General features: G+C 42.8%; 2 protein-coding genes across 8 annotated transcripts in view; both read left to right on the top strand.

The window, feature by feature from the left end:
- Positions 1-10,224, top strand: part of ELFN1 (extracellular leucine rich repeat and fibronectin type III domain containing 1) — a 434,833-nt gene extending 424,609 nt beyond the window's left edge. For all 6 annotated transcript variants that reach the window (XM_075179566.1, XM_075179565.1, XM_075179564.1 and 3 more), the window contains one exon: positions 6,391-10,224. In XM_075179566.1, coding sequence (XP_075035667.1) covers positions 6,788-9,217 — 2,430 coding nt within the window. In that variant the 5' untranslated portion in view covers positions 6,391-6,787 and the 3' untranslated portion in view covers positions 9,218-10,224. The remainder of the gene's footprint in view (positions 1-6,390) is intronic.
- Positions 10,225-47,895: 37,671 nt separating this feature from the next.
- On the top strand, positions 47,896-62,745 carry LOC142097589 (uncharacterized). 2 transcript variants are annotated; one of them, XM_075179560.1, is made up of 3 exons: positions 47,896-47,969; positions 60,569-60,892; positions 61,294-62,745. In XM_075179560.1, exon 3 carries the CDS (start codon positions 61,436-61,438, stop codon positions 62,426-62,428), a length of 993 nt encoding a protein of 330 aa, XP_075035661.1. In that variant the 5' UTR covers positions 47,896-47,969; positions 60,569-60,892; positions 61,294-61,435; the 3' UTR covers positions 62,429-62,745. The 2 variants fall into 2 exon arrangements, with proteins under 2 accessions (XP_075035661.1, XP_075035662.1); XM_075179561.1 differs by lacking the exon at positions 47,896-47,969 and having other exon boundaries at positions 60,266-60,892.
- Positions 62,746-72,089: the final 9,344 nt, after the last annotated feature.

The raw sequence follows: 72,089 nt of genomic DNA, 5'->3' as shown, positions 1-72,089 counted from the left end.
AATATATTCACAATGGCAGATTGTTGGGCAGGCGGTAATAATCACTCTGGAGGATTGCAGATATTATGACAATGGAAGGTGTGGAAATGTTATCTCTGACAAGTTTTAACATGCTGTACTGTGAATCCAATTATGGAGAAATTGGGGCTAGGTGAATGTCAATTACAAGATGATGAATCCACTCATGTAGGCAGCAGTATGCCATATAACATACTCCAGAACATTAGTAGTGTTCATCATGTTTATAACAAACTCCTTGAGTTTTCTAAGGACCAAGAACATTGAACGTGAGATTATTATCCTGCAAAGCTATCTTGGGAGATACAGACATTTAACTGATTCTCTACTAGTTCTCCCCAGGTCTATGTAGGTCAACAGGTCTCTTATAGTGCAAGAGAGATATTGAAAAGTGTAACGGAAGTATGTGTAGATTCCATTAGAAGTCCATTGGTGTCTCTACTTTCATACCCTTAGATACATACTGTATAATGATGGGAGTTATCATTTGTCAAGGCTATCGTAGGCAGAACTAATTATAAATAATTGTCAACTATGAAACACACTTCTTGTCATTGATTGATAAGGAAAGTCCTCTTAATTTAAATCTTAAAATGAAATACGTCAATGTAATTGAGATCATGTGACTATCTGAAGACAAATTAAAGCTCCAAATCACCCCACAGCCTGTATTGAAACTAGATTCCAACCCCTCTCTTTACACCTGACAGTTGATGAATGTCCACTGAGCCGTTTCGGGTAAATTTAATCATTAATAAATGTTTTCTGTGCCATCTTAGAGCTGTCTGCTTGAATTATTGCAGGCAAATGGATAGCCTGTGCTCGTTTTAGCATTTGGTGCCTTTTACCAATAAAAAAAAATCTACAAATCCCCTCTCTTTGTGTATGCATGATTAAACATTTATAATTTGTAATTCATCATTTTAATTTCTCTGTTACTCTGCTTGGGTGACTATCCCATTTTGTTTCTAATGGCAAAACAGCGGTCAGGTCAGGCAGTGGGTCTATTTTTAACCCTCCACCTGCTACACATGAATTTCACCAGACTCAGACTAGATTTATAAACATTTTTTTTTTTCTGAATGAATTTATTTGCAGGAAGTGAGTTCCCCTATAGTATATCTGTTTCCTGCACACAGTGGCGGCAGGCGTTTTGTGGGTTGCATAATCATTCATGAGAGTGCAGCCTATCCTTTCCCATAGGGACTAGTGTCACCACTGATGCAAGATGTCCAAAAATAGCAGCTTATACAGGGTGCACTATTTAACTGCTAGATAGACAGCAAGAGAGAGGCATTAAATACCTCCAAGGGGTATATTTAGTAGACTTCGGGTTTGAAAAGTGTAGATGTTGCCGATAGCAACCAGTCGATAAGAGAAAAGAATATCCGCACTAGGTAAATCTCATACCATTATCTAATAATAATCTATTCATATTGTAGCTTATTAATCAGGATGTTTATAATATGGAGTAAAACATCCTGAGCATTATGGGTGCAGCCTATAGCAGCCAATCAGATTCTAGTTATCATTTATTTAGTACATTCTACAAAATGACAGCTAGAATCTGATTGGTTGCTGTAGGCAACATCTCCACTTTTTCAAACCCGCAGTTTAGTAAATATACCCCCAGGTTTCATCTATCTGCTCTTTAACCGACTTCCTGCTGCTTGGTTTAGTCTTGTTGATGTCTTAGATTAATCATGAGAGTAATGGTTCATTGAGACATTGGGCCCACCCACGTAATTAGGGAATAACCCATTAATGTGTCTTTTACACTCTTTAAATCTCATCAATCTCAGCAAGGAAAACTCGATCTAACTCCTCCATCAGAAGGGGCGATATCTGGCACTCACAAAGACGCTACCATTTTCAAATTCAATATCTACACACAATGCATAAAATCGGGATTCAGTTACACAAAAAGCAGGAGCAAGCGGGATGTGCTTAGTGGGAAATACATTTTTTGCATTCTCATAATTGAGCCTTAAAGAGATTGGATTTTGTATTTACATGAGTAGCAATGGCTGGTGTTGGTTGGCTGGATTCCCGTACAACAAGTTTAAGCTCTCCTGACAGTATTTATTCCTCAGCAAAACAGGAATAGGAAAGGAACAAACTTGGGTCTCAAACAATGTCCCATCTCCCCAGACATGTCACAGCAATCCAATAAACGGTGAGATTAGCCTTCTTATGTTTCTTCTTTTTTAATTCCACCATTTCATTCACACTTTGGAGAGCAAATAGCCATCAAATTGCTCGCTCTAATGAGTTGAAATTAAACTCTGTTCCTGATAAAATGTGTTTATTACAGCACTATCCATGACAAGGAAAAGTCATTTTGGGTGAAATAGAAAACCAGATATACCGTACAAAGACAGCAACGGGCTGCCTAACTCAATTTTGTTATGTTAGGGATTAGGCACATTTAGGGAACATTATAGGTCACAGTCAAGGTCAAGCTGTTCAATATTCATTAACCACATGCTGTATAATGTAATTTTATGTTAATGTGGCAGGTGCTGGACTTCCCAGAGGAGACTGTACATGAATACAGTAGATGGAAGGCTATAAACTAGTGCCAAGAAGTAAATAGTCTGTGGAGCGTTATATAAAAGGTGGCTGAGAAAGACGTGCCATGATTTAAGTATTGAGATTAAGGGCTAGATTTACTAAACTGCGGGTTTGAAAAAGTGGGGATGTTGCCTATAGCAACCAATCAGATTCTAGCTGTCATTTTGTAGAAAGTACTAAATAAATGAAAGCTAGAATCTGATTGGTTGCTATAGGCAACATCTCCACTTTTTCAAACCCGCAGCTTAGTAAATCTAGCCCTAAGTGTCACCAAATGTGCATGTACCTGGCACTATGAAAACGTGTTACCTTTCTTTACAGACCAGAAAAATGCAGAGGGTCAGTGCATACTATTTCTATTTGCCTACAATACACCAGTTCATGCACCCTTTACATTTTCTGAATAGCAGTGGACGTGATTCTTTGTATAGACATTTGTGGGATTCTGCTTGGTGATAGGGATATAGAGAAAATGGAAAAATATACCTTACAAATCATCCCTTCTATCAATTGTGGACCACCCACTTAATTAATTATAACTTTGACTTTTTCTTCTAAAATACTGCATATTGGAGCCACATTGTCGTCAATAAGTCATAGCAGCAAGTCACATTTGGTTTTGCGTGCAAGTAAATGCATGTAAATTAGCCTGAATCCCTTTGAAAGCAACGTTGAAGCCAAATGACCACCACATCAGAGACTGTGTAATGATCAAGTCAATTCCAGGAGCCAAAATAGGCTAGGACTAAACAGCAGCTGCTCTGCCAAAGAAATCACAGCGTCCCACGTTCGTGTATCATCATCATCACCATTTATTTATATAGCACCACTAATTCCGCAGCGCTGTACAGAGAACTCATTCACATCAGTCCCTGCCCCATTGGGGCTTACAGTCTAAATTCTCTAACATACACACACACACAGACACACACATACACACACACAGACTGAGGTCAATTTGTTAGCAGTCAATTAACATACCAGTATGTTTTTGGAGTGTGGGAGGAAACTGGAGCACCCGGAGGAAACCCACGCAAACACAGGGAGAACCTACAAAGTCCTCACAGATAAGGCCATGGTCAGGAATTGAACTCATGACCCCAGTGCTGTAAGGCAGAAGTGCTAACCACTACAGCTGGGTACACACTACACAGTTTTCATCCAATAATCGGCTAAATCAGCCGAAATACGACCGCTCGTTCAAAAGTCGGGTCAGTGTGTGCAGTGACACGATGGTCGAATGTCTGCCCAAATGGACGATTGTCACCTCATTTGGTTGGTCGTACCGTTTAATATTTTCGTTCCAATCTCGTTTCCGCTGTGTAGTGAGTACGAAATTACAGTCATTGCTCACGACAACATGGCTGTAAAAAGTCGCTAAAGGGACGTCCGCTCTTCTCTTTATCGTCCTAAACAAGGCTAGTGTGTATGCAGTCCATGGACCAAGCGATCGGAACATCGATCGCATGTAAAATCGCTCGGCATAAAAAGTGGGTTGAAATTTCTATAGTGTGTACCCAGCTTAAGCCACCGTGCTGTCCTTGTATGCAATCAATGGCAATTTCCCTAATCTGATATTGTCACAGAAGGCTCCATGGGGGGTATTCAATTGTTGCTTTTAACACGCTAAAACAAAAAAAAACGGGCGCTCTAAAAATATTAGCGTTAATACGGTAATATGCGCGTAGATACCGTTAATACGGTAGTTTACTCGCTGAATTTCATCTCGCAGCTCAGGGAGCTGCGAGATGAAATTTAGCGAGTAATTACCGCATTAACGCTAATATTTTTAGAGCGCTCGTTTTTTTTGGTTTTAGCGCGTTAACGGCAACAATTGAATACCCCCCAAGTGGCTTATACATGTTTAGGGTGCCATTACCAAACCAGTACAATATCAGAGGGATGAGAGTCTGTCTGTTCTCCACTCCGTTAAGATCATGAGAATATTTTGTACCACAACTGGAATTGTAGTTTTGCCATTTGGGTGTAGCATTAGGTGTATTATGCCAGTCAGGGCACATTCAGCGAGGAATAGGTGCAATCATGCAACAAACCGGAAGATAAAACTGCATTTGAACTATTGATCTGATTTTCAGAGATTTTTATTTTTTATATGTTACCATATTGTTTATAGAAAAATATCCTTCTTCCAATGAGCACAACCTGTCATATAATGTCACCTTTCACCTCTAGCTTACCTTTAAAGGGAACTGTATGATTTATATTTATGTATAAGCAAAACTGTTTGAAGGCTACAGCTCAATGCTGGGCAACCTTACACACTTCAGGGCCATATGGTGTGGCCCTCTAACCTTCAAAAGGGCTGCACATTACACTTAATCTCAGTAATAAGCATACTTGCCAACTTTTCCTCGTTGGCTTCAGGGAGATCCCGGGGGAGGAAGGTGTGTGGAGGCGGGGCTTGACAAATCGCATCATTTTGGCCCTGCCCCCTAAACGATTGTCACAATTTTGGCCATTTACGTCAGGGGGCGGGGCTAACAGGACGCGATATTTGCATCATTAAGACCCCCCTCCACCACTTATCTATTGCTGGGGCGAGAACCGGGAGGTTGCTCTGCTCTCCTGGGTGGTCTCCCAGATATGCAGGAGTCTCCCAGACATTCCAGGAGAGTAGGCAACTATGCGTTAAAGAGAAGCAGCTAATGAATCTCTAGAGACTGAAGTGTCTTTTACATTTCTGTCTCCATTACTGAAGTCATGTTGTCTTACCTCTCAGTCTTTGATTAAATCTTGGGCTCCATAAAAATGGCCACCTCCGTAGGCATCAATACATGGACATAGGACACAATTTCTGAACTGTGTCATCATGCCACAGATAGCGAAGCCAACCACGTCTTGTACTGGCTCAGCATCAGGGAGAATACCAGACTCTTCAAGGAGTGAAGGAAATCACCCCTATTTCAGGGAGTCTCCCTGACATTCAGGGAGAGTTGGCAAGTATGGTAATAAGTTAAAATAATATAAACAATTGAATCAAAGAAAGAGACACCTATCTGTAATAACATATCAGCAGGCATTTTAGCGTTACAAACTAAAACTATTAAACCTGTCAATTAAGCAGGAAGGAACTGAGGGCCACAGGTGAAGGCTAGGAGGGCCATATGAAGCCTTAGGGCCACCTGTTGCCCATCATTGTTATAGCTGATAGCCATTTTGCATTTAACATTTTACACAAAAGGGTCACAAATATTCACTTCTTTTGCAGGAGCTGTAATAGTTCTTGTTTGTTTCTGTGTTTGTGTAGTTGTTTCTCACCCTGTCACTTTTTACACTGGAAGCAGCAAGTACTTAGGGGTAGATTTATCGAACCTTCTAAAAAGGAAAAGTGGAGGTGTGGCCCATAGCAGCCAATCAGATTCTAGTTATCATTTTCTTGAATTACTTTATATAATGACATATATTACTTTATATATGATATGATTTAGAATCTGATTGGTAGCTATGAGCAACCCCTCCACTTCTCTTTTTAGAAGGTTTGATACATCTAATCCCTTATTATTATCTTTAGCTAGGGTCTGGCTATATGCGTGAATTGAGTAAGACATATCATAAAGTGAGATGTATTTATTGTTGTAATTTTTTTTGTACACAGTGATTTCAAATTAACACAGCAGAAAGAACAATTTTAACTTAGATGTTATTGCTGTAAAACGAATTCAAAACCGTGTCCTATGAAAAAGAATTTTAAAACAACTGAGTTAACGCACCTTTAAAACTTATGATGAAAAATAATGTTTTTGTATTAATATGTATCTTTTGTTTCTTTGCCTTTAGTAAGACTTGTGGAGCCTACAGAAACTTTAACTGCTAACAAGAAACAGGAAAAAGATTGGTGCCAGAAATGGGATTGAACAGCGGAGAATAACTTTGTTGATCTTCGGAGACCAACTTGACCAGCGAATGTGTCTTTACCTTCAATGACTCCGAATTCAGCCTTCAATATGCACAAGGAATTTTCTTCCAACACTCCTGCAGAGTAGACTGTTTGACTACTCCTCAAAGGTCTTCCCCTGGCTAAGACTTGGGATCAGCACTCAATGTTTAGAGCACTTTTTGTTGTACCAATGCGGAGAAAAGTGAAAGAAGGAGGTACCTCCTTCATATAATAATTTCCTATATTTCACAATACTAGAGTGTACCAAGGAGTCTCCACGCTGAGGCATCATTCACCATGGCAGGTCGCAGAGGAATAGTAATGCCAGCTCTTTGTTTATGGATGTTTGTTCTGTTTGCACTTTTATACACAGGCAAGGTACAGGCCGACTGCTGGCTGATTGAAGGCGACAAAGGTTTTGTTTGGCTTGCTATCTGTAGCCAGAACCAGCCACCTTACGAGTCTATACCACAGCACATTAATAGCACCATAGTGGACCTGCGTCTCAATGAGAATAAAATAAAGAGTGTCCACTACTCATCACTTAGCCGTTTTGGCAACCTGACGTACCTCAACCTCACCAAGAATGAGGTGTCTTACATCGAAGATGGGGCTTTTGCTGGTCAGTTTAATTTGCAGGTGCTCCAGCTTGGTTACAACAGATTAAGGAATCTCACTGAGGGAATTCTTAGGGGACTGGGCAAGTTGGAGTACCTCTACCTCCAAGCAAACCTCATTGAAACTGTGACTCCTAATGCCTTTTGGGAGTGCCCAAACATAATGAACATTGACTTGTCTATGAACCGGATCCAGAGGCTGGACAGTAACACATTTGTGGGCCTCAGTAAGCTGACTGTGTGTGAGTTGTACAGTAATCCTTTCTATTGCTCATGTGAGCTTCTGGGCTTCCTAAAGTGGTTGGATATTTTTACCAACATGACACGTACCTTTGACCGCATGCAATGCGATTCCCCGCCTGACTATACTGGGTACTTTCTGCTGGGTCAAGGTCGATCCAGGTATCGCAATGCTCTCGGCATGCTGTCTTCTCTCTGCACAGATGGGTCTTATACAATGATGCCACATTTGATGTCTCCGAGGTACCAAGCCACCACTGGCCCTCCTGAGAGCCCTTGCTCAGACGGAGACTGTTTTTCTGGAGATGGGACTACACCTCTCATTAATGTCTACACGCCGCCCGCCAATTCCAAAGTCAGCCTCAGTGTGAACTTAAACACAGAAACACACTCAGATGCAGTTCTAGTGGCGGAAATACCGTACCCTTACAGCAAGATGTACATCTTGGTTCAATACAATAATAGCTATTTTACTGACATTCGGAACCTGAAAGCAGAGAAAGAGTCCATAAAGTTGGATGGGTTAAAACCCAATACAAATTACACTTACTGTGTTGCCTCTATTCGCAATTCTCTCAGGTTCAACCACACCTGCATAGCCTTCTACACTCGCAGCCATACCAAACAAGAACATGTGCCTACCCCATCCACCGCCACTCACTACATAATGACTATTCTTGGCTGCCTATTTGGTATGGTCATCATCCTGGGCATTGTGTATTACTGCCTGCGCAAAAAGCGCCAAAAAGAGGAAAAGCACAAAAAAGCTGGTGGCAGTATGAAGAAAACAATCATTGAACTAAAATATGGTCCTGAAATGGAGACCCCCAGTATCAGTCAGCTGTCTCAAGGACAGATGATGGGTCCAGAGTCAATATCACGTATCCCCTACTTGCCATCAGTGGGGGAAGTGGAACAGTATAAACTGATAGAAACTAGTGAGACACCTAAAGCAACTAAGGGGAACTACATGGAGGTGCGAACCGGCGAACAGTCTGAGAGAAGGGATTGCGAGCTATCAATGCAGCCAGACTCTCAGAGTTCTGTGGCCGAGATTTCCACTATTGCTAAGGAAGTAGACAAAGTCAACCAGATCATTAATAACTGTATAGATGCCTTGAAGTCAGAGACAACTTCGTTCCAGGGGGTAAAGTCAGGAGCTGTGTCTACAGCAGAGCCCCAGCTGGTATTGATATCTGAACAGATTCCCAGTAAACATGGATTTCTTTCCCCAGTGTATAAGGAAAGTTACACCCACCCCTTGCAGAGGCACCACAGCATGGAAGCACCTCCAAAACGCTCTAGCACATCTTCTAGTGGGTCTATCCGCAGCCCACGATCATATCGTTCTGAGGGGTCGGCTCACAAGTCTGAAACAAAGTACATTGAGAAGACTTCCCCAACCGCAGACACCATCCTCACTGTGACCCCAGCTGCTGCAATCTTGAGGGCAGAAGCTGAAAAGATCCGCCAGTATACAGAGCATCGGCATTCCTATCCAGGCTCACATCAGGGTGAGCAGCAGCAGCAGCAACAGCAGCAGCAGCAGCCCCTCCCCCATCACGAAAATATGGGAGGGCGCAAAACTTCCATACTGGAACCTTTAACCCGGCCCCGTCCTAGGGAACTGGCTTACTCCCAACTCTCACCTCACTACCACAACCTGAGCTACACCTCCAGTCCAGAGTACACGTGCAAACCCTCCCACAGCATCTGGGAGCGTTTCAAACTGCACCGTAAGCGCCACAAAGAGGAAGAATACATGGCAGCCGGCCATGCCTTGCGCAAAAAGGTCCAGTTTGCCAAAGATGAGGATCTTCATGACATCCTAGACTACTGGAAGGGCGTTTCTGCCCAGCACAAGTCCTGAGTACTCGCCTCTTCCTTTTGCCTCCAGCTACTCGTGACTTAACTTTTTCTTTCATAACCCTGTCCCAGCCAGAGAGAACAGCAGAGCATAGTGGCTGCGCACACTCTGCAGGTCTCTTTAGCAGAAAAGAGGTTAACAGGACCAAACTCAAACTAGCAGCAGCTAATTTTTATTCAAAACTGTCTTAAGAATGAATAAAAGAATTATAAAAAAAAAAAATATTATAATATCATATAGAAAAATAAAACTGCTTAAAAAAAATCTAAATAGACAAAACAACTCACAGACATGAGCATATGCACCAAATCAGAAAAAACAAAAAAATACAAAATATACGCTAAAACTGTGAAGAGGAATTAATATTTTTTAACAAAAGAAGAGAAAAATAAAGATGTGAGCAAAAGAGTGAGATACTGGGAGTGGCCTGAACTCGGTGTACGCATTATTGCATGTTATTTCATATTCTGACTTGCGTGGTTTGACTCGTGTGAAATTTTGTTATTTCCCTCCATCACTGCAGGACAAAAAAAAAATAAAAATAAAACAGCAACAAGACTGGAATAGACAGTATAATTCCTTTCGTTAATGTTAATTTGTATTTTAACTGAGTCTTCCAGTGCAGACTTTGCCTACAAAGGAGGCTCCCATTTAACACCTACAGCTGCATTCAAAACTGTGATCACTATTACACTGTACAGATACAAATTTCTATATTTGCAATGTTTGCTGTAAAGAGAAAGAAAAATGACAACTATATATATATATATATATATATATATATATATATATATATATATATATATTTATAGCTTAACCCTTTTGCAGCCTGAGAGATGTACAACGCAAAGGCATCTTTGCAGTCACTGCTGAAGGGTTAAATAAAATTCCCTGTTTGTATCAGGTTTTAATCCTGGATTTTAGAAACGAAAATGTTGTTTTTTATTATTTCACTTTATTTTGTTTAAAAAAAAAAAAAAAAAAAGAATTACATGTTTGTTGTTTTCTGAGTTGGTTTCTTTATCTCTTCGCTGAACGGTTGTTTTCTGAATGAGCCAAACTGCAATGAGAAAAAGAAAAGATGACACTCTTACGAAAAAAATCTGCATTCGTGTCTGTTTTTTTTTTTATTTAAGGGGGTCACTGACTACATTGAGATGATATAAGGGGTTATTTTGATATCTGTACCAGGGTCGGAGTTTATAATCAGTGTTTTTTGTGAATTTACATAAGTAGAACTCCATCCAAGACTGTTTAGTTTTAAAAGCCTAATATGTGATTATTAACTAATGTCCTACTCCTTTCTTCACTTGAGCTCAGGCAGTTGCCTACTATTTTAGATAGAGAGAACCAAATGTTTCCGCTTGTCCCGATAGCTGTATTGGAACCTATATGAAGTCCATGGACCTCACTGACAAATCACACTGGATGTACTCCTGGATTTAATTCAGCATCAAGATGGTCCACCTACTGCACACCTATGGGGAAATCTGTAGAGGTGCGCTGTGCACAAGTGTAAATGTCACATCAGAATACAACCTCAGGCAACTTTACAAACAGCCCTTTTTTTAATTGAAATGTTTCTTGTTTTCTCCTAAAAATTCTGCTTTGCTTAATCTCATTTATGGCTTAAACTAATCATGACACTGAATGGTTTTTAGGGCTGTTTTTAATACAAGTGTCACTTTTAGGCTACGAAGCTTTTAATACCATTGCTCTGAGCGCACGTTGAAATGTGCTTCTCAGCCGAAGAAGTGCAATATAGAAAAAAAATAGGTCCAATTAAAAGTATAGGACGAGGCCTGAAGACTGACATCTATGAGCCTTAAGACCTTTTGCAGAGTAAAAATGCCCATCCCTAGCTCTGCAAAGCAAGGACTATCGTTACAACTGTGCCCTCTATACCCTTTGTTTCTCATAGATGTAATGCTTTGCAAAATTAGACGCACAATGGCACCTACTCCCTATTTAGCCCAAAATGTTCTTAATCCACCCACCACTTGTCCTCCCCCTGATCTATACAAACTCCTGCCCCTCCGCAATCACTGGCATATTGCACCACAAACCAATGCACTCTGACAAACATCTGGTTGCACTAGTGCAAATCAGCGAGCACAACTGGACCATAGCTAAATGACCTCCATGGGCTGAGCAGAGAATCTGTTGGCACTAGATGAAGACATGAAGGGATAGGTAGTTCTGTTAAGTGACATAGAGAATTCTTAATGATGAAGGTAATTTTAAAGGCATGTCTTCCAGCTCAGCTATAAAAAAGCACACGCGTTAGACAGGCTAGAGATAAAAGTAGTACAGCATTAGGTAAAGGGTAAAGGATATTTTTGTTGACTAGAGTTCCCCTTTAAAGTGTAAATGTCACCTAAACACAATGGAGGCTGTAATTTTGTGGATTTAACCAATGGCAATGCAGTCTCCCTTATAGCACTTCATCATCATCATCATCATCACCATTTATTTATATAGCGCCACTAATTCCGTAGCGCTGTACAGAGAACTCACTCACATCAGTCCCTGCCCCATTGGAGCTTACAGTCTAAATTCTCTAACACACACAGACAGAGAGAGAGAGAGAGAGAGAGACTAGGGTCAATTTGATAGCAGCCAATTAACCTAACAGTATGTTTTTGGAGTGAGGGAGGAAACCGGAGTACCCAGAGGAAACCCACACAAACACAGGGAGAACATACAAACTCCACACAGATAATGCCATGGTCGGGAATTGAACTCATGACCCCAGTGCTGCGAGGCAGAAGTGCTAACCACTTAACCACCATGCTGCCCAATATGCATGAGACAATGTAACCTAGTTGAATCGATAGGTTGCAGTCTCCTGCATATTCATTCAGCTGACAAAATGGCTCCCTCCACTGGGTGTAGGTAACTGACGCACTTGAAATAAAGTATTTCTACCACCACCAGACCCAACAATAACCCTTATCACAGATTCAGTCCACCTTTGGCAAATTTGAAACAGAATATTTGGTATTCAATATTCCAATGGTGCCCAATGATTGTCAAAATTACTTGAATGAAACAGATAAAAAAAGCAAAATGACTATGTAGTGTTAAAATACATCATCGTTTAACATAACTCTGTGGATCACATCAATCAAGCATTGGACACTGTGGTTTGGTTTTGGTTTTTTGAACTTTTACTGAAATTTAATCCCTTGAAACAATCTAATGTATTTTTTTGTGTATTTAATATTTGTGAAAAACAATATAGTGGTATTTTTCAAAGCTCTTTAAAGATTTGCTTATAGCACAGCTATTGTGTTTTTAAAGGGACACTGCACTAATGGGATTGCGTATTAAAGTATTGGTTTTGCAAAGATGTTCACATTATTGTTGAAAAAAATCTGCAGGCAACCATGATGCCTCCAATTGAGTTTACAACTAAAACATTCATCATGGGAGAAAATATACTGGATATCGTGCAGAGATGCTATTTTAAATCTGGTCAAACTGCACCACCACACAAAATTGTGAAATTGTGTTTTCAAGCTCTTAAATCTACTTTACCATAAATTTCTTAGACCCCCCTTGTTGTGTTATTCGCTCTCCTAGCACCATTGCTACAGAGTTCTATGGGCCTAACTTCTATTATGAGTGATACACCATGTGCATAGAATAAATTAATGCATTCTAAAACTAATTTAAAGCAGCAATCCCACATAGACGATTGATTTTTTTTTTTTCATTTAAATAGCAAGTTCAGCACATTTTAAGCATGCATTTGTCTTTTCTTCTCCTGCAAATCATTATCTCCTTTTCAAAATATCTTACAGTCAGGCACAGACTCTCAGCATATCATGTGCTGGCAGAGGGGGGAGACAGAGCTCAGAGGGGTGTTCCATGTTCTCTCTGCTCGCTACATTATGAGCCATGGGACTGTGGTTGCCATGGTAGCCCAGACTCATAAATCATTAATAACAGCCTGAAGAAAAAATGGGTAATGCCAAATTTCATCTTATTGCCTGCCACCATGATTAATGTTTAAAAACAAACTGACTTTTTCATGGGATTGCTGCTTAAAATTATCATTGATTTTGTATACTGGTGAGCATGCATAAGAAAACATGTGATAGGATGATGAAACAAGGGGCAGCTTACATTTCTGCTGGGCCTTTGTGGTTTCGACATAATTTCAGACCTGGATGTATGCTGGAGAAATAGCTAACTCTGAAAGTTCCGCTCTTACTGCTGATCACCTGTCAGGCATTGTCCACAAGTTCTTCAGATCACATGACATGTCCTGCAAAGTGTACCTATGCATAAGGCCTATAGAATTGAACCTGACTGTAGACTATATATCCTCAGGGTCGTTCCTAGGCCTAAAGCCATTAAAAACAGACATTATTTTTATTGTGTAACAAAAAAATTTACTTCATGTGAGAGCACTGAGAATGTTAGCCAGGATCCCCTTCCCCCTCCCTTTAATAATCCACGTTGGAAGAAGTCCAGGTGGGTGAAAAGTGTAAGTAATTGGTTATGTTCACCACATCACCACCGATCTTCCCAGTGACATCAGAGTACTTAGTCTGGCACTGGATAACTTTGCTGAATACATACAGGAATGTGTCACATATTGGGCCAGAGATCCCTGTTGTATAGCTGCCACATTTCAGCAGAACCAGCTAACAGTATGAATCCCAGGAGTTTGATCATCTCCAACGTCTGAGGACAATATCTGCAAGTCAGCTGCCCATCAGAATGGATGGTTGAGGGGTTTCTGATTAACACCCTTGGTCCGTTGTCAAGCTCCTGATCTGAACCAATACATCTGACAATTGATCCTGTTTGCTTTTATCATATAAAATGGTTGTACACTAGGAAATTTTGCCCATTTTTGGGTATTCCTAATCATTGAAGAAGATCTTTTTTTCCAGTAATTTGGGATTGATTTTATGTATTAATTCACATGATGTAAATTAACTCTTTACACTGATATTCAGCTACATTCTTCTTTTGCTATCCCACAAAATAGTTAACAGTTTATAATATGTTCATTAACTCACCCTGCTTCCTGCCACCCTCGGTGAGGACTGTTTATATTACACTATATGACATGATTAAATATAATGGGCAATAAAGCACGAGTGGCTAAAGAGAGTAGATATAAAGAAACCGGTCCAGTAAGTAGGACACTTTAAACCAAGCTTCACATCCCTCCAGGAAGGGCTAGATACACCTAGCTATACCTCCAACTTGCTAGGCCATGCCCCAAAATGACTAGGCTACACCGTTTCCCACAACACAGTACTGTCTTGCAAAACTGATGGGGTGTACTCAGAGTGAAACGAGATTATAGTTGGTGGTATATGGAGAGTGAAATTAGATTATAGTTGGGGGTATATGGAGAGTGAAATTAGATTATAGTTGGTGGTGTACACAGAGTGAAACAAGATTATAGTTGGTGGTATATGGAGAGTGAAACAAGATTATAGTTGGTGGTGTACACAGAGTGAAACAAGATTATACTTGGTGGTGTATGGAGAGTGAGATGAGATTATAGTTGGGGTGTATGGAGAGTGAAACAACATTATAGTTGGGGGTATATGGAGAGTGAAATTAGATTATAGTTGGTGGTGTACACAGAGTGAAACAAGATTATAGTTGGTGGTATATGGAGAGTGAAACAAGATTATAGTTGGTGGTGTACACAGAGTAAAACAAGATTATAGTTGGGGGTGTATGGAGAGTGAAACAAGATTATAGTTGGTGGTGTACACAGAGTAAAACAAGATTATATTTGGGGGTGTATGGAGAGTGAAACGAGATTATAGTTGGTGGTATATGGAGAATGAAACGAGATTATAGTTGGTGGTATATGCAGAGTGAAACAAGATTATAGTTGGGGGTGTATGGCGAGTAAAACGAGATTATAGTTGGTGGTGTATGGAGAGTGAAATAAAATTTGGTAAAGTTTCAGAATGATTGACTTTATTACAAAATTGGTAAATCACATGGTCATGTTGGATAAAGTGAAACAAGAAATGAGTGTGTTAGATTTGTAGTAGTGGCGGATAAAGTAACTCATCTGTAAATGAGAAGAACACCCATTGCAACATTGGAGAAGGTAAGATAGATTGGAGTAAAAAAAGAATAAATTACTATCACAATCATAAAACACTGTAAAAGGCGCTTTGTGAAGGCAGTGTTGTACAGAGAGAGAGATTGAAAAGCATAGTGAGAAAGAGTAAGAGAGAGAGAGAAAGTGTGGGAAGGAGGGAGACAGGGGAGGGCTGGCAAATCTTGGCTCGGTGGGCAAGACTCAACTCAGCAGCCTATTTTGAAGGGAATAAAATGCAGTTGGCCCAGTGAACCAGTCCTAGGTACCACACTATGGGACCGGTAGGGGGGGGGCAGATGCTCCCCTGCCCCCAGTCCAGCCTGCCCGTGGAGAGAGACTAGGGACTATATTTACTAGCCAGCAGTTTCTGACAACCACTGATTCTCTGAGGTTTGCCGTCATTTTTTAAAATGGCAATTTTATTAAAGACAAAGCCCATCGGGTTTTGTCTTTAATAACGTATTCTAAACTCTCTCAGGGTATTTCTTTCTCCTTAATCCCTCTGTCTCTCAGAGCTCTCAGACTCCCGTTACTCTCTCTCATACAGGCTGCAGGGTACTCCCTCTGGATGTCTGTCTCCCTGAGTGCCTCTCAGAATCTCCATCTGCCGTTCGCAATGACTCCTTCACCCCTCCCCCTCCCCACTGCACACTGGGAGATGTAGTTCTTTGCCAGCAGGGGAAGTATCTAAAGCGCATGTGTGGTCTGCTCGGGTCACCAGTGCTAAACTGATAAAAGGAGAGTAAGCAGGAATGAGAGTAACTGAGAAAAGAAGAAAGTGAGAATAAGATGAAGAGGGAATTGGCTAGTAAGAATGCTACCTAGTCAAAAAACAATTAATGAAAAATTCTTGGTTTTTTTAAAAAAAAAACACTATTCCCAAAATTTTAAAGTGGCCAGTTCTGGCAGTAATTTAAATTGAGGAGGAACTTTGGCATCTGCAGATATTTCATTGACAGATGTGCAGAGGGAAGAATTACTGTTTCAGCCCCACCAGTAGTTTTGATTAGCCTATAGGTCGCAAGTTGCTGCTGCAAGCCTTGTTGAGGATATGAGTAATCGTTCTGGTGGTTATGCCAGCTTTATCTGCAGTGGTTACTGCATCTTGAAGTAGGCCTGTTCTGGAGAATGTGCCACGGGCTAAGGAACTGGCAAAGCAAATGTTTAGCCTGATATGCAAATTTACTGGGATGCTGTAAACTGTGCCTGATTCAATCACGCCATTTAACATTTTAGTCCCTGCTTTTGACACAGAATATGGTGTTGTAGGCACATGAGGCCTTCTAGAATGTGAGGCTTGTCTCCCACATGTGATACTACTAGTGTTGTTGCTACTATGGTTAATTACACATTTGGCAGTTAAGAAGCCATAGTCATTAGAAGTTCTAACTCCATTCCTATTTACTGGAGCACTGTCTGTGTAGATGCAGAGGTGGACCAGGCACTGTTCACTGCTGCTATTGATTCCTCAGCTGGCCTTAAGAAGTATGAGATTCAGCATGATATATAAAGGCAGCTATCTCAGTCACAGCCTTCTTCAGGTGGGAGATCTTCAAACTACCATATGCTGACATGATGCATGATTCTGAGATTGTTTAGCCTGCAATGCCTCAGTGATCCACCACAGATTAGTGATCCACCAGGTAGCCCCCTGGCACATTTGCGCGATGCACATCTTGATGTGTTGTTGATTCATGACAGAGAGTACAGCCAAGTCCAGGTCAAAGTAGAGCAGTCAGCACCTCTCCAGACATGATTTGGAGGTGGGAAACCCCTAAACTGCCCAACATTACACTAGGCATAAATTTCCATCTGGTGAACCTGGCTCGTTGTTTAGAAACACCACTGTTACTCCTCCACAGTCACCATCACTGTCAGCATGGAGAAATAATGGCCTGGGAGGGATACAAAAGGGACAGAGGAAGCCAATTTGGTTTGCCCTGGATGGGATCAATGTCTGGTGTTATGTGTGCACTGGTATTCACAGGATCTGCATGAGCACCTCTTGGTCTTGACCAGTTGGAATGGGAAATGGTCACCCAAGGCCTCTACAAGCAGCTGAGTAGCTTTATGTCTGCGCCTCCTATTTCTGAACCTCAAATACTTCTTTTGATTGAGACTTTAGACCTGCTGCCATGCTGCCCTTAGTTTTGCTGGAAACCTGAAACTTATTTATGACCTCCAATGTAGTGATTGTACAACACAAAGTTATCCTTTTGTAGACTTTATTCTTCTAATATAGATGACAGCAAGGCACATAGAGTATAATCCAAACTGATTTCTAAAGCTGATCCGTTCTTTATCTGTCTCTGAAAATAACAACTAACATTATACTTCTACAGCTCCAATAATATTGAAGCTTACGCAAGATATCAAGTCAGCCACCTTAATGGTATAACATGCAATGTAAGTGACACATACCTTATTATTATAAAAACAAAACAAATTCAGCATATACAGATGTTTAGCATATTCTTAAAACAATAAAACTACTTTCCCCTATACCAGTGTTCATCAGATATTACAGAGTGTGTGAGTTTACAAATCTGAAAAGGAGACTTGTAGCTGGTAACGTGGTTAGTTAATCACTAGAGTTTCTGTCCCAGGAGCAAACACAGGATTTGTAGAGGGGGGTTTCCACAACACGCCGCCAGTGGGCGTGACAAACATGCATGGGGACGTGGCTTTAATTTTAGGCAGTGCTTGGCTGCTCTCCAACTCTTCCTATCCCCATAATATACAGTAAGTATATGGGCAATGCTGCATGCTCTCCCTTTTCAAGCAGAGCCGTGTGAAGCAGGGGCAGGGTCCAGCCACCTCAATTATACAGTGCCCCAGGTTTGGAGGGGGGTTTCCAGGCACTAGGAAACCGACCCTCGGTTTGCCTATGTGTCCATTCACTTTCGTCAGACTTAACTCTGCTGAAAGTCAGAAAACCTAGTCATACAAATTATCTAACTGAAACACCATATATTAGAATTTATACACATGATACATTTGATATTAAAATAAAAACATTACATATGCTTCTGTATTAATCATTGATCATCATATACCATGTTTCCCCTCCCTGAACCTACCGGTGGGTGATTATAGTTCGGCCTGAGATGCTGCTGATAGGGTTTTTTGTGTTTGTTTGGGGTTGTGGTGCGATGTGTATCATTTCACTACCATGTTTTGTTGGATTTTACAGAATCTACTTGTTTTAAATTCATAATTTCTTCATTGTGTCAATTTCTATTCTCCAAAAAGAGATTTTGTTCTAAGAAGTACCTAGATCCCCCGATAGCATTCTGCCATGATTTAAAAGTCCTTTCTCACTCTAAACCCTCTACTAGTTTGCCAATCAGGGCCGGACTGGGACTAAAAATCAGCCCTGGCATTTAAAGCACACAGGCCCACCTGCTGCAGGCTCCATGCACTATATTGTTGCACACTGATGCTGGCGCAGTGCACGTCGCTGGTGCTATACAATATGATGTAGTATGAGTGTGTGTGTGTGGGGGAGAATTATTTCTCCTAATGACCCTCAACATTACATTGTTAGCACCCCAATTACAATAAATACCAGGACAATACATTATTAGTACCCAAATTACAGCAATAAATAACCACCCACACACACTCATACTACATCAATCACCCCCACATTACAGCAACCAGCATCACCCCCACATTACAGCATCCAGCATGATCCCCCACATTACAGCATCCGGCATCACCCCCCACATTACAGCAACCAGCATCACCCCCCACATTACAGCAACCGGAATCACCCCCCACATTACAGCAACCGGCATCACCCCCCACATTACAGAAACCTGCATCACCCCCACATTACAGCAACCGACATCACTCCCAACATTACAGCATCCAGCATCACCCCCCCCCACATTACAGCAACCAGCATCACCCCCCACATTACAGCAACCGGCATCACTCCCAACATTACAGAAACCAGCATCACCCCCACATTACAGCAACCAGCATCACCCCCACATTACAGCAACCAGCATCACCCCCCCACATTACAGCAACCAGCATCACCACCCCCCCCCCCACATTACAGCAACCAGCATCACCCCCCACATTACAGCAACCAGCATCACCCCCCACATTACAGCAACCAGCATCACCCCCCACATTACAGCAACCGGCATCACTCCCAACATTACAGCAACCTGCATCACCCCCCACATTAAAGAAACCTGCATCACCCCCCACATTACAGCAACCGACATCACCCCCCACAATACAGCAACCGGCATCACCCCCAACATTACAGAAACCAGCATCAACACCCACATTACAGCAACTGACATCACCCCCACATTACAGAAACCAGCATCACCCCCAACATTACAGAAACCGGCATCACCCCCCACATTACAGCAACCAGCATCACCCCCCACATTACAGCAACCGGCATCACTCCCAACATTACAGCAACCTGCATCACCCCCCACATTAAAGAAACCTGCATCACCCCCCACATTACAGCAACCGACATCACCCCCCACAATACAGCAACCGGCATCACCCCCAACATTACAGAAACCAGCATCAACACCCACATTACAGCAACTGACATCACCCCCACATTACAGAAACCAGCATCACCCCCCACATTACAGCAACCAGCATCACCCCCCACATTACAGCAACCGGCATCACTCCCAACATTACAGCAACCTGCATCACCCCCCACATTAAAGAAACCTGCATCACCCCCCACATTACAGCAACCGACATCACCCCCCACAATACAGCAACCGGCATCACCCCCAACATTACAGAAACCAGCATCAACACCCACATTACAGCAACTGACATCACCCCCACATTACAGAAACCAGCATCACCCCCCACATTATAGAAACCGGCATCACCCCCCACATTACAGCAACCTGCATCACCCCCCACATTACAGCAACCAGCATCACCCCCAACATTACAGAAACCGGCATCACCCCCAACATTACAGAAACCGGCATCACCCCCCACATTACAGCAACCAGCATCACCCCCAACATTACAGAAACCAGCATCAACCCCACATTACAGCAACCATCGCCACCCCCCACATTACAGCAACCGGCATCACCCCCCACATTACAGAAATCAGCATCACCCCCAACATTGCAGAAACCGGCATCATCCTCACATTACAGAAACCAGCATCACCCCCCACATTACAGAAACCAGCATCAACCCCCACATTACAGCAACTGATATCACCCCCCACATTACAGCAACCTGCATCACCCCCCACATTACAGCAACCTGCATCAGCCCCCACAATACAGCAACCGGCATCACCCCCCACATTACAGAAACCAGCATCACCCCCAACATTACAGAAACCGGCATCACCCCCCACATTACAGAAACCAGCATCACCCCCCACATTACAGCAACCAGCATCACCCCCACATTACAGCAACCAGCATCACCCCCCACATTACAGCAACCAGCATCACCCCCACATTACAGCAACCAGCATCACCCCCAACATTACAGCAACCAGCATCACCCCCCACATTACAGCAACCAGCATCACCCCCACATTACAGCAACCAGCATCACCCCCACATTACAGCAACCAGCATCACCCCCAACATTACAGAAACCAGCATCACCCCCCACATTACAGCAACCGTCGCCACCCCCCACATTACAGCAACCGGCATCACCCCCCACATTACAGCAACCGGCATCACCCCCAACATTACAGAAATCAGCATCACCCCCACATTACAGAAACCAGCATCACCCCCCACATTACAGAAACCAGCATCAACCCCACATTACAGCAACCGTCGCCACCCCCCACATTACAGCAACCAGCATCACCCCCACATTACAGCAACCTGCATCAGCCCCCACAATACAGCAACCGGCATCACCCCCAACATTACAGAAACCAGCATCAACCCCCACATTACAGAAACCAGCATCACCCCCCACATTACAGCAACCGACATCACCCCCTACATTACAGAAACCAGCATCACCCCCAACATTACAGAAACCAGCATCACCCCCCACATTACAGCAACCGGCATCACCCCCAACATTACAGAAATCAGCATCACCCCCAACATTACAGAAACCAGCATCACCCCCCACATTACAGCAACCGGCATCACCCCCAACATTACAGAAATCAGCATCACCCCCAACATTACAGAAACCGGCATCACCCCCACATTACAGAAACCAGCATCACCCCCCACATTACAGCAACCGTCGCCACCCCCCACATTACAGCAACCGGCATCACCCCCAACATTACAGAAACCAGCATCAACCCCACATTACAGCAACCGTCGCCACCCCCCACATTACAGCAACCGGCATCACCCCCAACATTACAGAAACCAGCATCACCCCCACATTACAGAAATCAGCATCACCCCCCACATTACAGCAACCTGCATCACCCCCCACATTACAGCAACCAGCATCACCCCCCACATTACAGCAACCGGCATCACCCCCCACATTACAGAAATCAGCATCACCCCCCACATTACAGCAACCGGCATCACCCCCCACATTACAGAAATCAGCGTCACCCCCCACATTACAGCAACCGGCATCACCCCCAACATTACAGAAACCAGCATCACCCCCCACATTACAGCAACCGGCATCACCCCCAACATTACAGAAATCAGCATCACCCCCAACATTACAGAAACCGGCATCACCCCCACATTACAGAAACCAGCATCACCCCCCACATTACAGAAACCAGCATCAACCCCACATTACAGCAACCGTCGCCACCCCCCACATTACAGCAACCGGCATCACCCCCAACATTACAGAAACCAGCATCACCCCCACATTACAGAAATCAGCATCACCCCCCACATTACAGCAACCTGCATCACCCCCCACATTACAGCAACCAGCATCACCCCCCACATTACAGCAACCGGCATCACCCCCCACATTACAGAAATCAGCATCACCCCCCACATTACAGCAACCGGCATCACCCCCCACATTACAGCAACCGGCATCACCCCCAACATTACAGAAATCAGCATCACCCCCAACATTACAGAAATCAGCATCACCCCCCACATTACAGAAATCAGCATCACCCCCCACATTACAGCAACCGGCATCACCCCCCACATTACAGCAACCGTCGCCACCCCCCACATTACAGCAACCGGCATCACCCCCAACATTACAGAAATCAGCATCACCCCCAACATTACGGAAACCAGCATCACCCCCCACATTACAGAAACCAGCATCACCCCCCACATTACAGAAACCGGCATCACCCCCACATTACAGAAACCAGCATCACCCCCCACATTACAGAAACCAGCATCACCCCCCACATTACAGAAACCAGCATCACCCCCCACATTACAGAAACCGGCATCAACCCCACATTACAGCAACCAGCATCACCCCCCACATTACAGCAACCAGCATCAACCCCACATTACAGCAACCGTCGCCACCCCCCACATTACAGCAACCAGCATCACCCCCACATTACAGAAACTAGCATCACCCCCAACATTACAGAAACCAGCATCACCCCCACATTACAGAAACCGGCATCACCCCCAACATTACAGAAACCAGCATCACCCCCACATTACAGAAACTGACCTCACCCCCAACATTACAGAAACCAGCATCACCCCCACATTACAGAAACCAGCATCAACCCCACATTACAGCAATACCCTCTCCTACTTATTAACAATACTAAGCCCAAAACACACTACAACTTTGCCACCACCACGCCACCCCATACTACAGCAATACCACCAATTATATAGGCGCCACTGTAGGAAACCAATGTTTTGCTTTTTTCAAATCTCCCACAAAATAGCAACAACAGAATACATACACACATATAGGTAACAGGTACCCTTTTCCCTCAATTAATAGTTTTCATGAATCATTCCACATGAAATAAAACTCTAACATATATCTAAAAAAAACATAACTATTGAATTATTATTATCATTTATTTGTTGGGAGCCACAGGGTTTTTGCAGCGCCTTACATAATACGAACAGTAGACCATACAGGGTAAAACATCACAGAACAATAAACACTAAGTACCAATGCTTCGGAAACTCCGGGTAGACATATGGAGTGAGGGCGGAGCAGAAGAGTCGGTATGAAGACAGGAGGGGAGAGGGGCACTGCTCATATGAGCTTACATCCTAAGGTAGGGTGGACAAAACAGGCACGAAGGGAGGCAGTGATGGAATGGAGAAAAAGGGACCAGGGGAGAGGAGGGAGAACAAGCAGAGTGGATGAGGGGTTAAGTGGATGATTGGTGGCTTTAAGGAACAGGTGAGTTTTGAGTGCCCGTTTGAAGGAGCACAGATTGGGAGCGAGACGGATGGAGCGAGGGAGGTCATTCCAGTGCAGGGGGGCAGCTCGGGAAAAGTCTTGGACTCGGGAGTGGGAAAATGATCGAATGATCATTTGAACCCACACGGCCGCATTAAAAGTATTTCCATCTACAGCAAAATGTCAGAGAAAAATATTTTAGTTTACTAACTTTCTTTTACTAACTGGATATGCGTCTTTTCTATTCATTTTAAATAACACAGTATATAAATTAAGGGGGATATTGGAGGAGGGTGAGAGATAATTGGTTGTGATTCATAAGTTTGATGGAAAACAGATGGGAAACATTTATATTATTTACCTGGAGGCGTCTACCCCCTTTACTCACAGGCATGGCCGACAAGAGTAATTTTGGGCCACGATACAGCAACTTCTTTGGGCTCCCATCATATTCAACAATGAAAGACTTGCCTTTGGCAGAAGTTCATATTATGCCACACCGTAGTGCGCCCAGTTCATATTATGCCACATCGTAGTGCCCCAAGGTCATATTATGCCACAATAGTGTACCCAAATAACATTATGCCATAGTAGTGCCCCCAAATCATTAGTAATGCCCAGACAAAAACTCATTCACAAATACAAATTAGTACAGTCTATCAGATACTGAGAGTGTGAGTCCCAGGAGCAGCTTAATATACCATTTACAATGCAAACAAAAATAGACACAATCACAGATAAAATTTATGACAAGCAATGTTTTTTCCTCTTAATTAAAAATCTCTGTACAGATAAATATGCAAGAAACATTACAGCGCAATAATGAGCAATACATAGTGTTTTAAACGTCATTGGATACACAGTAGTGCCCCCAGTTCATGAAAGGATGGTTAAAAACACATTGCACACGAGAAAATATATGAACTTACCTGATTATGGCATCCTGTGTTCTGTTCTCCTACTGGGCGCGCTGGGCGAGGAGGGATCCGCAGCTGTCAACTCACACAGGCAGTCGGGAGCAGGAACAGAGGGCAGTGGTCGAAGCGGAAATTTAGAAGTGGGGGTATGGAAAATATAAGTGAATAGAGTATGAAGGCTTGATTTTTTGTTTTTTTTAACAATTGTTCCCTCTATGCATTCCCATTCTTCATTACTACTTGTGTTTTATGATGGCTGCATCCCTGACATTCCCATTCTTAAGATGTCTCTCCCTTTACACTTTCTTTTACCTATGCCCCTGCACCATCTTCTTCTTTGTCCCTCTCACTTAACCCCCTGCACCACCTTCTCCCCTGACACTCTCACACGTCTTCCTGCACCACCTTCTCCCCTGGCACTCTCAACCCTCTTCCTGCACCCTCTACCCCCCTGGCTCTCTCACCCCTCTTCCTGCACCCTCTACCCCCCTGGCTCTCTCACCCCCTCTCCCAGCACCCCATTCCTCTTTGGCTCTCTCACCCCTCTCCCAGCACCCCCTTCCCCTTTGGCTCTCTCTCCCTCTCCCAGCACCCCCTTCCCCCCTGGTTCTCTCACCCCCTCTCCCAGCACTCTCTACCCCCTGGCTCTCTCACCCCTCTCCTAGCACCCTCTACCCCCTGGCTCTCTCACCCCCTCTCCCAGCACCCCATTCCTCTTTGGCTCTCTCACCCCTCTCCCAGCACCCCCTTCCCCTTTGGCTCTCTCACCCCCTCTCTCAGCACCCCCTTCCCCCCCTGGCTCTCTCACCCCCTCTCCCAGCAGCCCCTACCCCCATGGCTCTCTTACCCCCTCTCCCAGCAGCCCCCCTGGGTCTCTCCGTTCAGACTGGCATCTACCTGGGTCGGCCCCGGGAATAACCCTGCAAAAGACCCAGGTCTAATTTTCGGGTCATCCGACCCAGGTAGATGCAGGAGACCCGGTTCATACTCAGCCTCGACTCAGGTAGTCGGGGCTCTTCCCGGCAATAACCCGGGTTTTTGAGGCAGTGTGAACGGGGTGTTAGTAAAAATGAAAACACGTTATTTTCCAATAGAGTATCAAATTTTGGAAACTACCATGCATTGCAAGCTGGTTTTACAAGGAATCCAATGTTTTTCTGAAAATGCAAGTCTTGTTAAATAAACAAGGTGTGGTTTGTGTGGGTACTGTAGATTTGTGTTGGTCAGAATGTGATGAGCCCAAAAGTGCCAAAATAGGTTCAGCACAGTGGTGAAAAAATTCATTAGCAGCAAAGGGGTAAAATGTCATAATTCTGAGATCAAAAGAAGGATAAGAAAGCTATTGCTGTAAGAGACTAAGGGGGAAATTTATCAAGCTGCGGGTTTGAAAAAGTGGAGATGTTGCCTATAGCAACCCATCAGATTTTAGTTATCATTTATTTAGTACATTCTACAAAATGACAACTAGAATCTGATTGGTTGCTATAGGCAACATCTCCATTTTTTCAAACCCGCAGCTTGATAAATTTCCCCCCAAGAGTCAGAATTTTGACTAAAATTCAAAATTCTGAGGTACAAATGTCACAATTTTTCATTTTTAATCTCAGAATTAATATACTTGTCACATTTCTATTGGAAGCAGTACAGAAGCCCTGGAGCAACCAGAATTTTGTCTTTAGAAGTCCAAACCAAACTCTGAGATAAAAAGTCACTAAGAATTCTAAGCAACTGATCTAGTAAAAATCCTGACTTTTAAAGTCAGAATTTTGACATTTAAAGTCAGAATTAATGTAATATTTTTTTTAGATGGCCCCAGGGTCCTTCTGTACTCCTCCGTCCACCAGAGACTTTCTTTGGCGGTGCTCCTTGTTGTACACTGTACAAATTGTGACAGTAACTGATGTCTCTGTGAACCTTTTCCAAAAAACATTTTTTTTTCATTGCAGTAATGAGTGTGAAACTAAACATCCAAAGAATTACATTGTGGTCATCACGCGCTCCATTATTTAAAACACAGTGGAACTAATTTACAAAGCTCTCTGGATGCGCACAGCAGCCTTGGTTTTGCACAAAACACCTAAAGAGTCTTCACAAAGTACTCCAAGGTGCACCCCACACTCCCGGAAGGTACTGCTAGATACACTAGATGTATGGGGAGATGGAAAAATGTAAAGAGGAATATGGAATAGTGTTAGCACCTTCCAAGCTCAACCCATGTTTTCCTAAAATATCGCTTTAGCATACAATAGTCCTAAAAAACTTGTTTTAGCTTATTTAATCATGACAATTTTGTGTGCTTGAAGCATTGTTTCATTGCTTGGGGTGGGTCTGAAAATACTTTTGGGGGAGGTTCAAGTCAGTGCGAGGTGTCTCCGGACATCCATGGAGACACATTGCGTTGGAGACTTTAGAGAAATCTCCGCTCATTTTTCTTGCACCCCATAGAAGTGTGCATAAAAATGAGCAGAGATTCTTACCGTAATAGCTGGAAATAGGCACAGCTGCTCCTCGCCCCAAATTGAATCCGCCCCTTGGAGTTCCATTAGACGTACAGAACAAGATCTGAAGGATGTCAGCTCTGAGCTGGTGAAGTCCTTTTACAGAGTGGTAAAGGCTGTGTACACCTCTGCACAGCAAGGTCACCCCTTAAAATATGTCTTCATCACCCCTTCATCTCATTGTAATAATCTTGCTCTGAAAATCCTGGAACAAAAGTGCGAATCACCGATTTGAAAAGGTGAATCAGAGCAAATCACTGCTATCAAGTGCAGTGGCAAAATCCAGGCAAATCGCTACCAAATGAATTTCTGAGGCTTTATATATCGCTAGTTCCACAAGACCTGAAGAGCTGGCATAGCGTGCTGGGTCTTGTAGTTCCACAACAGCTGGAGAACAATAGGAGAAGTAGTTTCAAATCAAATAAAAAAAATAAAAGTGATAAAGAAACTCATTATGAATTCTCAAGTTGAGAACAGTCAGGAACTCAGTGTTCACATGGGAGACACGTTTTATAGTCTCTGAAGTAATTTGCCGTTTGACTGCTCAGAGGTGTCAGGAGCATCCACAGAATCCTTGTAGGGATCTGACTGTGAACATAACCCAAATCATCACGTTAAATATCATATCACATCACATCAGGTGGCCCAAGCATTTGCATGACCAACGTTTCCTGCAGCAGTAAGCTCACGTCCCACTGCCGGCCCGGTGGTTTTATACTCCTGTTATTTAACCTCACAACCACCAAAAGGCTTAAGTCAAATTGAATCATAAGCTGAAACTAGTCACTTGGCTGAGGAGTGAAACATATTTGAATAGATTTTAAAGGAACAATATACACTATTTTTTAAGTCAGGCGTGTTTTGCCATTATTTACAAACATTATTTTTGACACAAGGGGTCTGATTCATTAAGGAACCCAAACAAACGTAATGTGCATTTTTTTAAAAAAGCATGTACATTGGACATACACACATCCGCATTCAAGGTTGAGTGTGTATAGGCAAGACAATTCATGAACACGGGAGGAACTCATTTACATCATAGTTGCCTACTCTCCCGGAATGTCCAGGAGACGCCCGAATTTCTGGGAGTCCTCTCAGACTCCGGGGAGAGCAGGGCAACCTCCCGGTTCCTAACCACCTCAATAGTAAAGTGGGGGGGGCTTAGGGCGCGAATCGCACATAATCGTGGCCCCACCCCCTGCTGTAATTGGTCAGAAAATGCGATTTCTGTTTGGGGACGGGGCCAAATTATGCGATCCACCTGGCCCCACCCCCAACACGCCCACCTCCCCCGATCTCCCGGAGCAGTCCTTGCCTAAGTTGGCAAGTATGATTTATATGACGTATAAACTGGCACGTGGCGGATCTAGGGGGGGGGGGGGGGGGGGGGGGCTTGCTGCCGACAGCTGCACACTGTGCAGGTCCGTTCAGCAGTGACAGTGTGCTGCCCGGCTGCTCTGATTGTGTTTTAAACACAATCAGAGCAGCCGGGCAGCACACTTTCACTGCTGAACGGACCTGCACATACTGTGCAGCCGCTGGCAGCCTTAGGACACAGAAAGGGGGCGGGGCCTAAATCGCCCCCCCTAAAATCGCCCGGGGTAGGACAAATGTCTGGGTCCGCCCCTGCGTAGCAGTGCATTTCTATTTGCCCCTCTATCTAATTCACCAGAAGACATACGTTCACGTACGACATGAATTTGTATTTCCGATTGACAGAGGATTGCACAGGCGTGCATTTCCTTCCTTACACTGATGTTTTATTATCCAAATTTTAAATATAATATACTATAATCATAATTATCATACTAACCCTGCTTTTTAACCCTTTGTATGATGCTGTATGCAGGGCCGCCTTCAGAAAAAATCGGGCCCCCCCCATGAGCAACACATACTTACCTGGGGCCCGCCGCTGGTCTCCGCTATTCTGTCTTCAGCCTGGCTGTCACCGTGACAGCCAGGCACCAGGATCCGATCACAGGGGTGGAGGAATCATTCCCCCTGCGATCATGTGCTGACAGATCACATGATCTGGGCGGGCCCCAGGTAAGTCTTTGCTGAGCTGTTGTACCGGGAACCCTGGTGAGCCCGGGCCCGGTACAACAGTACCCCCCGTACCCCCCTGATGGCGGCCCTGGCTGTATGTATGCTGTTTGTATTATATTACCTGATATGAAAAACCCATATACAACATACCTGATACCATTGTATGATGCAGTATGTATGCCGTTTCTATGGCATTGCATGATATGAAAAAAAAAGAGGTACAACATACCTCAAAGGTACATATGTATATCAGTACACATTTTCTTTACAAAAATAACACACACACATTTTTTTTGCAACCAAATACATGTTTTATAAACACATTATTATATTAAATTTAAATTTAAAAAAAAAGTTAAAACTAAATTTCAGATAAAAAATTTTACAATCGCAATCTTATGACATTTTGGAAACATATCTTAGCTCTATGGCTGTACTTTGTTCACACATTTTCCAAGCTCAGCACAGTTCAGAAGTGGTACATTAAGTGAAACGCTCTGCAAAGGTTCATGTTATGTTGAACACAGTAGTAACCAGAGGACTGAATTTTGGAGGCACGTGTAGATATATTGGGAGAGGGGAGGGGGGGGGTTGCTTAGCAACAAACACTTATTAGGCTCATGATGTCAGACACCTGTTTAATAAAAAACTTTGTATTGACCTAGGGAAAGTCGCATTTAGTAAAGTAGGGCTACACTTTTATGCTGCAAAACAAAATAATTAATATTAGATTAGAAAATCAAGACACTTAGGGGTAAATTTATTAAGCTGAAAAGTGTTGATGTTGCCTATAGCAACCAATCAGATTCTAGTTATCATTTATTTAGTGCATTCTACAAAATGACAGTTAGAATATGATTGGTTGCTATAGGCAACATCTCCACTTATTCAAATACACAGCTTGATAAATTTACCCCTTAGATTCTTCTGCAGGGGCCTGGGATGTCCCTGCATCCTCCTGCTCCCCCATGGTCTCCTCCAGGGGCTTCTCCATTATGAGGAAGGCTTCCTCCCAGGACTCTGCCATGTACACTAACTCCCTGAGTTGGGAAAAGGATTGGTCAGGGAGTAGGGATTGGTTGGGGGTTATGGAAAGGGTCTCCTCCTCCTCCTGGCCCTCCTTCTGGGCCTCCTGCTGACCCCCCTCCAGGGCTCCTCCTATCCCTCCTCTAGACCCTTCTAGTGCGCCTCCACCCTAGCCCCCTGATTTTGGCGGTATAGGCGGCAGCGGCGTAGGCAGTCTGTTGGAATAAATATAACACATTAGCTCTTTAATAAGATGTTATCGCTGTCTCACACATACATAGATATATACATACAATGTTAGGTTTCAGTGTGAAATATCTAATACCAAACATGGACCATTACTCCACCATTGCTAGTACATCTCCAGTACACACAATCCCATTCGTTATCATTATCTAAAACTCACATAATTTTGAAAGCAAAATAAGCCCTTCCACAATTCCCCCAAACTCTGCCCATATCCAGCCAGTCATGTCCACAACCATTTTTTAATATACTATGCCCCTTACAGGGTCAGTATCAGGACAGGCCCTCCTAAATCGAGAGGTATGTTGTCCAGTGTGTGCTAGTGATTGTACTGACGTAGGAACCAATAGAAACTATCCTGTGATTGGTTGACATTACATGGTGTTCCGATAGGTTTATATCACAGCAGCCAAGGACTGATCATTAGGGGGAATTAAACTCTTGAGGTTTACATAACAAATTTGCTGGTCGTGCTCTCCACAGCAATGTTAAATCATCTGTGCTGATAAGCTACGTCAATATGGGCGATCGCCTGCGATGGAGCGTTAGTTTAGTTTAGCACTAGAGGTCACTGGAACTCCTGGTAACTCCTGCCAGAGTCTGCAAAGATTTGTGAGTATAAAAATGGCAAATTCAGGTATTACTGGATGGATGGTAGCCCTTCTGGCATACTAGGTTAATTATTATAAGGGGCTATTGCCATAGTGGTTGGTTGCTAGGTTGAATTAGAATGAAATATCAACCTTAAAGTGCAGCCATCACTTACATGCAGTGGGCTGAGTCAATATTCATGGGATGCTCACAAGCCACTTTTTATTATCCCACTAGTTCCTGATGAATTCATTTGCCCCATTCTCATAAATAATAGTTCTGCCAACTAAATGGTTTCTAGTAATTTGATAGTCACTGGTTTCTAGTCATTTCTTATAAATATGTGCAGGTACTGGGTACATTTTAAACTCCAATAAAGTGTCCCAGAGTGGATAATTTATTAAGGAAAAATGCTAAACACTCACTTTGCTTTATAATATATTGAACTGATATCTCATAGACATGGAAGTACCATTGTTTTATTTAGCAGGAATAGATTTAAAAACTTGAGTAAGTATCTACACATAGATTGGAGAATCCATTCTTAGGATAGCTACATGCAATATACCCTTGTAGTCCTGACATTCTGTTCTACATATCTCAGCTTGGTAAAGGGCATTTCCACTTTAAGTAATGTCCTTTGAAAAATGCATCCTTCCTCCCCCCATACTCATAAACCTAGTGGCCCTCCTCTGGGAACTGCTGAAGAAACCAGGCCTCTACTTAGGCAGTTGGGGCAGCATGGTGGCTCAGTGGTTAGCCCTTCTGCCTCACAGCACTGGGGTCATGAGTTCAATTCCCGACCATGGCCCTATCAGTGTGGAGTTTGTATGTTCTCCCCATGTTTGCGTGGTTTTCTTCTGGTTTCCTCCCACACTCCAAAAACCTACTAGTAGGTTAATTGGCTGCTATCAAAATTGACCCTAGTCTTTGTGTATGTATGCGTGTATTAGGACATTTAGACTGTAGGCTCCAATGGGACTGATGTGAGTGAGTGTACAGAACTGCGGAATTACTGGCGCCATATAAATAGCTGATGATGATGATGATGATGAAGTTGATGGGCAGTAGAGAAATACTGCCAGGCCTGCTCCCTTCAAGTCATGACCCTAAGTCATTTCAGCAAAGTTAAAACATTTGGAAGTTGAAGCACAGTAACCATTGGCTCTGGAATTTCCCATCTCAATACATTGCCAAAATTAAATAATGCCATAACAAAGTGGAGGTGGACTTGTCAGCTGCTGAACTGAGCTTTGCTCACCAGTCCTCTATAGACTACCATCATTGCAGAAGATGGCTATTCCCAGGGACAGTACCCCACAGGAGCATAGGAGTGAACATTTTCATGGGGGATAGCAAAAGGCCAAGGACTACTATGGGGCTTGGAGCCCCTTTTTTTTGCGTTTGGTGTCTTGTTTTACGACAGTTGTAACAGTGACTGTAGATATACAATGACTCCCAATCCTATGCTAATTTTTGTCAGTGTTTCAGGGGTTGGCCAAAAATGTATTTAAACATTATTAAATAAATATTATTATTAATATTAATTACCAATTAGTACAATAGCTATAAGAAAGATAGATAAATTCAATTGTTAATCTTAAAAATGTACATTTTTCCTAGTCATAAACCTAGTTTTTATTCAGATTTAATTTGACAGCCTAATCTCATTTGATTGTGAATCTGTAGTCACTGTCTCATTGGTTATGGTATGTGCTATAAATTTAAATGGCTATATCTCATGTTTGTTACTGGATGCACCACATGAAACTCAGGGTAAAAGTAAAGTGAATAGTTGTTCATCATCAATACAGGTTATTTATTACATGCTTATGAACGGAACACTCAGACTTTTGTAAATAAACAAATCAATCAATCTGTATTAAATCTATTCTAAGGCAATTTATATTAAAGAACATTTGGTAGTTATAGTAAGACAATTTATAATTTAAAAAGGTTTCACAAGTTTAGAACAGATACCATGACTTCAGAAAGTAGCATCAAGGCTTTTGTGTAGAAGTTCATGAGGGGCAAAACACAGTCTTTGCCCACCCAACAGAAATCATGGGTGGGCAACTGCCCCCTCTGCCAACCCCCCCTCCCCTCCCACATTGTAAAATCACTATATACATGGGGCCTTTAAGGGTGAATGTGTGACAATTCAACTAACTACAGATAAAGATGTCAATTAAAGTTACATTTCTGCTTGTCACCTTGTCCTTTTTTGCCTCTGTTATGCTTATTGTATTGGACTGGACAAAGACAGCAGAATGCATTTAGTTGCCTAGCAATAGTAACGTCATACATTATAGGAGATATACATCACTAAGGTCAGGCTTTAGTCAGCTGCAATGGCAGGAAACCTTACATACCCTCAACATGTTGCTGCTGCTGGGTCTGGTGTGATATTATACATTGTATAGTGGCTTCCAAAATGGGCTCTATGTTGTACGAAGGTCAATGGAATGGGCCCTGTTTGGCATATTGAATAGCAGCTAGAGCTCTGTACTGTACATTGGAGCACAGATTTTACATACTTTCACTAAAAGTCTTCCGGTCCACTTTACAATGTGTGTAGATTGTATTAAATTGGGGAGGCATGGATTTATGGACATTGCCTCTTCCAACAAAGCTCCCATTCCCAATGACATCTTGTCTGTACCTCCCAACTTTCCCGATTGAGGCGGGACAGTGCCAATTTGAGAAAACTATCCTGCGTCTCATAGATCTGGGCAATGCTCCTGATTCAAGGACAGTTGGAAGGTGCGTCCTGATGATGGGGGCCTATTTAATGTCATGCATACCAACAACAGGTGTGCTCCATTGAAGGGAATTGGTGTGGCCCAGCGCTTCGAAAAAGAACACCCCCGGGTGGACATGGCTTGCCCCATGGTATGTGGCCATGCCCGTTTCTTACGTGTTTGTTGAGGGCCACACACTGTCCCGGTCTACAATATCTACAAGTTGTTGTATGCTTACCAATCTCGAACACTTCAGAATATATTATTGTTCATTATCATAGCTAGTTTCCATGCACGTAGCAAGTTATATTCGCACCACATTGTCAATGGATTGGTAGCATTACATGGCTAAAAGGTTTGTCGCACAGTTTAAAGGGGGTGTGGACTAAAAATTTTAAATGTTTCCTCTTTTTTGCCTTCCAAATTATTATAACCCTTATCTTGAAAAAAAAACTTGCAAGTGAAACTTATTTTTTTTGCAGGGATACTAAAAACTAATTTATTCACATTGCCTCCAGCATTCCAATGCAGCAGACATTTTGATGGAGATCAAAGTGTATTCATATTTATTTATTTATTTGTTATTATTGCATATTTGTATAGTACCATCAATTTATGTTGCACTGTACGTAGAATACGTTATCATTCACCGGTGTGTTATTGGACCTTGGGAGGAAATTGGAGCTTGGGGAACCCAAGAAAACACCAGGAAAACATATATAGACCAAGGTATAGATGTGGAAAAAGCCCTAGAAGATTAGTGTCACGAGGTGGAAGCTGACAGGAAATTAATGAATAGGTAGTCTACTCTATACCATAATAAGTCAGATAGCCATTATTGGTTGAGTTGCTGAAATTCTGTATTCTCTACTGGTAGAAACATTTGGTTCTCAAACATTTTCCAAATCATTTTGTTGGAGAGGGCCCATCGAAATGCGAAGAAGCTTGGACCGGCATGAGCACCTCCAAGGTCATTCATCCCCATGATTTTCCATCGTGATACGGTAACAAAGTCAATCCTTTCTGCGAAAAAGAAAATTCATGATACACACAGTCTCTGCCCCATGCTGATCTCAGCTAAACTTAAAGTTATGGACGGTGACAAGACCATTTTCTTCACTTCCGCTGAGGAACAACACAACTGGATGGAATTGCACTTGCACACGTAAACACCATCTATATATCCATATGTTTGCTAATTAGGAATGTTTTAGGTTACTGTAAGGTATATTGGTGAAACATAAAAATTTGACAGAGATATCAGAGGGGTTGGGAAATAAGTGTCTTCTTTTGAATGTTTCTGTCCTCTAAAAATTTTAAGGTCATCAGCGGTGGCTTAAACATACATTTGCAAATGTGTGCAACTAAGACTTCTGCATTTTTATCTACAGTAGTAATAGCAGATATGTTGTGATGGCTATAGCACTGTGCTGGGGGGATCTGTCTGTGTTTGTTCCTTTTAGGATAACCCCACCCTTTCATGCACCTGCTATAGCCTATAAATTGATTTGAGCAACTTCCATTTCTTTATTTAAAGGTCATCAGCGGTGCCAGTTAAGGATAGATATAGTTGATGAAGCAAGCTATACATTTTGGGTAGCACCCTATAATGGTTTGAATTATGGGTTTAAACACCTTCCGGTTGGGGGGGGGGGGGGGGCGGGAGAAAAAGAGAAGAGATTGGGAGTTCAACACTGTTTACAAGGTAATTAACAGGTCTCACAGCTTAGTACATGCTAGCATTAATACTTTAATACAAGTAAACGGATGCATATGGATACACTTGATTATGGATGAAGCTGCTCAATTTTAATTACATCTACTAAAACCATCACATTTGTTTCTTGGAATATCCAAGGCGTAAATGACAAATTAAAGAGGGCACTGGTATTTAATTATTCAGGAAATTGAAATCTGATGTTGGAAGGAAGTCAAATAGCAGTTCAGAAAATATTATCCCCTAAAATAGGGTGGGTGGGATACACTTATAATTCCACATACTCTGCCTTTGCCTTGGGTTTCATTTCTAATTAGTTATTGGGGGTTTCCACCCCCAATAACTATTAAATTGGACTTGGAGGGCAGTTATATAATAATTTAATGTAATATTAATGGTATTGAATTTCTGCTGTTTAATGTTTACTGTCTTGCTCCATTTGAGCTATACCTGATTAACGAGATCATATTCAAGCATCCTGAAATGTGTCCACTACCAATAATAATTATAGAGGATTTCAATGTCACACTAAATATCAGTTTAGATAGAATGCATGGATGGGTGAGGGCAGGAGATCCTGGCACAGGACTAATCAAACTCCAGGGGGTAAATGTATCAAGCTGCGAGTTTGCAGCTGGTTTGAAAAGTGTAGATGTTGCCTATAGCAACCAATCAGATTCTAGCTGTCATTTTGAAAACTGTGCTAAATAAATGATAACTAGGGGCCTGATTCATTAAGGATCTTAACTTAAGAAGTATCTTATTTAAGTCTCCTGGACAAAACCATGTTACAATGCAAGGGGTGAAAATTAGTTTTCTGTATTGCACATAAGTTAAATACTGACTGTTTTTTCATGTAGCACACAAATATCAACTTTAAATTTCAGTGTACAAATAAGCTATCAAGTATTAGTGTGCTACATGAAAAAACAGTCAGTATTTAACTTATGTGCAAAACAGAATACTAATTTGCACCCCTTGCATTGTAACATGGTTTTGTCCAGCAGACTGAAATAAGAAGTTTCTCAAGTTAAGATCCTTAATGAATCAGGCCCTAGAATCTGATTGGCTGCTATAGGCAACATCTCCACTTTTCAAACTCACTGGAATCTCGCAGCTTGATACATTTACCCCCAGAGCTTATTCATTTTTCTGCATAAAACAATATGTTTTTTCGTACTGCGCATGTGCATGAGATATTCATAAGAATACGTCTCTGACATACATCTCCTATGATGCGTATCAGTTTATCATTGATACACCGAAGTTCATTGAGAACCCCATGTGAGGTCAAGATACAAATAGCGAAGGCTCCCTGAGTTTGCAGACAGGCTCCTGACCAGTCTTTAACGCTGCGGCTTCGTTGTGGCTGTCAGGGCTTGTTGGTGCCAGTAAAGCCACATATAAAATGCTATTCTTTACTTTAAAAAGAAACACCCACTGTCAATGCTATTAGCATTGGCTGCTTTTTCCCATCTTTTTTGCATGTCCAATTCCCTAGGTAATCTATCCAAGTGCTGAACAGGCTTGGGCTGTGTACAGGGGGCCTCACAGTGCAGGTTCCCCTGTTATAGAGGGACCAGCCCAACCTGTTATAGCCCGATGCTGGTTGCAGTGTGAGCGCTGGTGCTCAGTTCACTTCTGGGTAGGGCACACAGGCTTTTTGTTTTTCTTATTTATTTCAGGCCTGCCCAACCTGTGGCTCTCCAGGTGTTGTGAAACTACAAGTCCCAGCATGCCCTGCCCGCTATCAGCTGGCTATCTACTGGCAACTCATGCTGGGTCTTGTAGTTTCACAACACCTGGAGAGCCACAGATTGACCAGGCCTGATTTATTTACTTTTTAATTATACAATAAAACACAAGTAATGATCATCAATTTGAGGATGACTGCTGTCTCTATCATGCGCATCATGATATACTTATAGTGTCATGTGGAAGCATTGTACATACCATTTTGAGTTGCATGTATCTTAATAATACATTCAAATTAAACATGTAAGTGTGTCAATTTTGCTGTACGCATCTTACATATACATTTTGAATGCAAATCTCACTGAAGCATATGCATCTAAGTAGGAAAGCTTTCACCTGTCTCTCCTCCTCTCGTGCCCAGTGTCGGACTGGGACATGAAGGGCCCACCGGGGGAAATGCAGCGGTAGGGGCCCACTACAATGGGGTGTGGCCAACTGTAAGAGGGGTTGTGGTCAGTCATTAAAGGGGATGGGGTCAGGCCATGGAGGACAACGTATAGCACCTTAGTATGGTCCATAAAGAAAAAGAGGACATTTGCAGTGAGGAGCCGCGAAGGAAAAGACAGAAGAGAAGAAAGAAGTCAATAGGAAAGTAAGTGAAGGGGAGCAAATGCAGCATGGAGGGCACTGTGTGAAACAGGGGAGACAGGGAAAGGGGAGGGATGAATTGAATACAATCAATCATCATCAGCTATTTGTGTGCTGTCCATTCTTTGTGGTTAGTGTTCTCTCCCCTCATAGTGTACACAGAAAACAAATGCTATACTACAGTACTAGAGATCAACCATTCATCATATGAAAACCACAATATAAGGGTATAGACTAAAAATTAATATATCCATGAAGCACTATGGAGACCACAAAATTATTAGCATAAAAATATATGCACATTTAAAATATTACATAAATCTAATTACACTCTAGACACTGGCAAATAAAAACAGGACTCTAAAAAATGATCTACCCACAAAATGTACACTCAATAATAATCCAATGCCACTACAAAGGACAAAAGCAAAACATTAATATTAAAGCATATAGCAGATGCAATCCTATAAGGACCTAACTGTCTGAATGTGTTTTATTCTGATTAAGATATGCTTCTATAGGGAATAGAGTCCCACAATTGATTGAAAACAAATAAACATGGAACATGATATAAACAGTGAATTTGGTTACTAGTTTATTAGGAATCCATTCATTGGTCAGCTGCAATAGGATCCTTTTATAGAGGCACTGAAGACGTATATTGCAATGAAGCCATTCTAATTTATCTCCCTCCCTCCGAGGTCACACAGTGGAGAGCTCTAGAGAAGTTTGCACGATTTATTACTTACTGATTACACGGACTCACACTGCAGTTAGGATGGCAACTTTATGACTACAGGACGCCTGCAACTACAGCAGAAGGAGTAATCTGAGATCTGTGTCACTGTGAAGCATTTCTGCCTCTCTCTGTCTCAGGAGCAGGAAGTGTTCTCACGTGCTGGCTGTAGGCAGGGATTAGTTTGACAGTCTCCGTTTCATATGTAGACTGACCGCAACTCGGTAATTCTCTGCTCTGCCTCACCAACAAAGAGGGCGGGGTTATCAGGCAACAGGGCCTCCCGGGGGATACCCCGGCTCCCCGGCAGGCCAGTCCGACACTGCTCGTGCCTCAATGTGCATTAGTGTAAATCTCTCTGATATGATCCTAGATCCCACTCACAGGCAGAGTATATACCGCGTGGTCTAGATGATCAGCTGCGTATTCTGACCCTGAGCAGAATATGGAGGTTTCATTCACGATGGTTAGAAACACCACTCATACCCTGGCAAGCTTAAGGCTGAAATAGAACCCATTGTACAGATAATATGGATACAACCTACAAAGTGATTACCATACTTGCCTACTTTCAGTAGGCAAAATGCGGGAGATGGGCGTGATTAATGGGCAGGAGGGGGGGCCTCGAATCGCGTCATTTTAGCCCCACCCACCACGAGTAAAACAACATTTTGTCGCGGGGCCAAAATGACGCGATTCTCGGTGAATCGTGTCATTTTGACAAGGGAGATCCGGGATGCAGGAGAAATGCCAGCTCTCGCGGGAGACTGACCCGAATTTCGGGAGTCTCCCAGACTTTCCGGGAGAGTTGGCAAGTATGGTAATTACATAGGATGTATTTAAAGCCTCTATTAGTGGTATTACAATTGGCACAAATAGCAATTCACTATAGGAATCCAGCCAGAGCTATAAATCAGGAGGCTGGAGAGAGAGAGCAGAGATTCTATATTGTCTGATATGTATAAGGTCCTTATAGGGTAAAAACACAGGAATAAATTCATGATTAAAGAGGATGGGGGCACAACTGGTTTGTGATAGGGGATTGGATGAGTAAGATGCTGGTATTTCTCTCTAGAGAACAGCAGGTTAAACCAGCAACCACAGAGTTAAAAGAAAATAAAAGGCAGCTGATAAACAAGCCCACCTTGATAAATGAGTGTGTCAGGGATTTCTAGGATGGATTATATTTATCCTCAATAAATGCTCCACAAACTAATACTGAGGCACACAGGAATATTTCACTCCCTATAAAGCCTGAGGCCATGTTAGCACTGCAAACATTACATCATTCCCAATTTGTCAAACACCAGGGGGTAAACTTACCAAACCTTCTAATAAGTACAAATGGAGGTGTGGCCCATAGCAACCAATCAGATTCTAGCTATTATTTTCTTGCCTGTACTAGATAAATGACAGCTAGGATCGTATTGGTTGCTATGGGAAACACCTCCACTCTTCCTTTTTAGAAGGTTTGATAAGTCTACCACCTAATGGTCTCCAGGCAGAATGGTACGAAGCACAATTAGATGAAATAGCACTTAGGGCTAGATTTACTAAGCTGCGGGTTTGAAAAAGTGGGGATGTTGCCTATAGCAACCAATCAGATTCTAGCTTTCATTTATTTAGTACCTTCTACAAAATGACAGCTAGAATCTGATTGGTTGCTATAGGCAAGATCCCCACTTTTTCAAACCCGCAGCTTAGTAAATATAGCCCTTAGATTAGGAAATGAGTATGCTGAATCTTTCCAAAAAGGATAGTTTCCACCTTCAATGAGAGAAGAGCTCATCACCCTAATATTAAAGCCTTGGAAAATCCCCACTGATTGTGGCTCATATTAGGCAAATATCCCTAACTAATCTGGATAATAAAATTCTGGCCAATATTCTACCGGTCAGGATTAACACAATAATTGCCACTCTAGTTCACTGAGATCAGGCTGGATTTATTGGGAGATGCAATTTAAGGAGAGTCCTTAATAACCTGCAAGTGAACCATGTAGATAAGGGTTCCAGGGTGGTCGCTAACTTGGATGCGACCAAAGCCTTAGATTCCATTAAACAGGAGTACTTGTGGGCGGTCCTAAATAAAAATGGGCTGTGAGCCAAAACTTAGAAAGTAGATACTGGTTCAGTATACTAAATCACAAGCAATAGTTAAAACAGGCAGACTAGTTGGTATTTTCTCACTAAATAGAAGCACATGCTAGGGATGCCCTCTCCCTCCTGTGCTATTCACATTGGCTGTGGCTGCTATAGACTATAGAAGACAACTAAAACATCCAAGGTTTATTAGTTGGGCAATTATACGTGAAACTATTGTTATATGCATATGCTATGATATGATATTGTGCTTACCAAATGCCCTTTCATCTCTTCAGAGTGTGCTGCACGTCTGAAATGTGCTGCGATTTGTTACCGATACTACGGAGTGTGCTGCAATTTGTTACCGATACTACGGAGTGGGCTGCAATTTGTTACCGATACTACGGAGTGTGCTGCAATTTGTTACCGATACTACGGAGTGTGCTGCAATTTGTTACCAATACTACGGAATGTGCTGCGATTTGTTACCGATACTACAGAGTGTGCTGTGATTTGTTACCGATATTACGGAGTGGGCTGCAATTTGTTACCGATACTACGGAGTGGGCTGCAATTTGTTACCGATACTACGGAGTGTGCTGCAGTTTGTTACCGATACTACGGAGTGTGCTGCAATTTGTTACCAATACTACGGAATGTGCTGTGATTTGTTACCGATACTACAGGGTGTGCTGCAGTTTGTTACTGATACTATGGAGTGTGCTGCGATTTGTTACCGATACTACAGAGTGTGCGGTGATTTGTTACCGATACTACAGGGTGTGCTGTGATTTGTTACCGATACTACAGGGTGTGCTGCAGTTTGTTACCGATACTATGGAGTGTGCTGCGATTTGTTACCGATACTACGGAATGTGCTGTGATTTGTTACAGATACTATGGAGTGCACTGCAATTTGTTACTGATACTACGGAGTGTGCTGCAATTTGTTACCGCTACTACGGACTGGGCTGCAAGTATTTACAGAAACTACGGAGTGTGCTTCAATTTGTCACCGATACTACGGAGTGTGCTGCGATTTGTTACCAATACTACGGAGTGCTCTGTAAGTAAAGATGGTTGGGCTCGGTTTTCTGAAAACCGAGCCCATCCGAACTTAGGAGATCCAAGTAGGCTCGGTACTTGTGCGCATCCTCGGATCTGAATAGAGGCAATCGTTGTGTTGTTGGATCTCGGGGATTCTGGATTTCATAAGTACCTCCCTTCCCAGGAGATCCAGCGCCATTGCTCATACAGAAACAGGGGTAGCGGTGTTCTTGTCACTCTCCATTCTCCAGTGACATTGTTCAGTGCCATTGCTCATACAGAAACAGGAGGAGTTCTCATCACCTGACAAAAATTTACTGGAAATAACTGGAAATTAATATTATTGAGGTTAATGATAATGTAGGAACAAACAAAGAGCCAAATTAAGTGATTTTAGAAAAAAAAAAAATAGGGATTTCAGAAAAAAAATAGGGATCCAAAACCAAAACCAAAACACACAAGGGCAGTTTTGCCAAAACCAAAACACGAAGTTAATCCAGATCCAAAACCAAACCCAAACACGAGGGTCAGTGAACATCTCTGTAAGTGGTTACCAAGTGTGGCCAATACTCTGAGTTGCTTATTATTAACTGGGTTGAATCAAATTTTTTTGTAATTGATTTAAAAAAAACAAAAAAAAAAACACTTTAGATAACATCAAACATTGATAGCCACATTTATTTGGAATGGAGAAAGAGTTAGAGTTGGGTATAAGACTCTTTATATCCTGTAGAATTAAGTGGTCTCACTCTTCCTAACCTCTACCTTTACTCTCTTGCCGCACAATTCCAGCACATTCATGATCCTACTGCTAATTCTGCAGCCACCCTAGATGTGCAGATCGCAGGCTCCCATGGCAATCTGTTCTTCTCAAATGGTGCAAATATATACAGTACAACAACACTGCTGAAAATGACATGCAAGGTGTGGAAGATATCCCCATCACTGGTTCTAAGGCTGACTCACTTCATTTCTCTAAGACATAAAATTAGCCCCCTGGAGCTAACCTCTGTACACAGTCAGCAAGTCTGGAAGAGTCACCAGATATAAGCCCTTGGTGATATTTATAGTTAAGGGGGATCAAAGAATCATTTGAACAAATCTCAGAAGATTAAAGGTTTCCAGGCTGTGCTCGGTTTGCATATATGCAGTGAACCCAAGCACTTAAGGCTCAATTTAAGATATCCTCTCCCCTCGAGATGCACATTTCCCAGATGGAGAGTTAATTTAGGTCAGGAGAATATATTTAGCCCACGTCTATTCCTACACATAGCTAGACTTAGCTTTTAACATGTCAGGCAAGTGGAAGGCAGTTAGCAATGGTTGTCTATAGATTAGCTCTTTGCCCTACGTCCCACATAATAATCTTCTCACAAACATATAACAGGCAATGGTAGATGGCAGAGTAGAGCCAACATGTGTCATTGCACCAAGGAGTGGGTTGTTTCAAACATCTATTGGAATGTTATCTCAGTTCAGCTGCAGGAGACATTGAATTCAACTGTCATTGCTGTTGGTGATCTATTGGTCCAAATGGAAATGACCAGTCATCACACTGCTGCCCCCTTCACCACACTGCATCACACTGTCCACCCTGGATCGCAATGTCCATCCTGCTTTAAATTGCTCCTCCGGCAGGCAGTGAGGGGGGGGGAGGAATGGAGGAGGGACAGTGCCGTACCATCGGCACTGTCCCAAGTGGAGTTCAATCACATGCACCACCCCATGTGGAGCAGAAGCTGTATTGCGTCCGGGGGGTGTGGAAGTTGAGCTCAGCCGGCTACCTCACAGCATTAGTGCGTACATACGGCGCCCCCCAGAGCCCGCGCCGTAGGCAGCTGCCGAAAGCTGCCTAATGGTAGGAGCGGGATTGTCTGGTCAACCGCTACACTAGTTTGAAAAAATGGCTACAACACCGTCTAACAGCCACTTAACTTAATTGTGAGATTCTCAGTTTCCAGTTTATATGTAAAATGTATGATGTCATAACATTTTGGGCCTTGTGGATGTGCCAATTAATTATGTCAACTTGGAAGTTATCACATACATTATGTAAATCCAATGTACTCAAATTATGTCACCTCACTGAACCAAGCCAATTCAGAATTTATAAACCCAACGCACCCGTGCATGATGCCAGTATGTGACCCAGTTGCAGACATCAGACCCGTACTGTTGTTTTTTTAAGATTAATGTGAAAAGCAATATAAAAAAAAATAACTGTGACCTGCTGAGCAACATTGCAGAGGAGATGTCATCCCCAAGAACAGTTTGCTAAGTTTTATTCGAGGTTAATTATTAATTTAAACTTTATTTAACAATTGTGACTGAGTGACAGGCTTTCTAAAATCCATTAGGTTGAAAGTGATTTGTAAGTATAAAGAATTGGGTTGGGATGGCATTTTAGAGTTTTATCTTAATTTGTAGTTTGTAGGTCATCACTAAAATGATATATACAAGTGGGGGCACTCTTATCCGGAAACTTGTTATCCAGAAAATTCAGCAACATCAAGTGTTTCTCCGTATAATTACTATGAGGAACTCTAGCCTTAAGTCAGCGCCAATATACAGTCTGTGAGTATTCTTACTTGGAAGAAAGTGAGGATAGACTAGCCTGTGACCAACCCAGAATCTATTTCTTACCCTGTCGATGGTTTTCTTAAGAACAGTGAACGAGCCATATGAATGTTGAAGAGCCCAGTGGAATACTTGGAAATAGTGAATATTTTATGTGCGCTCTGGCAGCTTTTCACATTTGCAATTTATTTTTCTTCTTGTAAGAAAATAAAATGGAACTGCTAATACAAGCGAGGAACAGTATGACTCCTTCTATATCACGAAGACCTATACTTCTAAGGCATTCAGAAACTTTTTTTGACGTTGTGACATAGTTGGTGAGATTGAAAAATAAGACACAAGGCCATTAAGTTCAACCATTCAAAATATATAACTAGGTTGGAACATAAAATAGGAAAGCAGTAAAATGCAGATATATTAAACATAAAATGATATTAACGCTAATAAAAATAATTACCCAAATTGTCGAACACAACTCTGATAGAGAGGGTGTACCCTATAAAACTCAGCCCTGCCTTTTAATTTAAGAAAACTGTCCTTGCCTCATTTTGCTGCTGCTCATTACACTAGAGGAACCTAAGGTTTACTCACATTTTTAGATACTCAGTAAGTCTTAGTCCTTAACATTTACTGTTGGATAACTGAATAATGCATTCAGAGTCTCAATGTGAGACTCTCACCTGGGTAACAGATAAAGAAACTAATCTTGTGAGGCTTGTGAAATGGTTTTCTTCTTACAATTCTATCTATTTTATTTCAAATAGGCAACGCATTACTGGGTATAACCTGTTTATTGGGTGCTTGTGGGCAGTTATATAGATATAGCAAGCACAATGGGCCTGATTGGTTAAGGAAAGGAAAGCAAAAAAATGAGCAACTTTACACCTGCGTGAAACCATGTTGCATTGGAGGGGGAAGTAAGTGTAAAATGTGGGGATAGATTTATAGTTGGGGTAGGGCATGTCCTAGATCAACTTTAAATTTCAGTGTAAAAATAAAGCCATCAAGTATTTGTGTGTTACATGAAAAAAACAGCCAGTATTTAACTTATTTGCAAAATAATAAACTAATATGCACCCCTTGCATTGTAACATGGTTTTGTCCAGGAGAAAACGTACTAATTTTTTTGCCTTACTTTCCTTAATGAATCAGGCCCAATGTGTCTTTGGATTGGTTTGGAGCCACAATGCCTCACTGACAGAAACATATTAATATGTGAGTGGATCTAAATTTGTGTTCTTATTACTGGACACTGACACAGTAAACAACAAATTCAATGTATCTTACCTATCCAGCATTGAGGAGTTAATCCTGCTGATTATGATTGCTGCAGTAATTCTGAAACTCTTTTGTAATGCTAATAAGACCAGTAATTGACATTATTATATTAATACAAAGGATAATGGGTCCTGGACCATGAGTAATAGAGATGTAATTGCATGTAATAGTCGCAGTGACCTATCCAAGTTAGTACCAGATACAATACCAGGTCTTGAAAATGCAATTACACAAGATGTCTGTCCTGGCTTGAAATAGGCTAACTAAAAAAATAAATATAAATAGATCTTACATAGTTCAAAATACTGCCCATGCAATGCAACAAAACGGAACAATCCTTATAGGATCAGAGCAGAATGACTGCTGTTGTTGTACAGATAAGAGGTTCTGAGAACTTACAGTATGAATTCACTGGGAACTGATCTATGTGACGTTTCAAGGAGAAATTTTGGGGAACTTGTCATACTAAACAGTAATTGTCATTACTGTTTAGTATGGCAAGAGAGGCCCTAAAGCCGAACACACTTTAACTCATGAAGTTTGTGATCTCTTACACAAAATACTTACCTATCAAGGGTTACGATTTCTCTGTAGGCTCCTTCTAGCCAATGGGATCCACTGGGAAAGTGTCCTGGATTTTTCATATAATAACCCTCTCTGGCTGTTGTTCTGTCTCATTCGTCTGCACAAAATCCCTCCCTCCCGCCCTTGTGACCTTGCATAGTAGATTTTGATAGTTTTTCTGTTTGTCGTGTTATTAACCTTATCTCTCCCTCATATAGAGCAGGCACAGTTGGGCAGGAAAGCTCTGCAATCAGTGACTGATACATACGGCGCTACCGCTTAATGGCCGCAGGCCACTGCCCTCTTTGAAGGAACGGTGGCTCTTAGTCCTTTTCTGTGGGGGACCCCTTGTTCTGCTTAGTGAGGGTAGGTCATTGTGAGTGTAGACAGGGTGTAGTCACCCTGGTGCCAGATTCAGCGCCATCCATTCAGTAAAGGATTTTATCCTTGGTTTAGTGGATTCAGGGCCATTTGGCCATCCACTCATTTGGTTCTTTGTTCAGTTGCTTTAGCTGTCTCGCATTATGCTTTCTCCGCGACCAGTTTATTATAATTAAAACTGTGACCTATTTTTGCCAAACTTACAAATGTATCTGAGTCTTTAATTACAATTTACAGTATTAAGTGAGAAGTTGATTGTGCAGTGGAAATGGAGCATCATCAATATGCAGCTTACTGTACACTTTTTATCTGTAATCTACATTGTTTTTCTCTATATGGAAAACACATTTCCTTTTCAAGCTCTGACCTTATATGGCCGCTCAGCCAGATGCTTATTTGTATACTGTCACTATGGCGGAGCTTAAATGTCCATGTAAGTTTTACAACCTTCTCACTAAGGTCCTTCCCCCAAATCATAACCTCCACTACTTTTGGCCATATAAATTAGTGACTTTTATGTTCCAGCTAAATACTTAGACACAAGAATATACATTCAAACACATAGGACCTGACATTAAGGAAGCTAAAGCAGAAAAAGGAGTAACTTTGCACCTTGGCAAAACCATGTTGCATTGGAGGGGTGGGGGGGGGGGTAAATGTAAAATGTGTGGACAGATTTATAGTTGGGGTAGAGCATGTCCTGGATCAACTTTATATTTCAGTGTAAAAATAAAGCTATCTTTTATTTGTGTGCTACATGAAAAAACAGCCAGTATTTAGCAAAATAATAAACTAATTTGCACCCCTTGCATTGTAACATGGTTTGTCCAGGAAAAAATATACTTATACTTGCCAACTCTCCCGGGATATCCGGGAGACTCCCGCATTTTGCGAGAGTCTCCCGGACTCCCGCATTTTGCGAGAGTCTCCCGGACTCCCGGGCGAGTGTGGCAATCTCCCGAATTCTGCCCACTTCACTAGGAAGTACCCCACTTCCTATTGAAGTGAGCAGAATTAGATCCCAAATGCCGCGATTCCCGGTGTCAAATGACGCGTTTGCATCATGCCGTCACAGGGGGCGGGGCCAAAATGACACGATTTTGCCCGTCCCGCCCCCCTCACGCCCCCCTCCACTGGCTGGCTCCCGGAAGGGAGCTGAAGAAAGTGGGCAAGTATGAATATACTCCTTTTTTTGCCTTAGGATCAACAAAAACAACTATGGTGAACTAAAAAGGGGAAAATTGCAGGTAATTTCCCTTGCTCATACAGCCCATACCGCAGCGATAAAGCCAGCAGCAATGTGGTTCCTATGTATATGAAGCTAAAGGTTATGAAGATAATGTAAAATGAGGCCTTAAGCTGAGTGCAGATAAACGCATCTGGTTGTCACAAATCAGACATTTACTTTACAGGGTTAAGTCAGGTGACCTGCTGCAGCCTATGGGTGCAGGGGGTAGGACTCAGCTGAGGTTACATATTCTTCCCTCACCGGGCGTGTTCTCTCCTGTGGTGACTGCTGTGCTGCTGTCAGGCTGAGTCTATATATAGTTTATTAACAGTTTTATTAATTATTATTCTGTCAATCTGCTTAGTCTTGTTGCCTTTTATTATAATCTTTACTTATCTCTCGGTTTTTCTTAATTTTTCCTCTCTTTTTTACCTCACACTATCTGTGCCTGTGTTTTCATCCCTCATTTCCCTCACAATTTTCCTCCTGCCGTCCATCATGTCCAGTCCTAGGAGTAGTCCCCCCTCCAGACAGAAATTAGGGTCCTGCACTCCCCTCCCCTCCCCCACCCCCAACCCCCCTCCCCTGTGGTAAGGAGCGCCACCTGGTGGTGGGCACTAGGCATTTTATCATACTTCAAGTACACCACCTCCCATTGATTCTCAGCAGCATAATGCCATGTATGATAACAGTGGATCCTATTTTCATATACCAGGCCCTTCAGGTCAGTATATCAGTGTCACCCCCACTATTCTGTTGGTCCCCGATATACCCTGTCAGTTTCTATCACACATTCTATGCTGCTCAGCTCTCGGGACTGGGGGGGCACCATAACCTCGTCCCTGCCCCCCATCCCTGTACAGGGATACCCAGTTATATAAAATAAAAATAGTTATTTATTTGTGTATATTGTATAGTTATGAATATATGTGTGTGTATGTGTGTGTATGTATATATGGCCATGGGTGTGTATGTGTAGATAAGAGTGTCTACGTATGTATATATGTATGTTTGTGTGTATATATATATATATATATATATATATATATATATATATATATATATTTATACATAAATGTTTATGTGTAGGTATTTGTGTATGTATGTGTACATGTGTGTATATATGGGTATATATATATATATGTGTATACATGTATAATGTGTATATGTATATAGGTATGTATATGTATTAAAAAATAAAAAATAAATAAAATAGAAATAATAAATGTATGTATAGATAATAACGATAACTGTACATAAAACTAAAATGGTGCACAGGCACTGATTTTGTCAAGGAGGTGCAGCTGCCCCACTCCTCCCAGCAACCACATTAGGGCCGCTGCACCTTTCAGGGTAACCTCCTGTGAGGACACCGGGGTTATTACCAAAGCTCTCTAGATACCCGGTCCTCTAGGTTCACAGGTCACACAGGTAAGGAGACAGGAAAGAAATAATAATCCCTTTTATTAAACAAAGTGCACACACTTAGTAAAATACAACAGTGCTCCCCAAGGAGAAACTTGTTCCCCCCGCCAAATATATCAAGTGTCAGAAAATCACCAGTGCAAGTAAAACTCCCCAACAAAATCCCCAGCAGGTTACCTCCAAGCACAGAGTCCTAGCAGGCCCAAACTCCTGGTAATAAAATCCACAGCTGACAATCCAAGTGGGCCAGGGTTTCTGATCCTTAAGGTGGGTCTGTGTATCTTGCTGATCCCAGCCGCTCGGCCAACTCTCCACCAGCTTGGTGGGACCCTGGGTATCAGTCTCCCTACGGATGTAGGCTCACCAATTCCCCAGAATCTGCGAGTGTCTCCCGATGGAGTGGTAACAGAATCAGTCCTAGAGGTACACTGTCCGATCTCTGTCAAGAAGCTCCTGCCTCAAGCATTCCTTTAAGGCCCTGCGAGAATACGGTTACTCTCTAACAGGTCCTTGCTGTCTCCAGATTCTCCAACAACAACCCCCATCCCCCAGACAGCTCCTTTTTGGTCCCTTCTCACCACCCCCCCCCACTCACTGTCCTCTTGTGATTGGTGGTGTGAAGAGTTTGGGTGGTAACCGGGGTGGAAATAATGCATGACATCAGTGGTCACCCCTTGCTGTGATGGTGCCATTCAGACTGTGTTGTAGACTTGCTAGAACAATAGTTAGCAAACAGGGAGAGACCCCCTACTGATTTTAGATAAGGTCCTGACCCTCCTTTTTTTAACCCGTTCCACTACTTTTTGATGTCACAGGGTCCACAGCTGATTCACACTTCCTGTGAGCTGCCTCTCCCCTCCCTCTCTGGACACCACAATAATAACAGATCTGGCCACCGGGCGGCATTTAATAACAGAGTGGGCCATGGTTGTTCAATTGGCCCACTGAGGACAGACCGGGTTGGCACGATATTCTCAATATAAGGCCCGGGTCTGTCACATACCTCCCCCTTATTAAATCAAGGGGACAGTTGGAGTCTGGTGGTCGGGCTCCAGATGTTCTCCTTGGCACGGTGGGTTCCTTAATGAAGGGTTCTCCTCCTCTCTTCTGGAGAGTCCGTCCGCATTTGAGTGGTCTTTTCCCTTTTTGTGCGAGATAGTAAAGTTATAACCTTGTAATGCTAAACTCCACCGTAATAACCTCCCATTTTCCCCAGCAGATCTTTGTAACCAGTAAAGGGGGTTGTGGTCTGTAATTACTGTGAACTCTTGCCCATAAATGTAGGGTTGTAATTTCTTTAGGGCCCACACTATGGCCAGGCATTCTTTTTCAATGGTGGCATAGGCTACCTCTCTATCCACCAGCTTTCGGGATAAATAAACTACTGGGTGCTCATGCCCATCCTCCCCCACTTGGCTGAGCACAGCACCGAGTCCACACCCTGAAGCATCTGTCTGTACCAGAAATCGTTTCTTGAAGTCTGGGGCTGCTAACACTGGGGACTGGGTCAATGCTGCCTTCAGAGCGTCAAAGGCTCCCTCGCACTCTGGGGTCCATTCTATACGTCTAGAGTATTTTTTCTTTGTCAAGTCAGTCAGGGGCCTGGCAACAGTGCTATACTGCGGCACAAATTTTCTGTAGTACCCTGCGATCCCGAGGAACGCTCGTACTTGCTTTTGGTTGGTGGGTCGGGGCCACTGAACAATGGCTTCTACTTTTGCCGGTTCAGGTCGTATGATTCCCCCACCAACACGGTGCCCCAAGTATTGCACTTCTGCCATGCCCATGAAGCATTTGTCTGGGCGAATGGTCAACCCTGCCTGCCTGATTCTCCTCAGGACCTCTGACACCTGCACTAAGTGATCCTCCCACGTCTGGCTGAAGATGGCAATGTCATCTAAGTAAGCCTGGGCAAATTCCTGACACCCCCCCAACAGGTCATCAACCATCCGTTGGAATGTGGCTGGAGCATTTTTCATCCCAAACGGCATTGTCGTACATTCAAACAATCCCAGTGGGGTTATAAAGGCTGACCGCTCCTGAGCCTCGGGGGTGAGGGGAATTTGCCAATAGCCCTTACTCAGATCCAAAGTTGACACAAACTTGGCTGCCCCTAGCCTGTCTAGTAGCTCATCTATTCGGGCCATGGGATAAGCATCAGTGGTGGTGACCTCATTTAGTTTACGGTAGTCCACGCAGAAGCGGGTGGTCCCATCCTTCTTCGGGACCAATACCACCCCTGCAGCCCATGGACTATTTGACTTCTTAATTACTCCTAAGGCCAGCATTTCCTCTATCTCCTTCCGTACTTGGGCCAGTACAGCGGGGGTCATGCGGTATGCTACCTGCCTTATGGGCTTCTCCTCCCCCGTGTCTACATGGTGGGTGGCTAGGTGGGTACGACCGGGCTTACAGGTAAATTGGGCCTGCTCCTTCTCCAGTACCTCCCTCATTTCCTGCCTCTGTCCCTCTCCTAGCTGCGTCCCCACTGTCACTGTCTCCACCCCCTTTTCCTCTCTCACCTCCCCTATCATCTCCAGTAGGGGGCCTACCTCTGTGGGACCCATGGGGGGACAACACACCACCATTGCTGCCACTTGCCGTTCCACATAACCTTTTAGTCGATTGATGTGGAAGGTTTTCAGCCAGGTTTCCTCATCATCCAGCGCTACTACATAGTTAACCGGCCCTACCTGCCTCACCACTTTGTATGGGCCATCCCAGGTGGCTTGAAGTTTATTCCGTCTCATTGGGATTAGCACCATCACCTTCTGTCCTGCGTTCAGCTTCCTATCCTGAGCGTGGGCATCGTACCACTCTTTTTGTCTTGCCTGGGCTCCTTTTAAATGGCCTTGCGCCAGCTGCGCTACTCTCTTCATCCTCTCCCTCATCTTCTCTACATATTTAAGGATAGGCTGCTCATTGGCCTGGAATGTTCCTTCCCAGCTCTCTCTAACCAGGTCTAGGGGGCCTCGTACCCTCCGGCCATACAGAAGTTCGAAAGGAGAGTATCCGGTGGACTCCTGGGGTACTTCCCTGTATGCAAACAGGAGCTGCTGCAGGGCCCTGTCCCAGTCTCTCCCTTCAGACTGTACATATGCCTTCAGGAGGTGTTTCAGCGTTCCATTGAAACGCTCACATAACCCATTGGTCTGGGGATGGTACGGGGTGGTTCGTAGGGGCTTAATGCCCCACTTTTCCCATAGGGTCTGGACTAGGTCCCCTTGGAATTGGGTCCCCTGGTCAGTAACCACTTCCCTGGGATATCCTACCCGGCTGAAAATGTCCACCAGAGCCTGGGCCACATGCTCTGCGTCTATGGACGACAGGGCTACTGCCTCTGGGTATCTGGTGGCAAAGTCCACCAGGGTGAGGATGAATCTTTTTCCGGTGTAACTGGGGATGGCTAATGGACCTACGATATCTATAGCCACCCGGGCAAAGGGCTCCTCAATTATAGGCAGGGATTGTAGTGGAACTTTCTTAGGGGCTCTCCCTATTCTCTGACAGGTGTCACAGGAGGCTTTGTAACGTTTCACATCCTGGGTGACTTGAGGCCAGAAAAAAGTCCGCAACAACCGGGCCAACGTTTTTCTGGTCCCAAAGTGCCCCGCTGCTGGAATGTCATGGGCCAGCGCTAATAAATGGGTCCGGTAAGCCCATGGTACTACCAACTGCTTCACTTCTGTCCCTGGGTCTTGATCTAGGGTGGGGGTGACTACCCTATATAACAGTCCTTTGTCCCACACTACTTTACTGCCTGCCACTTCCCCTCCCCCAGCGTCTGCTGCACTCCTCAGTTTGGCTAGGGATGGGTCAGTCTGTTGGGCCTTCCTAAATTCCCTTCTGTCCTCCTCCCCCAAATCAATTTCTGGTACAACATCAGATATTTCTGGGTTACTCACCAACGGTGCTGCCTCTGGCTCCTTGGTTCTGGTTGCCGGGGTTAATCTTGGTGGTCTCCTTGGCGTTGCGGCTTCTTGTGCTGCTGTGGCTTGTGCTCGGCTCTGGCTGCGGGTCACAGCTTGCACAAAGTGAGTGACCAATCCCTGGCCCAAATCATTCCCCAAAATCACTTTTGCTGGTAGTCCATCCAGAATGCCCACCTCCACCATTCCAAATCCCGCCCCCCAATCCAAATGTACCCGGGCCACCTGAATATCTGCAAGATGGCCCCCCACCGTGGAAATCCGGACCTGCTGTCCCTCCATAACTTGGGATCTTTTAATTATATCAGGCTCCACCAGGGTCAGGGATGCTCCTGAGTCTCTCAACCCCTGGACCTTGCAGTCCCCCACCCACACGTCCTGTAGATGACCCTGCATATTCCTAGGGCTCTGCCTCCCCTTCCCCAAAATCAGGTTCACCACATACACCCCGTCCCTTGCCTCTGGCACATCAGGACAGGGTGGCTCGGCCTCAATGCCGATTTCAAAATCTCCTGGGGCATACTGTACAGCGGCCACTGGTGCAGCTCTGGCTCCTGGGATCGGACTTCTGGTACGGGGGCAATCTCTCTGGAAGTGCCCCACCTGGTTGCACCGAAAGCACCTCTTTGGATTCAGGTCCCAGGGTCTGGATCGGGCTGGTTCATCTCTTGGATTCCGGGCAGAGTTCTCTCTAATAAAGGGGGCTCCCGGTGTCACTAGACCTGCTGGAATTGTTCGGCTCCCCCTCCCTGCAGCTGCTTGACTAGGCATACTAGGGGCTCTCCATCTTGGTCGACTCACCACATACTCATCAGCTAGCCCTGCTGCCTCCTCCAGGGTCTCAGGTTTTCTGTCCGCCAGCCATTCCCGGATCTCTGGGGCCATTTTTAGAGTCAGCTGCTCCAGCATAATGAGCTCTTTAATTTGCTTAGCGGAGCGGGCCCCTTTCCCTTCCATCCATTTCTCGCAGGCCCTCTGTAGCTGGCTGGCAAATTCCTGGTGCGACTGTGACCCTCCTTTATTCAAAGTCCTGAACTTGTATCTGTAGGTCTCTGCATTTAACTGGAATTTTACCATCAGTGCCTTTTTCACTGTACCATAATCCCCACATTCATGAGGGCTTAGAGCCTGGTAAGCTTCCAGCGCTCTCCCAGTCAGGCTGGGTCCCAGATATTTGGACCACTCTTCCTCCTCAATCCCATGGACTCCCATCAAGTTTTCAAAAACCTGGAGATGGGTATCAATGTCTGTGTCTGCCTCTTTAAAAATTGGGACTCCACTATATCCCAGCTGAGGTCTCAACCGGGCCTCTCCCCGACCTTCTACTCTCTGAATCTGGGGTACCTCATATGCTACCCCCAACATTGCTTGGAGTACGGCTGCCCTTTCATGCAGGGTTGCCCTTTCCCCCAGTGCTATCAGCCAATCTTGCAGCACTGCTGGAGTGCCGGACGGTGGTCTGGGTTGTGTCCCACTAGGGGGTCTCTGTGGCTGGTCTTTGGCCTCCTCCTCTTCCACCTCTGACTCTTCCATCTCCTCAGGGTGGGCCTTTTCCCATTCCATTAGTTTGGCCACCAGAACTTCACGCACGTCTGTGTCATCAAAGTCCACCCCTTTGGTTCTGCAGAACCCCTGCAAGTGTTGTTTCCTTGCTTTCATATAGAATCTCTCTGTGGCTTTTAAGCTGATCTGCTCTGCTTCTGTGGCCATTCCTGCTGACTTCCTAGCTAGGGTTTTTTTTTTTTTTTTTTTACTAACCCTGGTGCTGACAGACTGTTGCCTTGTGTCCTTACAGAGCCTGACCGTATCTGGATACGAGTCCCTGCGCTCTACCCAAACGTTGGGACTGTGTGACCCCACTGCTTGCCACCAAAATTGTGAGGACACCGGGGTTATTACCAAAGCTCTCTAGATACCCGGTCCTCTAGGTTCACAGGTCACACAGGTAAGGAGACAGGAAAGAAATAATAATCCCTTTTATTAAACAAAGTGCACACACTTAGTAAAATACAACAGTGCTCCCCAAGGAGAAACTTGTTCCCCCCGCCAAATATATCAAGTGTCAGAAAATCACCAGTGCAAGTAAAACTCCCCAACAAAATCCCCAGCAGGTTACCTCCAAGCACAGAGTCCTAGCAGGCCCAAACTCCTGGTAATAAAATCCACAGCTGACAATCCAAGTGGGCCAGGGTTTCTGATCCTTAAGGTGGGTCTGTGTATCTTGCTGATCCCAGCCGCTCGGCCAACTCTCCACCAGCTTGGTGGGACCCTGGGTATCAGTCTCCCTACGGATGTAGGCTCACCAATTCCCCAGAATCTGCGAGTGTCTCCCGATGGAGTGGTAACAGAATCAGTCCTAGAGGTACACTGTCCGATCTCTGTCAAGAAGCTCCTGCCTCAAGCATTCCTTTAAGGCCCTGCGAGAATACGGTTACTCTCTAACAGGTCCTTGCTGTCTCCAGATTCTCCAACAACAACCCCCATCCCCCAGACAGCTCCTTTTTGGTCCCTTCTCACCACCCCCCCCCACTCACTGTCCTCTTGTGATTGGTGGTGTGAAGAGTTTGGGTGGTAACCGGGGTGGAAATAGTGCATGACATCAGTGGTCACCCCTTGCTGTGATGGTGCCATTCAGACTGTGTTGCAGACTTGCTAGAACAATAGTTAGCAAACAGGGAGAGACCCCCTACTGATTTTAGATAAGGTCCTGACCCTCCTTTTTTTAACCCGTTCCACTACTTTTTGATGTCACAGGGTCCACAGCTGATTCACACTTCCTGTGAGCTGCCTCTCCCCTCCCTCTCTGGACACCACAGTAATAACAGATCTGGCCACCGGGCGGCATTTAATAACAGAGTGGGCCATGGTTGTTCAATTGGCCCACTGAGGACAGACCGGGTTGGCACGATATTCTCAATATAAGGCCCGGGTCTGTCACACCTCCCCTCCACCCCCTTGTGGCCAGTAGCACTTCCTCACTTTCCATTCCAAGATGCCCTGTCTGAAGGTGGGGTGGCAGCTCAGGGGCACCCCACCTCTGCAGCCCCCTGCTACACGGGCCCTGGTCCACAACCCCACCAAGCCCTGCCAGTCTCTGGGCCCATCCTACCTCAGTGTCACCCTTCCCCATCCCATCACTCGTTCTCACCATATCGCATCCCTCAAGCAAGGTGGACAGTGGACCCCTCCCTCTCCCCCGCCTTTTGCCGTTCAGCAGAGCTCTACGCTTATTAGCCATGGTACAGGCAACTTGTTTGCATCCCTGTGCCACACACGACATACCAGGTGATCAGCAGAACTACGTCCCCACTTTCTTACCCAGTCACCACAGCACGAGTTTAAGCACAATCACATTTAGCACAGGCAGAGATGTATTATAGGATTCATATATAAAATAAATTAATAAATAATTAAATAATTTGGCTAACTTAAATTCAGCTATATTAATGAAGTTAATGTATTAATTACACCCCCTGTTAACCTTTACCTGCCTGCGCATTTAATTCAAGCGGTGCCTTGTTCGCACAGGCCTGGGGTGCTGGTCCTTCCCCCTCATGGTACACCCACTTACTGGGTCATCAGTCAGCCCCCCCCTTTGAAGGTGGGAGCTTGTATGATGCGGCACTAACATGTTTTTGTTATTTTAGTATAGAGTATGTGGGTAGTATGGAGCAATAGTTACAGAACAGCACATTCCAGCACAATGTACAGGAGTGAGGAAAATCCCTGGAAACAGGGATCATGAGGTGCCTCTGATGAGTATAAAGCAAAAAAACAATACAACTTGCACAACATTTCCTATACACCAAACAAGAAGGGCATGTAGTACAACTATGTTCTATGGGCATCATACCTATCCGCTACTCGGCGAGGCTTCAGACTCTGCTAGGGTCAACAGAACACGTTCACCTCCCTTGTCTGGATAGCAGCAAATTCACAGTTTGGGGCACCAGGTGGTGACATGGATAGTAGGTGATTACAGCCCTGGGGATGATTTTTGGTTAGGTTTATATGTCCTGCCCCCATGACTGGTGGGCCTTTCTTTCTTTTATAATTTCCAGCAGCTTACATAGAGAACGGACACCTGCAGGCTAGTGTGGGCTTTGTTATCTCTATAGGAAGTGGCATTTATCTAGGAGGAATTAGTAGGATGTCCATATGACGATCTTTTTCTAGTTCAGTTTGGTTGCTAATCCTGCTTACAGCTAGATTTAAAGGTAGTAATCTGGTTGTTCTCAATGGGATAAACATGGGTTGATGTTTCCTACACCTAAAAAAAAAGTGTAGAAGTAATCCATTGCTAATGGTTACTTCTACACAGGGACTAACCACACCAGTCAGGATAGGTTTTTTTTTCACCCTTTTCACTCATTTTGGATATATAAATCTCGTGATCATTATTGATTTTGTAGTTCCCTTTCAGCAGTTCTGCTGATGGGTGCCTGAACAGCCCGAGTGTAGCCGGTGATACACCAAGTGAGGATGCCACTTTGGAATTAGAAGAGGATGAGGGGGAGATTTGTGTAGGCGACGAGGGCGCTAATGATGATGTTGATGATTATGATGCAGACAGATACCAAATTGCCTTTCTCAATTTCTATTTATATTCTAGATTATATAACGGCTGAATAGTTTTCTATTTTACTCCTAGTGGAGAGGGGATCTGATGCAGACAGATACCAAACTGCCTTTGTCCATTTCTTGTTATATTCTAATTCTGCAGTCTATGCAGGCTGCTTTTTTTCTATTCAACTACAAGTGGAGGGCTGGGGGGGGGGTCATAGACAGGCACCAAACTACCTTGGTCCATTTATTTTTTATATTGTTCAGTCTATGCAGGCTGCTTTTTTTCTATTCAACTACAAGTGGAGGGCTGGGGGGGGGGTCATAGACAGGCACCAAACTACCATGGTCCATTTATTTTTTTATATTGTTCAGTCTATGCAGGCTGCTTTTTTTCTATTTAACTACAAGTGGAGGTCGGGGGGGGGGGGGGGCATAGACAGCTACCAAACTACCTTGGTCCATTTATTTTTTATATTGTTCAGTCTATGCAGGCTGCTTTTTTTCTATTCAACTACAAGTGGAGGGGGGGCTATAGAAACAGAAACCAAACTGCCTCTGTTCATTTTTTTAGATATTTAACTATAAGTGTAGGGTGTAATAAACACCCAAAGATGATGGCTGCATTGCAATAGGCTAAGATGGAGAGGAAGACAATCAGGTTTGTGTGCAAAATTAAGGACGGCCTACCAGGGATTAAACTGTTTTCTTCCTAATTTATTAGCTTTAGAATTACCTTACTTATCCAAGAAACAGGTAGAGCACTAAATTTGGTTAGTTTATGCCTAAAAACATTGATTTTTCGACAAAATAGCAAAACAAAACCATACAAAACCAAAACACGCAATGGTGGTTTGCCAAAAGCAAAACACGACGGTAATCCAGATCCAAAACCAAAAACAAAATCAAAACACGGGGGTCAGTGAGCATCTCTAGTACATAGGCACATTTGTTGTGTTTAGCACAGGGCAATGAGCAAAATAAATGAAGGCTGATTTAGGGATTGTTCAGACAGAACCTTTTTCCAGGCTTATTGAAAGCTCAGCCTCAACTATGTTCTCTGCCTATGTATAGTAAAATGCAGGCCTGTCGCAAAAAGTGGACATAGTCTGAGCCTTGTCTTGCCACTGTGGGCGGAGTATGGAATGTTAGTTAATTTCCTTTTTTTGGACAAATCGCCGTATTCATCAGAAAATGCCCTCTTAATCCTCCTCCTTAAATCAAGAGCTGATGTTTTCTTTGAGATTGTATTTGACAATTTGATTGTGTTTGGATTTTGAGGCTGCTTTCGGCATCTTTCTTCCCGCATTACTGTATTTACTAGTAGAGGTCGTAACAGTGGTGTTACTGCCAGTACTGGTACTCGGCTGCTCCTGATCTGTCCAGTGATCCGTGGCTGAGAAGAGGAGTAATGTTACTTGAACAGATTGGAGCTACTTGTAGATGCTGCCACCACACCAGGGAAACGTCCAATGAGATAGAGGAAGGAAGGAATGTTATCTTACAATTCTTATGACACTGCTCCACAATATACTTCTAACAAACAAGTTGTATTTTTTATTGGCCGTTGAACTCAAAGTCAAGAACACCCTGTTTACTAATTTGGGGTGTGTAGCTGCTCCCGAAACAGAAGACATACTGGCAAGTGACATAGCAAGTAAACATACAAAATCTTTAATGCGTAAAATATTTATTTACATTTAGCTGACATTTAGTTCTTTATTATAACATACAATGCAAATGTGCATAAAAACTGTCCTCTTGACAGAACACAACAGCCTCACCATTAAAATATTCCAAATACTCCTCCCTGTTTAACTTTGTCATGTGGCTGGTATTCCTCATATGGGAAGTCTCCAGTGATGTCAACCCTACCACTTCCTCAACTTCTACAGTATTCTCCATAATACTAGTCGCACTGCGCACACTCTGGCTTTTCCGCCTTAGAAAGTTATGTAGGACATATCAAGCCATCACCACCTTGTCTAGTTTGTCTAGGTGCAGATTTATGACGGAATGGAAAACCCTAAATCTGTTACTGAATATACCAAAATAGTTTTCAACAGCTCGCCTTGTTCTTGATAATCAGTAGTTAAAGATCCTCCTTTTAGATGTGAGAATTTTTTAGGGATAAGCTTTAATTTTAAAATATGATTGTGCAGCGCAAAGGCTTCATCAGTTACATAAGCAAAATTGAGTTCCAAAATGTGTATAGGTGCATGGTTGCAAATTAAGCGCATTCTTTTTAAGTTTGTCATGGAAGGGAGTCTGCTCCAATGCCCCACCATCTGACACGTTTCCATTTTTACCAATGTCCACGAATTGAAATTAATATTTGGCATCCACTGTGGCCATCAGCATAATGCTGAAGAATCTATAATATAAATGTCTAGTGGCGTGTGTTAGTCTGTCTGTGTGTGTGTGTGGAAAAAATAAAACCAAGCTGCAGCGCCACCTGCTGGGTGGAGTTATACACTGACCTACTAAATTCTTAGTGTGTGTGGAAAAAAAATTCAGAAAGGGCTGAAATTTGGTATACGAAGATGTTTTTAATTTGTTAATTTAATTTGTTAATTGTTAAAAGTGTTTATAAAGATTTAAAAAAAATATATATATATTTCTTGAAGGAGAAGTGACAGTTGGGAGTGGTTGGTGGTTGCCGGGGGTGACAGTGGGGAGTGGTTGGTGGTTGAGGCCTGGGCTATGGCCCAAATGCATGACAAGAACCTTTTTAACACCTTAAGTAGCTTGATTTGACTAGAATGCATGAGTATCATGCACGGGTTAACTTGTCCCTTATATGTTTGCCATCTATGGCCCCTCCACAAATTGGGAAATTCCAATTTTTTTACAAATTCTTCGACAATAAGTTGCCATTCCTCAACCATTGCTGGGAACTGCAAGAGAAAGATTGTTTTAAAGTTAAATCAATACATGCATCTACAATCATACTATTTGAAATTCTGTTTTAATTACACAGCCAGCTAGCTGTCTTATCTGAAGCAGGATTATGTGATGTGACGCCAATGCTTGCGATGCAGCTGACACAATACAGCCAGCAAATTACAGACCTATCCCCACAGCAAACCACAGATCTACCCACACAGGACACCGTTCAAGCCGCCCAGCGACAGAGAGATCAAACTAGCAGAAGGGGAAAGAAAAGGGCACGTGACCAGGAACAATGCTGGCTCTAAAAACGACCGAATGTGCGACCCAGTTAAGGAGGAAGGATGAGATGACTGTGTTGGGAGCAACAGTCATGCAAAAAATGAAAAAGCTGCCAGTGGAAATGAGTCTGGAGGTAGGAAGTTTGGTCAATGATGTGCTATATAGGGAGACATGAGGGAACTCACATAAGACACTACATTGTCACAATCCCCCCAAACACAGGAGCAAGTTCATTTCTGGCCGGCCCAATCCCATACAGTTCATCCACTCCCACCCCACAGGCAATATCCCATAATGGGAAGCCAAGCAAGTACCCTTCCTGCCTACAGGACTTCAACACCAATGGGAAGAACAAGTATGCTTCAATGCACAGGAAGTCCTATCTCACATTGAACATTTTCATTACGAACAGCTTTTATGTTTATATATTTTTTTTTTACTAAAGTTTAATTTTTAAGCTTTTAATTTTATGTTTGCCCTAAATTCATTAGAATATTAATTTTGCTTTTCTCTCTTCAACCCCTCTCTGTGCAGAAATGGGTTCCATACCCCTCCTGACTTTAGGGCTGCCAGGTTAGGTATAGAGATGACATCACGGAGCAGTACAATGCATCTTAATAGCCACATGCAACAATGCAGCCCCCTGTATATAAAGGTCACCCTGCTGCTGGTTTAGATGATGAGGAAAAAGATGGCGAGTAAGCTAGAGAGCGATATAGAGATGCAAACTGAGGCAAAACCCAAAAGCAGGATTAGGAGGCTGTGGGAGATGATGAGAGGCAAGAGGACATCTGAGCCGGATCCCTGCAATGTGTGTGTTAATGGCACACACATATATACTGCGAGCCGTATACACCGCGGCCAAGCGAGAAGAAAGAGGTGGTGGGGAACATCTAGAAAAGTACCTCCGCAAAAACCAACTAGCGATGCCCTAAAAGAGTCACTACATCTGAACCACAAAAAGAGGCATAAAAAACGTAGCCCTCCAGAGCAGCCTTCACGTTATAAACATCATACGAAGAAGGAATTGAAAGTTCTGCTGTTACAGCGAAGCAGTGAAGTGGAAGAGAGGGAAAGCCGCATACAGGCGCTGGAGGGCCGCATACAAGACCTAGAGCAATACCTAAATCGGCTCCTGGTGCGGGTCATACACGAAGCCCTAGAATTGCTCCATAGTCACCCGACTAACCTGTGGACCACAAACCTGCTGTCTCACCTGCCTACAAGACCCGTCCAAACCAACAATGATCCTGATATCACCTGTGTACCAGACCCGGCTTCCCCGACGACGATCCTACTGTCTAACCCGTGTACCAGACCCGGCTTACCTGACCACGGTCCTGCTGTCTCATCCGTGTACCAGACCCGGCTTACCCAACGACGATCCTGCTGTCTCACCTGTGTACCAGACCCGGCTTACCTGACTACAATTCTGCTGTCTCATCCGTGTACCAGACCCGGCTTACCTGACCACGGTCCTGCTGTCTCATCCGTGTACCAGACCCGGCTTACCCAACGACGATCCTGCTGTCTCAGCCGTGTACCAGACCCGGCTTACCTGACTACAATTCTGCTGTCTCATCCGTTTACCAGACCCGGCTTACCAGACTACGATTCTGCTGTCTCACCCGTGTACCAGACCCGGCTTCATTTACCCTATTTGATATGAATTCTCTTATCTGAATCCCCTTAACAGAAGTTTATTAACTTTCCTTTCCTATTTGGGAAACATCCATTCATTTTATTGTAATATAAATACACGTTGATATATGTTTATACATATATCACAAGTATCTTTCTTTTAGACCCCCAATTCACCTGTCATTTTGTAATTTATTACAGCTTACATCCTTTATATTAGCATGATTGTTAATGTTTTTGACTGTTAGTGACTGTATATATTTTCTTGTAACTTGTACAGAAAAGTATGCGGAGAAACATGGGTCTTTCTTTGATCATTAAAAAAGTGCAATTTAAAAAATTAAATCTTAAGTGTCCCTCTATAGACTATTGAATTGTTGGGAGGTTTGGTTTATATGTCAAATAAAAAACCAAACAACCAAACATTAGAAACCATGGGCACTCACAAGAACACCTTGAACAACCACTATTAGAACTTTTTTTTTGCTGTATTATTTGATTTTAAACCAATAACATATAATGTACAAAACATTGAAAAATATAAATGTTGTTGGGGCCACTTTAATTAGCAAATAATGGCTGCATTATTATGATTTCATGCTGGAAAATATTACTTATTATTATTTTTTTTCTATTTTTAGGAGCTAGATGAGGACATTATTTGGTTCCATGCACCTCCTAGAGAGGATAATAGTAAGCAATGTAATTAAAGCTACTTATTAGTCCCTCCAGGCTGTTAGAGATCAGTACATCTCAAGCAAAATGGCCTTTGCGGCATATAAACAAATAGTAAGTAACACTAAGCAGAAATTACTAGCAGTGTGATTAATAATTATTAGAATAAATGTGTATCAACTGTATGTAGAGGCAACAAAGCAAATTTAAGGTTTGAAGAATGATTCTTATGTACAATTTTTTTCTATTTTTAGGACCTAGATGAGGAATATATCTGGTTTGACGCACCTCCAAGAGAGGATAGCGGTAAGCAATGGAATGAATGCTCTGAAATTATAATAGTCCCTACTTTAATGTCCTGGCCCTTCCTGAATATGTTTGCAAAGATTTAATTTTAAAAGCAAAAATAAGAGCGAGGGCAATGGACATTCTTGTATAATACCATTAGAGTGGAATTAGGTGAAGTGTTAGTGTATATAGCTCTAATTCCAAGCTTTTTGATTTTAAGGGATTGACCAATCTCATCCATCTAATTCTCAAGATGTTTCATATTAAAATTTGCAGGACGAAAAAGATGGAGGAATGTTTCTAAAAAAAAGGTACGTCAAAAGTCATCTGTACATTACATTTATACCTAGGGATATCCATCCACTACAAAACATAAAACGCTTATATTGTTGGTTAGATTGTTGTCTCCTATTAAAAAAAAGGTTTATTCTCTCCCCTGCACTATAGGAAACCTCCCATTATAAAATAATGGATGATGAGCCAGCCACCGAGTAAGTAACTTTCATAGCTCCAGAAAAACTGAAAAAGTGTTAACACTTCCAAACCCTTTCCCAGTGTCTTTCCCTCACATTGTATATATGGATGCCCTTCTAAAATGTTTGTAAGATAAGAGTGAGGGCAATGGACATTCTTGTATAATACCATTAGAGTGGAATTAGGTGAAGGGTTAGTGTATATACCTCTAATTCCAAGTTTTTTGATTTTTAAGGTATTGACCAATCTCATCTAATTCTCAAGATAATTTTTATTTAAATTTGTCAAATTGGATAAGTTGCAATCGGGAAATAATTGAACAAATCAAAGTGAGATGAGGCTTGGCATTAGTTGGCAAACTATTTAACTTTTGATAGAATTTCTTAAACTCGTTCATAACTTTAACAGGATCCCCCCTTTATTTGTAAGGACATTCCTCTGGGCCAATCTGAGCATAGGTACCAGGAGCCTTTCAGCCTTGTTTCCCATTTGAGGCCTTTCATTGTTTACATTGGTTCAGAGTGAGAGGTTATTGAATCAGATGGCCCCTAATAAGAGCTTTATGGGCATATCATAGGGACTTTTTATCAGTCTTCTCATGTGTATTTAGCATAAATTGTTCCTCCAGGGTTTGAGAGGACTTTAAAATTGGTCACCTGACCCCCCAAAATAACTCATCGATTCAAGTACATAGATCATGCTCTTAGGAATAAAATGGTGTAAGGTGCACATATTGGGGCCAGAACGGGAGATAGTTTGGCAAATTGCACTTGCAGGTGCTAGTCAAGATTATTGACTGTTACTTTGCATCTTATTTACAGGACCAAAAACCTGGTGGAAAAAAATATTTTAAAAAAAGGTACGTCAATAGTCATCTGTACATTACACTTACACCTAGGAATATCCACTACAACGAAACATAAAAGCTTATATTGTTGGTTAGATTGTTTTCTCCTATTAAAATGTTTTTTTTGTATTCTCTCCCCTGCACTATAGGAAACCTCCCATTATAAAAATCTTGAGGAGGAGCCAGCCAACGAGTAAGTGACTTTCATAGCTCCAGAAAACCTGAAACACTTCCAAACCCTTTCCCAGTGTCTTTCCCTCACAGTGTATATATGGATGCCCTTCTAAAATGTTTCTATTGTGCACATGGCTCCCTTGATCGTTGTCATTTACCAGGCTTCTCTTCATTTTACAGAAAGAAGCCAAACTGGTTTATATACGCTGGCTGACATGGATAGGGTGCATTACTATTATTGTCGTGTAGGCGGGAGGACAGATGCCATGGCCCATTGGTATTGGTTGGGCTTCCACCCTGGTGGAGTGTAATAGGTTGGTGACTGCTGTGGAGAGAGTACCTACCTTGTTCAGGTGTAAGCATCATGCTTACACCTAGCCCTACCAACACAGAGGGGCATCATTCTTGGAACATCAAATAAAAAGGCATATTTGAACGACAGGGAGTGGTTCTTTAAATTAATGAGCGTGGTAAGTTTCCTATTCTAACACATATTGTCCATGCTGATAGTGTGGACTTTCTCTGGGATACAGTGTTATGGTGCTGTGTGTGTCTTTATATGACTCAGGACTTACAAGTGATTGGGAACCAGGTGGGGATGATTGAATATGCAACAGCTGTGAGAGGGTTTGTGGATGTGGAGGGATAAGAATGTGTGAGAGGTAATATACTGAGGGAACTGTCTTTATAGTGTTTATGTGTGTGGAGTATTAATAATGAGGAGAAACACAGATAAAGGGGTGGCGCTAATGTGTCATTGAGAAACATTATTAGGGAAGTAACTGTAGTGTTTATATTTCTCAATGAGATGACCTGTAGGGATGGGCAGTATGGAAGGGCCTCTCAGTAGGGGAGGATGGTCTGACCTGTTGAAAGGGGAAGGAATAGTTTGATAACTGGGGCAGTGGTAGTATGAGTAGTGGGGAATCAGGACCTATGAATGGAAGACATGCTCATTGTCAAGCATAACATTTGAGATCCAGGAATCTTTACAACTTCTAGGACAATTCACACCATTTTACATAAATACAATACACTACCCAATCCAGTACAGTACTTCACCATCACCTGCAATAGGAAAGTTCAAAAATAACTTTGTTTCTTCCTCCCAGATATATTTCAGCACAATAGTCCCATAAGAACCACCAAGAGAACAGTCTATTCCCCATATTTACACCTAACTAAACTATCTCCACAGCAATCTATAACCTAAATCACTCAACCAGGTTCTATCTAGACCCAATCAAAAGGATAAACTACTACAAATACTTCTAACCTTTCCTGCAACCAATAGAATCATCACACGATCACAAACAGCATTTTACATTGGTGACCCCACTTGTTGGAATATTTTTTGGCTTTATTTTTAAAATCATTTGGAATATATTTTTGGGGTATTTTTTTTTAACATCACTCAATTTAAAAGCTTACAAGTCTGGATTATAAAGAAGAAAGAAGAACAGAGTTGGTAGGTAAGATATATATATATTTTTTAATAAAGTGTTTTTATTAATTAGATTTTTAAGGGATGGTACAGCAAAACAAATTACAAAACAAAACATACATACCCAATTCCAGGATAAGTGTTCTAAAAGTTATTGTCGCTTTTAACATATAACAGACAAAGATATTAATTGACTTTAATTGACTCTATTCAGATTAAGGGCTAGATTTACTAAGCTGCGGGTTTGAAAAAGTGGGGATGTTGCCTATAGCAACCAATCAGATTCTAGCTTTCATTTATTTAGCACCTTCTACAAAATGACAGCTAGAATCTGATTGGTTGCTATAGGCAACATCCCCACTTTTTCAAACCCGCAGCTTAGTAAATATAGCCCTAAGTGTTTTTATTGATAAAAATGTACAGTGAACTACACTCCGGAACAAACCTAAATAAATGAGGTTAAAACTGAAACTGAAACTAAAGCTGCGCAGGGCTGTTACTAATATCATAACTGGTGGTTCGCCATACACATCAAACCATATCATCTTGGAAGGGAAGGACAGTAAATTGAGACTCATACCAGTGGTGCCAGATTTTATGATACTTGTGTAAGGCCTTTCTACTATCGTACATAGACCGTTCATGACTACATATCTCAGTAACTAAATTAGTCCAATGATCAACACTGGGAGCCTCCGGCACCATCCAACCCCTATCAAGGACCACCTTGGCCAGGGAGGACAATATAAATATATATTTGAAGAGTGGCTTGTCTATATTCTCATCTAATGTAATACCAAACAAACATATCTTGGGGCACATGGGAGGGGTAAGAGGTAGTGTAGAGGAGATGTAATCCCATATATTACACCAAAATGATTGAACAACTGGGCATGTCCATAATAAGTGCCAGAAAGTACATACGGGGTCTCCGCACTTAGGAAACTAAGAGGAGGTGCGAAATCTCATCATGTGAAGGCTAGAGGGGGTTAAATACACTCTATGTAATATATAAAAATGTATTTGCTGGAATTTGAGACAAGAGGTGGCATTTTTTTACCCTATCACCAAGCTCCATTTGTCATCTGAAAGGACACCCAGATCAGTCTCCCATTTGTTTCTCAACTGATCCAATCCTCTCGGAGACATCTAAGGTAGTAATGTGGCATACAACACTGATATTAATTTACAGGAACCTAGAGAAACCTAGAACCTAAAGAACCCATCACATTTTTTAAAGGGGAGTCTAGGGTCTGTGGCTGCTCTCTAGGAAATTGAGCGTTAATGGTATGCCTCAATTGCAGATGTCTGAAGAACCGGGAATTAGGTAACTAGTAAGCAGACATTAGTTGCTCAAATGATCTTATATGACCATCTATATATATTTTGCCAATAGTATGCACTCCCGCTTTTATCCACATCATTGTATCTTCCAAGGAATTTGTTGTATTCTTTATACATTTCTATAGGAATACCATCAATACCTGGGGACTTACAATTTGGAAATGATGAAAAGGCTGCCCTAATTTTGTCTTCTGAAACGGGGGAATCTAGGAGGTCGGACGATTCTGGTCAAGTTTAGGAAGTCTATGCTCCACTTCGCTCACTCTCTCCCGCATCTTCTGAAGGGCATGGCGTATTATTGAGAGGCTGCTCTGAACCTTAATAATCTTATCCATAATTTTTCTCTCGGTGGATGTTATGGCCAATAGACCTTGTTGGAGGGATGTGGGATCTCCCTGTTTTGGGACATCTTTGTCAGCAGAGGAAGGGGAGGATTAAGGTACACAGCGGAGTGAAAAAGTCGCACTGCTTCCCTGAGCCATCTTGGGCTGTCTAGCAAATTTCTACAGTTTAACCGCAGCAGCAGCCGCAGCATCTGGACCTGTCTTACCCATACTGCTAGGCCAAAGGCTATTATTGTGATATATAACCACACTCCACCTCTTCTCAGCCACAGCCTTGCAGATCCACTCTGGCAGTACACAATAATAACTCCCACACTACAACCCCAGTGCTATAGTTACATATTATGGAGAGAGCATAGCGGACAAAACCCAATTTACAGATCCCCGTACTGTAATTAATATGTTTGGTTGTGGAATATAGCACAGTGTAAACTATACTTTTCTGTATATATAAATCCCTAGGCTTTTTATACAAATGTGATTCCAGAAGTTGATCTCCGTGTGTTGGTGGGAGGCGTGAGGTAAATCATGGAAGTCAGGGAGGAGACTTCAAACAATCCTGTGTCTTTTGGATTTAGTCCCCTCAATCAACCTTAAATCAGACTTCCAAGATGTTTTGGTATTAGTTAGTCTTGTATGTGTTTAAGACTTTATTGTTTAAGCTTGTCACTGGGATAGAGATATTCATTTACAGAACCATATATAGTGAGGATATAGAGGATAAGAGATAATTTGGATCTCAAGTTAGGATAATAATAATAATAATAATAGTTTAGGACCCCTGAACCTGCCGATCAATTTTAAACCATGTTTAACAGCTTAGCTCTCCCTGGTAAGAATCATAGTTTTTATGTTCACTTAAATATAATAATCAACAAGTGAAACACTTTTAAAGGAGCTAATCACATATAGATGGACTGAATGTATTAGCTGTACATGCCCTCTTGTTAGTTTTGGCAACGGACGGCTCAGGGGCAGTTCTTCAGTTAGGAAACTACAGCAAATTCAACAGGAGCCTCTTCACAGGTAATCGACAGATGTTTTTATGGGTTTTTTTATAATTTTGGGACCCAGAATGATGGGATATAGAATAACAAGCCGGATAAAGCAGGAGAGCTAAGGAGCAGACGTTCTACACCATTGCTAGCTAGGCCACGTCCCTATTTGTAACATGCATAGGAGATATATAAGGTTAACATTACAGCTCAAATACAGTACTTAGCACTGTTACAGGCACTCAAATAATAAAGGGGGGCAGTCACTTTAGAGGTTGATGAGGAAGTCACTGTGATGATGAGACATATAGGGAGGTATACAGAAGGACTTGTGCCAGATGAGGAGACTGATATGTATGGCCTCAAAATGGTGGCAAGTGGCAGTTATTATGCAGGCGCACATTTCCCTTCCTCAATCTCAAACGATTTGTCGCTGTAAAGTCTCAGAGGGACAAAATTCAGGCACCCGAACACTTAGCTGTTAATGTGTAGATGTTGGCATATAGGGAGGTATACAGAAGGACTTGTATACAGATGAGGAGACAAATATGTATGGCCTCAAAATGGTGGCAAGTGGCAGATATTGTTATTAATATTAGAGTTATATTTGATAACATATATTTCTGAAATTAAGAAATATGATTTGTTTTCTTAACCAGGACAAGTTGTACAAAATAGATATGGCTTTTAGAATAAGTAACTGAATATATTGTTTGCTCTTATGAGCCAATAATAGATTTACAGTTTTAGAGGTTTTTTCATTAGGTTAATTAGCTTCTTTTTGGCATTTTTGTTCAGTTGCTTATTGAGTGTGTGTAATGTACGTTATGTAAATAACAGGGGTTTCATCACAGAGTAGACAATTTTATTTTTACTATTAAAGTGTTAAAACTGCACTATATGCACTCTCGTACATATTTGGTGGTCGTGCCCTGTCATTTCCTCCTTCTGGGACAGGGTCGCGAGGCTTCTCTCCTCTCTTCTCCAATGCCCTATTAGGAAGAATCCGTGGTCCTTTTTACTCTGTTATCCCATACAGGACCTTGATACCCACTCTGCGAAGCTAGCTTCACACGTGCTGGCGGTCGCCAAATGCCTGATAGCTAAATCATGGAAGCGGGTGGAGCCTCCTCCCGTCTCTTCTTTAAGATCATATATATGGTTTATAGCCAACATGGAAAAGATCACCTCGTCATTACGGGACAAAGAAGACAAATCCCATCAGGTGTGGGCCCCCTGGCTCTATGCCTAGAGTCTCGTAGTCAGTCTTCCTTTAAATAATCTCCCCTTTACACGACCCTACATAAAATTGAGTCTATTGCTTCTCTAAAAATGCCACTTTACAGACTTGTTAGCGCTCCCTCTGGAGAGAGAGCACGTTTCTCTTAGCTTATCTCATTAGACGACCATGTCCTTTCCCCCCCCCCCTACCCCACACCCCTTTATTGTCCACTGCCTTACCTCCCCCTCTCTTGCCCACCATTAACTTGTTATATTGTAATGTATACTTCTGTTACGAGAGTGACATTGCTGGATACATGTATTTTCAATGTTCTGCTCAAACTTCTCTTTGTTCTCTGTCATTGTTATTGAACTCATGTTCTTCTTTTTTTTGTATGCAATAAAATTTTGAGTTAAAAAAAAACTGCAATATATAGCTTAATAAGCAATGGGTAGGTTATTAAACTGAGGGAAGTCACTATGGCTGCCAGTTTTAGAAAATTATATCATATTCCTACCCATATAGAATATGATATGTATGGGAAGCTACATGTAGTAAAACGTAGGCATAAGTGCAGATATGTGATTTGAAGTTATATGCAGGGGTATATGTGAAGAGTCTCACCTCTGGCAGCACTTATACCCACACCCATACATGCATACACATGCAAGAACACACGCAGATTGGGGAGTAAAGAGCCTGGGGTCGGCCATCTTGTTCACCAGACACAGTGGTTCAAGTTAAGATTTAAAGCAGTCATACAAGTGGAGACGACACTGTTCAATTTTCTACGGTGGTGACAGCATAATTAACCTATGATAACACTAATATACAGTATATACCTCCAGCCATCAAACTTTAGCATTGTTGCAGATCTGAAGAATAGGACTCAGAGAAACAGCTGTACATCAGTAGGAGATAGCTGGATTAGATTGTAGGCATATATATAATAACGTGATTGGAGGAATGTGCTACCCATGACCTCCATGACGCTGCCCACACCCTTTTCAGTAACACAGCGCTGCTCAAAATAGGCCCTTCATAATTTTTAGCTCCAGGGCCATTTGGCCCTTTATCTGGTCCTGCCCACATTATTTATATGAATGAACTAAATAAAACATTATCCTGTGCGTTTGGTATATTTCTTTCTTGCCCTATGTAAAAAGATTCACAGTATAGTCAGGTCCAGATTCAAGATTTGCAATACATTGAAGTGTCAGGTCAATATCTAAGATTACAGACCCACAGGATTGCCGGTTTCAAGATCAAGGTTCAAAGTTTAGCAGATAAATAGGATCTAAATGTGACACCATCAACTCCATCCCTAAGTCACTGATCAGACTGCTGGGAGACACAGTATTTTAAAAACTGACTTAACTGCCGCACTGCTGGAACAGCAAGAAACCAAACTACAGCAGCACCTCTGGTGAGAGTATGGTACTGCACCAAAGTTCTCAGTCCACAGAAACCAGGACTCCAAGTCCTGACAATTAATCTATTATATTATTTACTCTGTTTCTCTACCTGGGAGGACAAAACAGAAACATTTTGATCCCTGGAGGAGATCCACTGTGGCTCTTGGATCATAGTTGCCTTCTCTCCCAGAAGATTGGGTAGGCGAAACGCCTGCACTCTGCTGTGCCTTCCATACTACAAGAAATGGCCACTTCCCTTCATAAAAGGAGACAATGAGATTAAATAATGTAGTTCTGGAAATAGATCTGTGCTAAACGAAAATGGTCTAGCTGGTCTGGCTTTGGAAACAAGAGCTCCCTTATTGAAGCTTGTTGTTGGTGCCGACCACACAGGCATATGCATGCGATACTTTGCCCTGTAATCTATATTGCAAATAAAACTCTTGTGCGTTGGAACAACAGCGATC

This window comes from Mixophyes fleayi, chromosome 7 (assembly GCF_038048845.1).
Source record: "Mixophyes fleayi isolate aMixFle1 chromosome 7, aMixFle1.hap1, whole genome shotgun sequence".
NCBI classification, from domain to species: Eukaryota; Metazoa; Chordata; class Amphibia; order Anura; family Limnodynastidae; genus Mixophyes; species Mixophyes fleayi.
Note: the sequence above shows the minus strand (reverse complement) of the source record. Positions and strands in the feature narration are given on the sequence as shown.

Excerpts from the sequence above, each read along its gene's own strand:
- LOC142097589 (XM_075179560.1), top strand. The coding sequence starts at position 61,436 with ATGATGAGGAAAAAGATGGCGAGTAAGCTAGAGAGCGATATAGAGATG.